The 58,318-nt window shown below is 42.1% G+C and overlaps 3 protein-coding genes and 2 long non-coding RNA genes across 12 annotated transcripts; 2 read left to right on the top strand and 3 right to left on the bottom strand.

Moving 5' to 3' along the window:
• Positions 1-1,200: 1,200 nt before the first annotated feature.
• Positions 1,201-9,476, bottom strand: tnfrsf1b (tumor necrosis factor receptor superfamily, member 1B). 3 transcript variants are annotated; one of them, XM_090240903.1, is made up of 9 exons: positions 9,176-9,476; positions 4,871-4,976; positions 4,572-4,697; positions 4,306-4,485; positions 4,083-4,176; positions 3,660-3,949; positions 3,471-3,536; positions 3,301-3,362; positions 1,201-3,202 (listed from the first exon to the last, which is right to left on the bottom strand). In XM_090240903.1, the coding sequence occupies exons 1-9, from the start codon at positions 9,251-9,253 to the stop codon at positions 2,789-2,791; spliced, it is 1,416 nt and encodes a 471-aa protein (XP_090097029.1). In that variant the 5' UTR covers positions 9,254-9,476; the 3' UTR covers positions 1,201-2,788. The 3 variants fall into 3 exon arrangements, with proteins under 3 accessions (XP_090097029.1, XP_021465059.3, XP_090097028.1); XM_021609384.3 differs by having other exon boundaries at positions 4,330-4,485; positions 9,176-9,469; XM_090240902.1 differs by having other exon boundaries at positions 4,387-4,485; positions 9,176-9,409.
• On the top strand, positions 9,145-22,968 carry LOC110527839 (uncharacterized). Of its 3 annotated transcripts, none has more exons than XR_002474166.3 (4): positions 9,145-9,470; positions 13,212-13,345; positions 22,299-22,370; positions 22,573-22,968. It is a non-coding gene; the product is annotated as an uncharacterized LOC110527839 (long non-coding RNA). The 3 variants fall into 3 exon arrangements; XR_016497243.1 differs by having other exon boundaries at positions 9,366-9,498; XR_016497242.1 differs by lacking the exon at positions 9,145-9,470 and having other exon boundaries at positions 12,709-13,345.
• On the bottom strand, positions 9,492-19,220 carry si:dkeyp-61b2.1 (uncharacterized). Of its 4 annotated transcripts, none has more exons than XM_090240901.1 (10): positions 18,287-19,220; positions 16,856-16,901; positions 14,798-14,902; positions 14,426-14,606; positions 13,965-14,185; positions 13,572-13,811; positions 13,283-13,351; positions 12,979-12,998; positions 12,588-12,753; positions 9,492-11,472 (listed from the first exon to the last, which is right to left on the bottom strand). In XM_090240901.1, the coding sequence occupies exons 1-10, from the start codon at positions 18,344-18,346 to the stop codon at positions 11,243-11,245; spliced, it is 1,338 nt and encodes a 445-aa protein (XP_090097027.1). In that variant the 5' UTR covers positions 18,347-19,220; the 3' UTR covers positions 9,492-11,242. The 4 variants fall into 4 exon arrangements, with proteins under 4 accessions (XP_090097027.1, XP_090097026.1, XP_090097025.1 ...); XM_090240900.1 differs by having other exon boundaries at positions 12,588-12,771; XM_090240899.1 differs by having other exon boundaries at positions 13,196-13,351.
• Positions 22,969-25,276: 2,308 nt separating the features above from the next.
• miip (migration and invasion inhibitory protein) lies at positions 25,277-28,860 on the bottom strand. Its single transcript, XM_021609386.3, has 9 exons — positions 28,239-28,860; positions 27,895-28,115; positions 27,095-27,197; positions 26,871-26,982; positions 26,631-26,710; positions 26,382-26,508; positions 26,130-26,226; positions 25,785-25,922; positions 25,277-25,645 (listed from the first exon to the last, which is right to left on the bottom strand). Exons 1-9 carry the CDS (start codon positions 28,555-28,557, stop codon positions 25,511-25,513), a joined length of 1,332 nt encoding a protein of 443 aa, XP_021465061.1. The 5' UTR covers positions 28,558-28,860; the 3' UTR covers positions 25,277-25,510.
• A 3,032-nt stretch (positions 28,861-31,892) lies between these two features.
• On the top strand, positions 31,893-32,865 carry LOC149982537 (uncharacterized). Its single transcript, XR_016497244.1, has 2 exons — positions 31,893-32,004; positions 32,099-32,865. It is a non-coding gene; the product is annotated as an uncharacterized LOC149982537 (long non-coding RNA).
• The last annotated feature ends 25,453 nt before the right edge of the window (positions 32,866-58,318 follow it).

Below are 58,318 nucleotides of genomic sequence, written 5' to 3' on the forward strand. Positions count from 1 at the left end.
AAGGTGGGCTATGTTTTTCACCCTATTCAGATTTACAATATCGTATAGACCAGGTTCCCAGAACGCTAAGGCAGACTCACTGTCCCATCTGTATGATACAGAGGGGCGGTCCATTGATCCCACTCCCATACGTCCGGCCTCTTGTCTGGTGGCTCCGGTGGTGTGGGAAGTGGACACGGACATCGAGCGGGCATCTCGGTCACTCCACCTCAGTGTCCGGCTGGACGGAAGTACGTCCCGCTTGGTGTTCGAGACAGGTTGATTCGGTGGGCTCACACGTTACCTTCCTCTGGTCATCCGGGTATCAATTGGACGGTGCGAAGCCTTAGGGGGAAGTACTGGTGGTCCACTTTAGCTAAGGACGTGAGGGTTTATGTCTCCTCGTGTTCGGTGTGCGCTCAGTGCAAGGCTCCTAGGCACCTGCCCAGAGGGAAGTTGCAACCCCTCCCTGTTCCATAGCGGCCTTGGTCACACCTGTCGGTGGACTTCCTGACTGATCTTCCTCCGTTCCTGGGCATCATCACGATCCTGGTCGTTGTGGATCAGTTTTCTAAGTCCTGTCGTCTCCTCCCTTTGCCCGGTCTCCCTACGGAGGAGACACATAACAACTCCAGAATCTCCCTCAAGTGTTCAATTTGGTTGAGATTCGGTGACTGAGAGAGACACACACGCACGTGCGCGCGCACGTGTGCGCGCACACACACACACACACACACACACACACACACACACACACACACACACACACACACACACACACACACAGCCTTTAAAGCCCCTATGCTCCTTTGAGAGCCCTCTTTCAGTCACTGAGATCCTTACCTCTAGCCATGGTAGCCAAAATAATGGTCACCTGGGCATTTTTATACATGATGGGATGTTTTAATTGGTTAATTAAGTCGGGAACCACACCTGTGTGGAAGCACCTGCTTTCAATATACTTTGTATCCCTTATTTACTCAAGTGTTTCCTTTATTTGGGCAGTTACCTGGATATTAGATTGATATGTCAAAAAAATGTTTCAAATGTTTCTCGTGTGGGCTATGTTGCTAGCTATGTGATCGCATAGAAAGATGTGTGATCTTATTTCAGTGCGGTACTTGGCTTTGATTTTGACTATTTCTAACCTGAAACGATCAAAGTTTATACTGCTGGTAGAACATGAATGGGGGAACGGGATTTCAAAATAAATATTAAAACTGCTGTTTAAAGTTTTTATTAACAACGCATATAATACAATAAGGAAGGGAAGGGGATCTAAGGGACAGTCCCTCACGGAGGGATGTTGACTGCGGTCACGTGGGTCGTACTGAGGTACAGATGTAAAAATCCCTCAATCTGCTGTTGTTGCCCATTCAAATTAGCCCCAAGGTTACCTTGTTAAATCTTGTTCATTCTCTTAAATGAAATGCCATGACTGTTTTCTCATTAGCTGGGAATGTTATTTGACATGTCTGATGATACAACATACTTTGGTGACATAGTTATCAACCTACTGCATACCCCTTAAAAAATACATTTCTGTGTACATGGTGTGCTATTAGCATGCTAACACTCATTAAGACAGACTGGTAGAATAGCTAGCATAGCTAGCCATCGTTAGCATTCACTGGTTTAAGTAACTTTTGAGTGTAATGGAGTTGACTGGGGACTATGACATGCACAGTATATATAATCCCCCCCCCCCCCCCCCAAAAAAAAATGTGTGTCCTTAATGCTTGAAATCAGGCTTGGCTACACTGCTTTCAATGGGGAAAGTTTGCTTCCGTACTTTGTTGAAAACATCACTTTGCTGTGTGTACCTATTGGAGCATCAATCAACTTTTTCAACCTTTTTATTACTTTTTAATTATTTTTTTTACTGTAGGCCACTCTAATAATCCAAATATAGTTGCTGGATAATACTAAATCATATTATGTGCATAAACTGTAAAAAAATAAAATATATATATATATATATATATATATATATATATATATATATATATATATATTTGTTCCACCAGTAGGTGGTGATAGTATTACAGAAAAACAATACCCTTCATACAAAAATGTCTCATCCATCATTCTTAACTTCTTATTGAGCTGATGTTGAGAATGTATTACTCATGATCTGTTACCAGTCAGTTGCTGCTTATTTACAGAGAGAAAGCACACGATTCAACAGGTGTAGGCCAAAAAACAAAAGAAACAAAGCAGTTTCATTTAGTCTACCATTTCAGTTTGATTAAAAAAAGAGACAAAGAACCCTTACTCTGGAAAGTATAGGCATGCTCTTCCCTCATAAGAATACAAATGAAATATTCTCATATGGCACAGGCCATAATGAATTCCCCCAAAAGTATGGCATGTGTAGGAAAGGTTATTGCCTACTTATGATAAAAGATTTTGGGATACCTTGAGCCGTGTAACATCTACAGTATACTTACAACAACATTCACAGTAATTGCCTACATCATTCACTTATCAATAATTCTTCAAACAGTTAATGACAATCTAAATCAGGTGTTCAAGACTTTCCAGCACAGACAGCACATTATATCAGGGTATATACCAGGGTTTCCCAAACTCGGGTACCCTCCCTGGGTATAACTTATGCAAAACGTGCAAAGTTTGGGAAATCCTACCTGAGGCACATGAACAGTCATTCTGTCTCTCTCTACCAACACAAAGTCACCACCAGTACTTCAAGTAGCAACCATATAACAACAGAGACAACAGTCACAGTGAAAAAAACATCACTAAAACACAATCTATTGCCTGATCCTCCTCCATATGCCTCCAGTCCTCATACATCATTTCCAAACTCCTGTACTGGCGTAAGTGCCTCTTTGCAACTCTCTCGCTGCGGCATGTTCACATACACCTCCTCCTCCCTTGATAAAGGGGTCTCGGGGTCGGCTTGTGGTGAGTCTATCTGGGTGCTGGTAGGTCTGGAGCATAACTCATTTCCTATGTTCACAGGGTAGGTAACAGTGATGTTGACATTAACTAGGGGGACAGATGCCAGAGGGCTGGTGGATTGGGGGCTGGGCTGGGGGGTGCTGGCCAGGATGCTGGGCTGTGGAAGGGTGGACTGGACGGGGCATATTGACAGGCCCTCCAGGCTGTTGGAGCACCCAGAGCCTGACCAGGTCTTAACAGCATCCTGCTGGGTCTCTGCCTGACCGACATTACTGCAGTCTCCTTTCCCCAGCAGACACTATATACATATAGAGAGAGAGATAAAATATTGAAGCTGTTGAAATGTTCTTGCCTACAACATGCTTTACTACGGTTAAATGGCAAAAAAAAACTCACTTTAATGGCCTCCTTTCCATTTATATCTTCTGTAGAAGATACACGTATGAACTTAGTGAAGGCTGTAAGAGAACATAGTAAACTTACAGTAAAATGTTGTCATTTTCATAGCCATGTTTGCAATCAATTAAAGGGCTATTACAATCAAGTGTTTAACTCTAAAGCGTTACCTTTCTTGTAAATGATAGTGCCTATGATCAGCAGCAGGAACATAACACCTCCGATAGCACCTACAACTGAAAGATACAAGAGCGGGGGTACAACAAAGCGGTGTAAGTATACGAGAGACGACGGTGGAGAAATGTTCAAACCACGAGAGTGGTCTCTGACAGGTGGACTATATAGCTGCCTGTATTTACCTATCCAAAGGTCGACGCCTGGTGATTTTTCTTCCATTGGAGCGATGACCAGTGGATCAGAGGGACTAGATGTCAGCTTTGAGCCCAGGGTGGTTGGTACTGTAGACATATCCATGCTCTGTAGACTTGATGTGGTATGCTCTTTAACAGAGGGTGGCATTGTGGTCGGTGGGCTTGGAGGTGTGGTGGTTTGGAGGATGGAGACCAGTCGTCCATTTACCTTCGGTCCACACACCGCATCGGTGGTGGCTGTACCGTAAGTCTGTACGTCCCTCCCCTGAGACACACAACTGAGGAGACAGTGTCACAGTCCCCTTGTTAACACCAATGCTGACAGTCCAAATAATTGCTGTGTGTGTGCGTGTCTGTGTGTGTGCGTGCTTGCATGCGTTCGTGTTATGCATGAATGCGTGAGTCACTCACTCTGTGTGGTGCTGACAGATCTGGGTGTAGGAGTGCTGGTCAGAGAAGGTTCCATTGGGGCATGATGCACATTCCACATCCGACTCTGCTGTCCCTGAAACATACACCACAACACACAAAAACGTTTACTCATACTCTTACAGTGAACAGTTGCATTCAAACTTCCAATATAATATTTGACGAGGACAGAAACACGTGGAATCAGTTAGAAATGGTGTCCTACAAGCCTCCTGTCCAGCTGTGGTACCTTCTACAGAGACCCCATGACCAGGCTTGCAGTATGTATAACTGGAACACTCCTTACAGTCCGGGTGTTGGTCCAGTATGCAGTACATCCCAGTCTGGCACGCACACTGGGTCTTGGTGGTGCTGGAGCACTTCTGGACATACTTCAGGCCTTTGTCTTCACGCATAAAGGAATCAAATGCTCGTTAAAGACGACACACGTATCAATGTAGCTGAGTCACTGGAATAATATAACCCACCCACCTGCTGAACACTTGGGACATCTGAAGCATTTTGGGAAGTAATTAAAGGTCCCGCTGTACTGGTCACTAGGACATGGTTCACACGCCGTGTCTGAGGTAGAGCTGCATACAACTTTCCGGCGTGTCCCTGTAATGATATACATGTATAATTTACAGTAATCATCTCAGTACACGTACATTTTACAGAACCTACCGAGTGCTGTAAAAGTATTGTAATGTTTGAAGTGATCATATCTAGTGCTAAGATTCTAAGGATGTCCTCTCCTCTCAGTTTCATTAGTATTCAGGACCACACCTTACCAGAAGTACACTTGCTGCAGCACAGGTTTACATCTGGGTTATAGTATTCAGCTGTTTTGTTGCGGCAGGATCCGTCCGAGTCTGGTGTGTATGGCAGAGTGTACACCTGTAGGGACAAGGGGACCATGAAGTGCACCTGATCAGGAGGAGGAATGATGAGTAACATGCCCCACCAAGAGCCTTCTATTTAAACTTCTAGTACACTCTTAGAAAAAAGGGTTCCAAAAGGGTTCTTCGGGCTATCCCCATAGGAGAACCCTTTTTGGTTCCAGATAGAGCTATTTTAGGTTCCATGTAGATCCCTCTGTGTAAAGGTTTTAACATGGAACCCAAAAGGGTTCTACCTGAAACCAAGAAGGGTACTTCAAAGGGTTCTCCTATGGGGGCAGCCGAATAACCGTTTTAGGTTCTAGATAGCACCTTTTTTTCAAAGAGTGTAGAACCTGAGGGTTGGGTATTGTGTCAGCAAAAAAAGAAGACATTTTCTATTATATCTGTCGGGGACTGGGGAATATACACTGACACATTTGTGGTATAGTAATTGTTTGCCAGTAGACACAAGACACAATGTACAGACGGTAAAAAAATGTAAACGATCTGTCTGTCTCGTGTTTGACAGGAAGTGGGTGAGGAGATCGGAGAGATTTCCAATAAGTTGTCAAGGACTGGCTATGATGTCTGAATAACAAAGATATGCCGCTGCCAAGGCCTCTCACCATCGTCCTCTCTTGTAGCCTTTTGTACAATGGGACAGAATGCCTCTTCTGACAGGCATTTCCTTTTCCTTTATGGCAGCCATCCAAAACAAACATATCAAATCAGAAAACTGAATCAGGCGTTTTCCTGATTTGATGTGTTTGGTTTTGTGGAACACTCGAATTAAGAGTGAAAATGAAATATTGAGCTTTACAAAAACGTCAGTTTCTTTTGATGGTGAAATTAATAATGAATTAAATGCTTTTGCACCTAGGTGCTCTGTGTAATATATTTTTTCCAAACAAACAATTAATCCATTGCTGAAAAAACGAAATATCAATGCTACAAACATACTATACAGACCAGACCATAGGTTATCCAATTTGAAATCATGTCATCCCGAAACCAATACAGATATCTGTCAAATGTTGGAGGAAGTGAAGGTGCTACAAAAAATACTATACAAATCATTTATAAGTCATAAGGCTAGTATGTGTGGTATTGATAGGCCATAGAAGATCATTACATCTGGTGCTATGCCAAATTTGGTGCATAGCCCCTTTGCCATGCTTTACATAGCATGCCATTGTCTTATGTATACTTTCAGAAGCATCCTGATTCCTCTTGTAACAGGTTGACATACTTCATTCAACCCCCTGTCCTGGTGCCCTACTACTAAGAAACAACCCGCTGGCCACCATTTAAAAGCACAACAAAGTTCAAATGGGAATAACATGTCCGATATTTTGTAATTGTACAATCATTTAATGTGTTATTATCACTGTGCTTGATCTAATAGCACAACCAAATGACCTGGATTGCAGTTGAGATTAGGCTACATTAAATGTACAAATGATCACTGCTGTTCGAGATTGTGCACAGATTTATTATAGCAACTTGGCAGACCTGTTACCTTTGCCCTGCTATCTTGAACATAAACACTTCCTATGATGACATAAGAGGACATTTATAGTTAGAATACAGTGGGCTAACCTCCAAATGTGGCAAAGGATGTGTTACACATTCTAAACTGAAATAAATACTGTTAGACCTAGTTTGTAAAATTGCCTTAACTTTAGGCTATTTCGTGTATTGCAAAAGTAATTTTGATTTGTGTTTGGTTGACTACATTTTAAAGGATATCTAATGGTTGGATAGTTTCATCTGAGCCACTGGCTTAATTCTAGTCACCTATTCTATTTAGTTAGAGATGTGAATCCAACATACAGGCGTAGGATCTTATTTTGAGCTTGTTTGCTACAGCGGGATCCTGCAGCAAGAGGAAATGTGAATTACTATGTGGATTATAATTAATGAGAAAAAACATTTCGTGAGGGAAAGTCTGATTTTTTTAAAGTCTAAATTACAGCCTTTTTAAACATCAAATACATTAGAAATTTGCCTTTCCTGCTGTGCAGGACAATTCTCAGCCTAAATGACTACCGACCCGTAGTACTCACGTCTGTAGCCATGAAGTGCTTTGAAAGGCTGATCATGGCTCACATCAACACCATCATCCCAGAAACACTAGACCTACTCCAATTTGCATACCGCCCCAACAGACCCACAGATGATACCATATCTATTGCACTCCACACTGCCCTTTCCCACCTGCACAAAAGGAACACCCATGTGAGAATGCTATTCATTGACTACAGCTCAGCGTTCAACACCATAGTGCCCTCAAAGCTCATCAATGAGCTAAGAACTCTGGGACTAAACACCTCCCTCTGCAACTGGATTCTGGACTTCCTGACGGGCTGCCCCCAGGTGGTAAGGGTAAGTAACAACACATCCGCCACGCTGATTCTCAACACAGGGGCCCCTCAGGGGTGTGTGCTCAGCCCCCTCAGTTTGCATTTCCTGCCGTGCAGGACAATTCTCAGCCTAAATGACTACAGACCCGTAGTACTCACATCTGTAGCCCCCTATATATATTGTTATTTTTTACAGCTGCTCTTTAATTACTTGTTACTTTTATCTCTTATTCTTATCCTTTTTTTAAAAGGATGTTGGGGGCTCGTAAGTAGGCATTTCACTGTTGTATTCAGCGCATGTGACTCATAAAATTTTATTTGAAAATAGTGATAAAATTAAGATCCTATATCTGTTTCAAGTTAATAGGATATTTACTGTATTGCTCATTGTGTTTGGTTCTCAACACAACCAAATATCAACATTTGAAGGAGATTCACGTCTTCATCTCAACCAAGATCCAACTTGATTTAAAGTGCATTTAAAGTTTGATTCTTTAAATATTCTTTAAATGTGAGTTTTGGTTGAGATGGAGACGTGAATGCAACATATGAATTATTAATTTGTAGACAAACTGGAATTAAAGCCAAATTAAGTAAATCGCACAGATTGAACTATCCAAGCAGAAGATACATCTGATAATTGGTTACGTTGACAACCAAACCTAATTTACTATCCAGTTTGTCTACAAATTAATCATTTATATGTTAGATCTCTATGTCAAACAAAAATTGAAATTAAACAATAGGACTAAATCTAATCTACTCAAACTTTAAATCCAGTTTGATATATTCCTATTCTTTAACTTAGATTTTAGGTTGAGATGGAGATGTGAATTCAACAAATGAATGATTAACTTGAAGATTACATTTGAAATCAACCAAAGCTTGAAATCCTAGGCCGATATGTATTGTCTATTTTTAGTTGAACCTTGGGTTGAATTGAAACAATTGCTGTTTTTTTGGTATTTTGGGGTATTTTATTAGGATCCACATTAGCAGTTGCCAAAGGCAGCTAATCTTCCTGGTGTCCACACAAAACATGAGACATGACATAATACAGAACATTCATAGACAAGAACAATGTAGATGACTTTGCAAATGCTATATAGGCCTAAAGAGTATAATTGATGATATGACATAAAGTATGGTTACATTTAATTTGCTCGGTTAAACCAACCTTTCGGGAATGACTTTGATAGCAACAGTGAATATATTTCGTTATCCATTTCAGCAGATCTCTCAATACTTATTCTCATGATATGACATTGGTACACGTAGTAGTCAGCGACAAGCAACAAAGCTAAGCAGTGCTGGGCTTGGTTAAAACCATGGATGGGAGATCAAATTAATACCTGTTAGACAACTCTCCGGTAGTAGCTGCCTAGACTTTCGTTTTTTCTGACAGTGGATATAATGTTGAAGATCTGACTTGGTTTCAAAGGTACAAATTCAACATATTTTATATGGTTTCTCGATGTTGAAAATTGGTCACAATGATAACATAATCCTTCAATTTCACTCGCAAAACAACAGTTTATGTTAACTTTTTTTTAAATCCTATGTATTTTAAACATATATTCTATGTCACAATACCTTGACAAATTAAGTTGAAAAATCCAAGACAACACAACATTCTCTCGCACAAACACAATTCATAGACCTAGATAAGAGTTAACAATCAATTATTAATGATTCGCTATTTAAAATCAGACTGGTGATCTCATCTGATGATCATACAACACTGTAGAGTATCCCATTCAGCTAAACATTGGTCAGGCTGCACCAGTTACACCGACCTGTTTATCGTTGTCATGGTCGCGTCACACAACATTCACGTCTGAAGGACACTTACCATGTTCTCAACAGGCTGCACCATGATTGCTAGAAAAATCCTTACTGTAAGAACGCCACTTACAGTCCTCAGTATCATGATTGATTGAACTATTATTGACCCTTTAAGATATTGCGAAAAAGTCCATACTGAAACCGTATAGTTAGCCGACAGAAGAACACTCGAATTACAACCTGGAACAAAAGTGCGCGTTTCCTTGAACTGCTGACTAGCTGAGGAAACTGAGGGCGTCTTTGCACTGCAGTAACCTTCGATTTCAATTTCCTCAAGAAGTCCATGTACTGTACCCAAACTGGTAATGATTGCAGAGGCAGTGTCAAGCAGTAATACTTTCTTTCATTAACCTTTTGTAACACAACACAATACAAATGTTAAGAATGTTAACACATGTATAGTCAAATCTTATGTTTAAAATATACATTTTTGCATGCTTTTCCATGTTTTGATCCATTTCAGCCATAGGATCTTGTCATTAACATGTTTATGTTATTCATTCAAAATCTTGTGTTTCTGTGATACTCAGAGGCTGAGAAATTGGCGATTGAGTTATAGGCGATATGGCAACTGGTGCCATCAGACTTTTAGCTCGAACTTTAGAACGCTATGGACTACCCTATTCGGGGAAAAAAAGGTGCCATCTAGAACCTAAAAAGGTTATTCGGCTGTCCCCATAGGAGAACCCTTTGAAGAACCCTTTTTGGATCCAGGTAAAACACTTTTTGGTTCCAGGTAGAACCCTTTTGGGTCCCATGTCGGGGGTAAAGGGTTCTACATGGAACCAAACATGGTTATCTTATGCGGACAGCCGAATAACCCCTACATTTGCAGAAATTTCTAAAAACCTGTTTTCACTTTGTCATTATGGGGTATTGTGTGTAGAGTGCTGAGGATTTTTTTTATATCATGTTTTAGAGGGAGGCTGTAACGTTACAAAAAGTGGGAAAAAGTCAAGGGGCCTGAATACTTTTCGAAGGCACCGTACATCTACATCTGTGCGAAATTTGGTATGTTAACCACAAAATGTTGAGTCACCATTTTCAGCACCACTACTATACAAAAAGAGAGACCATTTTTCATTCCTCCATACTAACACAGAAATCATCGTAAACGGTGTGTTTTGTCGGTAAATACTTGCTTGAAAAAGTTCTACAATTTCAGAAGGATAAAAGAAAAATTGGGGTAATCAAACAGCTCATGCTATGGCATAGCCTACGTCACATGCGTTTGTCAAACAGACTAAATATTACAATTGTTCTGTACAGTCCGCATGATTAACAGACAGTGATTGGCTGCCCATAGTCATAGTCAACTACATAAGTGGTTTCACCATAAAGAGATGACTTGAAATAGTTTGTTCATTTGTGTACATTTATGTCAAGGAATAGACTGGAACAGATTGCTATTGTCTGTTATAAAATCATCTTTCTTCTGTCTTCGTTCTGCAGGCTACTGTACATAGCAATGTCTTGATCATAAATTCACAGAACAAAGGTTATAACCAGTGAACATGGCTATGTTTGAGTTTAAATTGTCCAGACAATCCCTGTATTACTTTACAATGGAAATTGTAAGCTCTTCACACGCCAAACCCTACTTGTTATATAGGTTACTTCCCACCTCATATGAATTTCTTGTCTTCACTGTTTCTGTGGTTGATACACGTAAACTCTCACACTATCTGGCGCCATTGTGTACATGTACCCTATGATGGGAAACTCCGACTCACAGTGTTGACACCCCATATCAAACAGACCATGCATTGCTCTCACAAACTGTCTCAGCACTGCTGTCACAACAGTGACTTACAGTGAATTTGAAACCGTGCTAAGACTATTACATACAGTTGGAACAAACTGTCACTCTTTCATAATAGAAGACCCATGAGGGACCCCAGTGGCTTTGGCAATCCTTGTACAGAAGGAAGCCATCCAGTCTAACATTCTTTACAGTAGCAAATAATAATCTGCCTGCATTCTTCCCCTAGAGATGATAGTTGATATTGAATGAAGTTGCTCCTCCTCAGGCTTTTTCCATAGTTAATCCTTAATTTCAATTTTTTTCTAGTTCTCAGTTGCTGGTGGCCGGGATGGGGTATCTCAGCTCTTTGCAGGTCTCCTCCTGTGTACTCATTCTCTCTGGCCCCAGAGCAGGGCCCTCAGGGAGGGGGCAGGAGGACTCCTGCTGGGGTGTTCTGGTGAGGGGACAGCCCTCTACCCCACTCTTGACTTGATCCACCTTCCTCTCCGACTTGTTGTATCCCAGGACAACCGTCCCCGGAGAGTAGATGTAAATGGACCCTGAATCAAACACCAAGCACAAACATTAGTCAATTAAACTATTGAAACAGGTGACACATACATTCCTATCTGTTATGCACAGTAAATGCTGATATAAAACCTGGTGAACTTAGTACTGTAATAAATGTACAGAGAAGAAGTGAAAAGCTGGCCTCATTCAGCAGCTTATAGACCCCTTTCTGTGTTTACAAACATTGAGGGCAATGCGCGCAAGTTGGTGGCATAACAAGGGGGAGTTCTTATAGAACGCCAGCAAAAAAAGCCTCTATTTACATATTGCTTATTAGTGCATTTCACACTACTTTTGGATTATAATTGGATTTTAAGGCTCGTATGAATGTCCTGCTTAATATAATGTTTGTGTCATCATCACAAATCAACTGCATTATACTTAAAAAAAACACTTAAACTTCAACCAATAAAATGGCTCTATGGCTAGCTTTTGCTACAGCCTATATTAATGAGCGTTAGCATTATAGCTAACAGCTGCTGCATCCAAAATAGTTATTTTGCAAAGATCACAACCAAATATAATCTAAGCGACTGTTCATGCAAGAATTAAAACATAATTGTAAGGGTATGAGAACCCCAAAAAGGTATTTTGTTTAGAAGTAATAAAAAAGTAAATTTAGGCTGTGTTTAATGGGCGCAGATGGCAATGGCTTTCTTAAAGAGTCGCGCGTGTCAGTGCGTGACGTCAGTGTGTCATGTACTGGAAAAGAGTCTATACATTATTCTATTTCTGTGTGACCTCTGACCATGCTTTATACACTGCAGCACTGCACTGGTACCACTGTGTCTTGGCAGTGATATTTGAACAGGAAGTTTAAACTAGAACAAGTATGTCTCAACTCACAGCCAAACAAAACAACTGGAAAGGGAAATATGAACTCGGACGCAAGTGAGATTAAACAAACTTCCTTGCCGAAGAACAAAATGTTTCCAGACCCGAGTTTCTCCGGACCTTTAGCCCCCTAGTTTTCAGACACGCTAGAGGAAATATGCCTGTCCAAATGTGGCTACACGGCACGCAAACATAAGATACAGTGTAACAATATGATATCAAAACAGTGTGGTAATATCAGTACTAGCGCAGAGCGATGCACTACACCTACCCACTGTGTTGCTAATGTTCTCTCCACCAGAGTGGTCCACTGTGACCTGCTTCATGACCCCTGGAGGTAGCCACCCTGCACCATCCTGTCTAGGATTTCCCCCAGTCTCACACCCCAGAAGATGCTGGGCCTCCGTGTATGGGCAACTCTCCTGTGGTGGCTGGGCCTGTATATAGGAAGCCGTCTATAGGGCAGCAGGACAATGATAGCTCTCCCACACATTATAGCTCCCTCTTAAACCTTCCTTACAAATCTGCTCATCCTAAAGGTAGAGACACATTCTCACACAGTGACCCATTTGACTTTCGAGAAGTCAGCGTTTATTCTTCTAGCAACACTACAGAAGTTCGATACATACTTTATGCAAATAGAGAATTAGTACTGTACTCACATTTATACCAAATACTGGACCTAAAGGAATATAAAAGAAATCAAGAAATCAAAATGCATATTGTATATGCATGTATACACCACAATGTTTCACTGTCTCCCTATAATTATTGTAAGTGTATTTATTTACTGTGTTTTATAGAAAGGGAAACATGGCATGTAATCTGATGCATCACTGCATAACGTGTTTGTGTTATCTAACCACTTTTCTCGCTCACCTTTCCACTTGTCTAGGGACTTCAGTGACCTCTCCTTACAACGGACAAAGTAAACAACCAGCAGCACGACAACCCCTAGTAGCCCACCTATCAGCAGCAGCCATGGGAGAGTGGAAGGGCTCGGTCCAGTATCTGTTGCTGGGAGATGAGGTGAGTCTGGGATGAGCAAAGGGAAAAGGTGCTTCATCAGTGTTATGGAGAGGCAGAGAGACAGGAGCAGGAAGCCTGAAATGCTGAACCTGTCAGTGTTATGTTACTTTTACTGAATATAACAGACCCTTTAAGAGCCTATACTAACTACAAATGTATTTCTGAAAGAATGAATAATCTAGTAGAAATGGAGAGATGGGATACTCTAGTCTTCTGAGAAGCATACCATTGTCATCTGTGGTAAGAGGTACAGAGGCAGACTCTGCAGGTGAGGTGTTACTGTCCACCTTGCTGGGGTTTCTCCTGGTGGTGAGCTTTGTGTTGGGGTCAAAGGAGCTGTGTTCAGTGACTTGTTTCCTAGTTGGGAGGGAGGTAGAGGGCTCGCTATGGGCTTGGGACAAAGAAGGCCTGGTGAGTAAGGCTGGTGAAGGGTCTGCAGATGTGTCAATTGTGGCTATGGGAAAGGCTGGAATAAACAGAGAATGAGTGTGATTAAATGGCAGGACAATGAAACCTCTAGAGCTGGACTGGTGAAGCATGTTATTAAAGCCCTCCAGTGGACAGAGCAGGAAATGCTTGGATTCACTCAAGTGAGAGAAAGCTCTCATAAGAGCCATACCATCAGGAGATGTAGACCCCACCAGGCCAGATGGGGATGCTATGATGAGGGGTTTTCGGGTGGTGCTGACTCCACTGTAGGTAGAAGAATGAAAGCCTATCTCTGAGCTGTGGACAGTTGGAGGCGCAGTGGTTGTAGGAGAGTTAGGGGAGGTCTGGGCACATAAACGATCCTGAGTAGCAGTGCCCTCTGTCACCATAGTCATTCCCTTATGGCCACAACTGGGGAGAAGCCAGGAGAGAACTTGTGAGGTGGTTTATCTAAATGAGAAAGTGCAGTGTTGGATACTAGTAGGTATAATAATTGAATTTACTGTAAAAGTAGGCCGTGTGTACAATTGTTTGCTTCAAATGACTCATTAATCCACTAGAGGGAGATACAGTTTAACAGGTCAAGTCTTTATGGTAGGCAGAGAATGTCTGAATCAGCTCAGCACCAGGGCTGTATAACTGTGGACTTACTCTGTGTGGGGTTTGCAGGACATGGTTAGGTTTGGTTTGTTAGAGAAGGTTCCGGGCGAGCACGGCTTACACCTCCTGCAGGTATACTGGGCAGCGATTTCACAGAAAAAGCCACTGTCACAGTGGCACTCGCGGTTTGAGTCCCGGCCGCATTCTTTCACCTGCGTCAAGTGCTGGTCAACTTTGCCCGCAAACAAAGACACGCAAACACACAAATGAACTCATGTAAAAAATAATGATGGCATTTTATATTAAACTATTGTTACCAATGTACATGTTGTATTTCCTTGAGGTAAATAATTAATGATGGGTATGACGTTTAGTGTAGAGGAATGAAAGACCACAATGTAAATGCCTAAGTGTAAAAGTTACCTGAGCAGGCGTCGCTGCAGCGGTCACACTTCGGAAGGCCGTTCTGCATGTACAAGTAGTAGCCATCGGGACAACGGACACACTCACACTTGTCAATAATGAATTCTGCAAAGGACAAAAGACAGGTGTTCACATAGGTATCAACATCCTGATGACACACTTGTTCCGTCTCTGACTCTTTCTTTTTCACTTTCAGTGCATTTACAGTCCCTTTAGTATGTATGTACCATGGGTTCACAGAAGTTAGGAGCCGTGGAATGGAAGATAAATTATTCCTCAAAGACTGTTCTGAATGTGGAGAGTTGCCTGCCATTACAGTAGACTGACCAAACTTTAAAGATAGTCACTCACGATAGCATACTATATAATATGTATGATGCCAGTGGCACGGCACGTCTTTTCACGGACGGTGTCAAAGAAATGTTGTGGTAGGACGAGATGACAAAAAATGAACTTGAAGTGGAAGTACTTAAAATGAGCAGCTAGGTTTCCATCCAATGAGGTTTCCATCCAATAGGCGACAGATTTTCATGCAAATATTCTAGAATCCGCATGAAGAAAATATGCACATTTTTCCGTCAGTGGTGTGTTTCCACCAAACAGACTTGTTGTGGATAAAAATCCGTGTCTGATGACATAGTGCACACAAAATTGACTTTTTAGCTTAAGTTTTCATTTACTGAAAAAAATCTAAAAGTTCAATGTGTTTCCATCGCATTTTCAACTGGACCGATAGACACAAAAACTGTTGCGTTAAATAGTAAACGTGCCTACTCTGGGTCGTTCGCTCTAGCCAACAGCTCGCAGATACACTGCAGGTAGGCTAGTCTTCATGATTATATTATTATGGTTAAATGTATTTTAATTTGTCAAAACGGCAGTCAAGCATCAATCACATCACCAGAATAAGACCCTTGATATTTATTGGAAAGGAGCATCAAGATCACTGGGCACTTTCACCATCCTGTGAAGTTCATCGTAACTTATTTCATCTGTAGCCTAATAAACTGCATGTTTCCCCGAGTCGTAGTGGGAGGACCACACACCATATCATCGCGTGAATCCAAGTTTACTTCGATGATGGGCATTTTATCAATATTTACCCATAAAGGAGTTTCCACCGCCATTTCTCACATAATACATTTCTCACAAGATCCGACCATGTCGAATGAATAAATTATCTGTCAGCATTTTTTTTTTTTAAATATACCTAAATGTCCTGTTTCCATCACAGCTATCATGCTTTAAAAAAAATAATGTATGACTTCACCTGCATAACGACTGTGGATGGAAATGTATTTTGTTGTGACAGCAGTATCTCCTTCACACGGACACAGAGAGCTGACTGTATCTGTCATTTATTTGCATGTCAGTGGGTCAAAACAGGAACAAGCAGCATTTGTGGCTTGCAAATAAAGGGCATCTCCCAAAATCTATTCCAAATGATGTGACAGACAGACTGTTCAGTCATCACAAAGGTCATCGATGGCTTCCTTATCTACCAATATCACATTCCACAGAAAACGATATACTGCATGTTCTCAGCTACTTCCTGTGCCATGAGGTTTCATCACAGGCTCCAGAGTGCCAGTTTCTGACAGTTTAGAATTAATGATCAATCACTAGATCAGGGATGGGCAACTGGCTGATCAGGGATGGGGGGGGGGGACGACGACGACTCAGTAATAGAATACACAAGGTACAGTTTTGACATTTGGTTGTGCATCAGCATTCACTCAATTAGCCCATGCCTGCAAAAAAATAATAGATTGTTAAATTAATCTAGAGGTCAGATATCTAAACTTGTAGTAAGCATGGTCGAATTACCGACCTGGGTGGGGCCCATTGATTATCAGTTATCATATTAAAAACTGCATCCACCCTATGGCAAAATGTGTAGAATTGCAAAACTGCTACTTTTTCTCTCCACCACATGGCAAAATGAGTGGAATTGCTGGATGAAAGCAAGAAGTAAATACACCTTGTAACACTGAGACAGGTGTAATCTTTTACCCCACTTTTACTATCTAGTTCAGGGGGATAAACTGATGGCTTTACCTGGGTCACAGATTTGAGGACAGCTGGACAACAATACAGAGGATACCTGGGAGAGATAGACAGAGAGAGAGAGAACCATGATCATTAGAGGAATCATTATTTTATTTTTGCAACAACAGAATATTCCAGTTCCCAGAGTGAAGTCCAGTCATGATGTAGAAGAGTTACTTTCCCTCAGCCCTCTGGCAGTAATCTCTCATGGACAGACTATGAATGTCTGACAAAATTACGCTCAAGGTAAACCGAGATGACTCTGCCAGTAAACAGATGATAAACCTTGCAACATGGAAATGCCATGGCCATAACCTACGGAGTTAGTTATCTACACTACACCTACACTTCCTGGCATAGCCACAGGAAGGGGAGGGGGGGGGGGGTTGTCTGCCCTACAGATGGCTATATTGGTCTGCTAATACAGAAGTCCCGGTGCACTACATTTGTGGATTTTTTAAATTTATTTTTAATTTAATATTTTTTGTTCAATTCAGATTTTTTAGAGGGTGCTGCACCCTTAGCACCTCTATTTCCCACAGCAATGCTTCCTGGTGGCAAAACTCACACAGTTCAGAAAAAAAGTGACTGTCACAGAATGTACCAAGAACAACCTGATAAAACACCTACACAAAGAAAAACTAGTACAAACTAGGTTAAAAGGTCTGCTTCACACACACTCATGTTTATGTTGACACAAACTGAGTTTATTTTGGCTGTACTGGCAATAAAAACAGCAATAGGCCATATCAATAATGGTTCTGTCATAAATCTTCTCTAGTTCACTAGTTGGTAAGCACCAAAATAACAATCACAATTTCAGCTGTTAATTATAGATTCACAAGCTATCTAAATCTATAAACTAATAATTAACATACAATAAACTAATCCCCTGATGTTAACAAAAATGTTGAGAGCATTCTTGATTTCAGTGAATTAACTGCTCTATAAAACTCTGCACAATACTAGAATGACTACATTTACTGGCAGTGTAGGACAAATTGCAGGCAGGCTCACGATAAAAAAAAAAAGGTTTCAGTTTCTGTAAGAGCAGTGCCCTAACTTGTAATTGTTTTATGTTCACTTGTTAATTTTCATCTTTCATATCTGAAAAGTAGGCTACACCTATCAGTTTAGAAAATATTTTATATTGCAATATATAACATAAAATATGATAGACTACTGTAATTACAAGTATAAAATATGTATCATTAGCACAAATAATAACAGCAATAGCAACAATCATAATTACATTCGCATAATATCATAATCAACCACCATCATCATCTCTTCAATAATCATAAATAGGTCATCATAATTATGTTAATTATCTACGTCTCTTGTCATCATCATCCTCATTTTAAAAAAAAATCACAGTTAAATCACAGTACCTAAACTAAACCCAATAACATCTGTAAAACATACAGTAGGCCTACTTACCAGATTAAAAAGGCAAAGTATTCTCAAAGGACGTGAGGTAATATGGCGTTGATAATCCATTTCGCACCATAGAGAAGTTATCTGTTAAATGTAGTCTTTCAAAAGAAACCAGCAGAATACAGTTAGTTCAATTACCATGCCTGGTTGAATCTCTGGTCAAGGTGCTAAAATATGCAGCGGAAGTTTTGTTGATGTTCGAGTTTAGCGGGGTACGTCATCAGTGGGTTGTCCAATAAAGAAGCAGATAAATATAGCGCGCTTGTTGGCCACTTCCGCCTTTGGTAATCTCTTGTGGACAGACGTATGTAACATAAATGGTCATTGGTCATCATGTCTAGATGGATACAGTTGTTGTCAAAAGTTGTTTTTTGCATTTTCGCTAACCTTAACCCAATTATCCTAACCTACTGCATAAATTCTCCTAAACCTGGTATGAAAAGTACATTTCGACAAAAGCTGTATCCCTTCTTAACAAAACCCTGGTAATGGGAAATTGTATAAAAATGCCCAGTTGCCCACTATTTTGGCTACCATGGCTAGAAGAGATCTCGGTGACTTTGAAAGAGCGGTCTTAAAGGTGCATAGAAGGTTCATTAGAGAACGCTGTTTGAGATATTTTATTTTGAAGACAAACCGCAAATTCCACTATTGTGGCTAATCCTTATTGGGACCAATCAGGACCCGAATTTAAACTGTACGTCACATAATAATGACGCTGGTAAAGTGCTGGTGGTAAAAAAGCTAGCTAGCTAGCTGATGGAGGAAAACAAAGTTCGTCCTCAAAAACATAGCAAAACGACAATCTGTTTCGGTAGCTATAGTTAGCTAGCTAACTATCTAGCTAAGTGTCATCGTCTAAAATATTTATAAAACAGTTATTATTTGATTAATGGTGGTCGGACCCATCTATGTGAAGCTAGCCACAATAAGGATTAGCCACAATCGTGGAATTTACGGTTTGTCTTCAAAATAAAAGTCTCAATGAAAGTCATGCAAATAATACAAATAGTGGAATCATTCAATGATGGAATAGATTATGCAAACGAGGTTGGAATGTTCTTATATAAATTCAACAAAAGACAATAATTAGTTAATTTGACAAATCTGTTGAAATCACACTGGATGTATTAGACTTTAGAATTGCATTGGTGTCATACATATTTCACTATACAGCCTAAACCGATGGATTAGTAGATCAATGACATGGGGTATCAGTCTACTCAGTGACACCAAGAAAACCTTAGCGTCATAGCTCTTATTGCAGGACTCTGAAACCACTGTGAATTGAGCCACAGTTATTGTACCAGTCAACCTACCATGTGTATTGAACACTATTCCAGAGGAAAAACAATTCAACGTGGATGTTTTGGAGCCTGATAACTCTTGAGGAGGACTTTGGGAAAAAAGCACTTAGGTACTGAGAAGGCCGATACCCCATTTCATTGATCCCCAATCGTTAGGTAAGGCTGTATAGTGCAATATGAATCTCAATACGCACAATAGGCTGACTGGGGAGGTGATTTCCCACAGTCAAAGTCCCGCAATAAGAGCTACGACGCTAATATTTCCTTAAACTACGCACAGTTGTGTTCTCTTGGTGTCACCGAGTAGACTGATACCCCATTTCATTGCGCCACATTCCAACACTCCAACCATGTTTAACAATATCAAGTCTAAACATGGCATGATTTCACCAATTTTAACCTTCTGCATCACTTTCAAAGAGGGACTTTTATTTTAAAGGCGAACCGCAAATTCCACTATTGTGGCTATTCCTTTATGTGGCTAGCTTCACAACACATAACCCGGTCTGGTCAAACCATAGTATAGCTTTTGGATGAAGGAAGTGATTTCAATGAGAGATACCAGCGTCAGCAGCGGAAACAGTGGAGAGCTGCATACAAAAGAAGCAAGGAGAGGAAAGGAGCACTGAGGAACTTGACCACTCCTCCACAAAGTCCAGATCATGTTCCAGAGCAGTCCCCACAGCCAGGATCTTCAAGGTCAGGGCAAGTGTTCTTTGTGAAGAGTACCGATGTTGAACGTGGGATGGAGATGATGCCAAGCCCGATAAAAGCTGTGCCTTCCACCATGAGAATACACCATGTCATCACCCTTTCTCCTGGTGAGCTGATATCTCGTGATGTCAGCTGCCTTTGTTCAACAAAGGACCTAAACTGTACATGTTTTAACAAACAGCACTTCAGTTTCAGGCAGAAGGTACTGGCTGCTCCAGAACAGCCAGCCAATGAGGAAAATCCACAACGTGGATGAAATCCAGTGGGGAAATCCAGGTCTTCTTGGACAGTGGTGTGTAGTGGAATATGATGCTGACCTTTATCCAGGCATCATCCTCGGCACGGATGAAATGAGTGTACAAGTGAAATGTATGCATGGTGCATGTATGCACCAAACCGATTTTTCTGGCCTCCTCGAGATGACATCCACTGGTATCAGTTTGATGAAGTCCTTGAGATGATTCCACCCCCACGGCGTGTGACATCCCACCAAGTGGAGGTTGAGAGAGATGTGTGAGCCAGACTCTCAGGAAGAAACCCATGAATGAATAAGGTTCTCCTGAGAAGGATAGTCATGCTGACACTAGCGCTGTAGCTACAGCTGTTCTAGCATTCTAAATGCCCTTGGAAAATGTTCCTACAGTTTGCTGACACGTTGAACTTTTCTGATGAAACCTGTTGAATGTTATTAAGTATCCTAGTGCCTAATGGGTTTTTATTTGTTTCGATATTCACTGCAGTTGGTTAATAAAACCCAGAGTATTCTAAATATATCTAATGTCCTTATTACATGGTTGCATACAATGAAATGCAATGTTTTGGGGTAAATCTTGGAGGTAGTATGATAGTAAACTCAACTTGTTTAAATCGAAACTGATGTCTCTTCAACCCTGTTACAGTATTCATTCCTGTCACCCTAGTCTCAACCCCATCACATGTCAATATTTGTTAAATAAAACGGGGTGAGATCTTGCGCCCCAGATCGAGGGAGATTATCAGTGGTCTTGTATGTCTTCAATTTCCTAATAATTGCTCCCACAGTTGATTTCTTCAAACCAAGCTGCTTACCTATTGCATATTCAGTCTTCCCAGCCTGGTGCAGGTCTACAATTCTGTTTCTGGTGTCCTTTGACAGCTCTTTGGTCTTGCCCATAGTGGAGTTTGGAGTGTGACTGTTTGAGGTTGTGGACAGGTGTCTTTTATACTGATAACAAGTTCAAACAGGTGCCATTAATACAGGTAACGAGTGGAGGACAGAGGAGCCTCTTAAAGAAGAAGTCACAGGTCTGTGAGAGCCAGAAATCTTGCTTGTTTGTAGGTGACCAAATACTTATTTTCGACCATAATTTGCAAATAAATGCATAAAAAATCCTACAATGTGATTTTCTGGATTTTCTTTTCTCATTTTGTCTGTCATAGTTGAAGTGTACCTATGATGAAAATTACAGGCCTCTCTCATCTTTTTAAGTGGGAGAACTTGCACAATTGGTGGTTGACTAAATACTTTTTTGCCCCACTGTACTTAGCTATGTCAACTGCAGTTATTCAATCCCCAGTTTCTCTCCCTTTGATTTCTACTTCTCAGGTGAGATTGTTGTTTAGGTAAGGGTGTGACGTCTGTACAAAAACAAAACAGGCTATTTTAAGTCACCCATATTGACAAAAATGTAGAACAATTAGACACCCTGTAACCCACACCTACACACTCATGTATCAATCTGATTGATGGATTGTGTTGTGCAGTAAGCAGGCTCAGGTGTATAACTGTGGCTCCTTCCACCTTCAAATAGGCAAGAGGGCCAATAATGGAGAATAGTAAGACACATGATTTTATAACTACCCTATATTGTTTGTCCTCCTGTCTGTGCTTAGTGTGGACACCAGGTGAGGTCACACACACAGATTCCTGTTGGAACACTGTCTCTTCAACTACATTATTTCCACAATAACAGTCTCTCTCCTTCACTTCATCCCTTTCTCCCTAAATCCTCTAGATTATATCAGAGGTGTTGGTGAACCCCTCCCGCAGCTGAACTGGCTACATAGAGGGCACAGCATGATCAGAGGTGAGGTCACTTGGTTGGGTCAACAGGAAGTATTATTAAAGAGATGCTTTATATTGAAATAGAGATGTAGTAGTCCCAGAATTAATGATCCAAGGTCAGTTTTGCATTTCACCTGCTGATGATTATGATGACTGACAGTGTTAGCATGTTTAAACCTTGTTTTTTTTTGTTCTATCTCTCGCCATCTGTCTCTTGTCTGCAGGTATGTTTTGAGATGAAAGAGGATGCCAACGTCGCCACCTAACCCACTCTTAAGATAACCTTCGGGCCCACTGGGAGCCCAAGGCTGGTTAGGAGACACCGCTAGAAACTCTATTATGTAATTGTGATGAACTGAGAGAATATTAGGGTAGCACTGTGATTCATTAATCATATGCTGTCTTCATTGCTCCTCTGTTCTTACCTCTTTCCCTTTCTGTCTTTTACACCTCTCTCGCCTCCCCCTCTTTCTTCCTGTTTTTATAATGCACACCAGATGTGCTTTGAAGTACAGATTGCACTTGTATTTACAATATATTACAATTATAATATTTATAATGCATAAGGTATTTATAACCCTTGGATAATGAACTTCTTTCAATAAAGCGTTTCACATTCTCTACTGGTTGAAATGAACTCCTTCCATTTGATGAAATACTACACCTATCCTGTGTTTATCAGATCAATGCAGAGGAATGAAATTTAAGTTTTTAGAGAATTTACATGATGAATGGGAAGTGTAGTGTACTGTTTTTAAAATTATATTTATGTATATATATGAATTACAAATCAGCCTTTAACTAGTTAAATCATGTTTCTAGTCTATTGCATAGTTACAATGTGCAACCATTGATGTCCCAGGACCAGGATTGGTAAACACTGTTGAAGTGTATAATTGTAATACATACATGCAGACACAGCATCATTCAAAGACTGGAATTTGATACTCCTGGTATATGACTGAAAAAGAATCTCACAGACATACCTGAACTGCACCTTTATTTGCCAATCTAGAGTACATGATCAGTGAATAGATTACATTTACAGGCTACAATGTGGGGATCTCATGCATGGTTAAAACTACATGTATATACGCCTTTCATCGTTGGCACAAAGTTATATTACATTCTACTCAATCCATAGGCTTCATTAATGTCATTCAGACTGTTCTGAAGTTGATACAACTGTCTATGATAACTGAGGTTCATAGCTAGGTTCTGAACTAACATGTATACCAAACGTTTTAGAGTCCATACACAGATCGGCTACATAGCTAGCTACACATCCACAGGCATACAGGTATTTTTATTCTCCACTGCACAATAAGCAAGAAAATAGTTAGCTAGCTACTTTAGTTCAGATGCATTGAATGGCAAACATCAGCAAGGCAAGCTTACAAAATTAAACATTCAATTTGAGGTAAATGTTTTAGCCAGCTACATTCTTTACATCCACTGTTTCACAAGACGACAGCGTGGTTTGCTGGTTGTTTCATGAGTCCCTAAAACATTAAACAAACAGAATTACAATTTCAAACTCATGTTACAACACCCATAAAGCTGGCTAATGTTAGCTAGTCAGCTAGTTTGATAAATAGCGATTTTCGTAAATTGACTTTATGACCAAAAAATATACATAATCGTTTGTCTCTAATATTAACTAACATATTCCTCTCAACTGTATTTTTCTTTTACGTGATTCGTTATGGCGTTATAATTCCTTCAAGCTGGATACGTTGCTGAAGAAAGTATCCAGCTTGGGTCGCATAGCCTCTAATTCGCCATGGGAACCACTCGATATGATTGGTCATCGCCTAGCGGTCGCCGCTGGTGGATAAAGTTGGGAAACGTTTAACTTTTTCACAGCCTCCCACGCCAAATTCGCGCTGTCCAACGAGTCCCGGGCCGATACGCTTCTCTGAGACAGCGTTTTCCATCAACAAAAAAACGAATTATAGAATTTATTGTGGAAGAATAGTTTCAAATCCCTCCAATTGAATAAATAATAAAAAAGACTTGTAGAATCTATGCCAAGACACATTGAGGCTGTTCTGGCGGCTCGTGGTGGCCCTAGCGGTCAGCATGTAAGACACTATGTTGGTGTTTCCTTTATATTGACAGTTACCTGTAGGTGGTGACGAAATAACAGCACTAGAGGCTGGCTGCATCAACAAAAACACTTCTCTGATATAGACTTGAATATCTTAACAACAAAAAATACCTTAATGTTGATTTTAAAACATAATTCCTTATCCAATTTTGTGATAAAAGGCAAACCCCTACCTCCATAGCTTCGGTCTATGCAATCATGTCTGATTTGTAATTTATTTTTAATTTAACTAGGCAAGTCAGTTAAGAACAAATTCTTATTTACAATGACGGCCTAGGAACAGTTCAAGGAAAGGCGCAAGGTTTTCTTTTTAAGATTATTCAATCTTATTCCCGTCTTATTCCCGTCTGTCAATTTATAAATTTTATGAGTCAAGTCAAATTGTTTCTAAGGTATGCACAACACATACACTAATGTTCGCTATTTGTCCCTCTGAAGCCCCAGAAATCATCACAATCATCACCACCACAAATCCCTAAAGACATCAACATGCATTCATAAAAAAAGAACAAGGTGAAATCTAATTTCATTTATCGACCCTAACAATGGAAATTAAGTAAATTGATGGTAATACTATTTAAGCAAATTACATCGTATTATCTCGGTACCAATCTTAAAAGTTGCAGTGTGTTCTATGCTTCCCGTTCTTGTATCTTTTACTTTCGGGTTTGTACACCAGATTCAAACAGCTGAAAATACAATATATTTTAAATAACCAAACCCTTTAAACCGCTGTGAAATGATTATCTACACTATAAATTGCTTGTTTTATCACATAAACTATTAGAATTTTAGCAACCAGGAAATGGCGGAGCGAGTTCTGCATATTGCACCTTTAATAAAATCTGTACCTCATCAAAAAGAAAATCAAGCACTTAACACATTATATAACTGTATGATAGAAAATTACGATACATTAATGATTCAATAGGCACAATGATAATTCTACGTTAAAACTGCTGAGGGTTAATTCGTCATCATTATTAAAGATTTCATTCATGTAAAAAGATGAAATCATAATACTACACAGGTTTTATAGTGCTGTTAGGTTGTCAGAACACAGGGTAGGACGGGCTGTGTGGTTTGCTGTTGGCAGGCAGGCGCTGGAAACGGTAGCGGGCCAAACGAGACACGTCAAGCAGCTGGTCAGAACGCTGACTGCCAGACACTCTGGACACTGAGAAATCCTGAGGAAAAAAAACAGAAAACCAATCAACCAGATCCACACATACCAGTATGCCAAACAAACACATGTTAAGACACAGACATCTTTGCAATGGCCACCAAGACCTGTGATATGTTTTCTTTCATCTTGCAATGGCTCACCAGAAACTTCTTAGACTGTGGCTGTGCAGAGAGGACGCCACAGCTTGCCGCCTTCGTGTCCACAGAGCTCCTCAGATCCAGGCTGCTGAGCTGGGGCCCAGTGCTGGGGACTGTGTTAGACCAGCCTGACAGACAGTGCTGTAGGGAACATCAAATCAAAGGCTTGTGATACAACTACAACTAAAACCTTAAAGTTTTTGGGCGAACTATGGGCCGGATAAGCAATGAGAATGAGCAAGATGATAACAGAACAGTATAATTCAAATGATTGAGGAGTGTGTTTCAATGTCAAAACCACATTGTGTGGAGAGATGTAGTCTTCTCTTATTAACATGCCACACTCACCGATGGTAGACCCAGGCTGTCGGAGGGGTCGAAGCTACACCTCCGATGGGCTTTGTACTTGTATGCTGGCAACAGTGTGGAGCGCGGGATGCTGACCCTGGGACAGAAACAAAAGCATATTCTTTATGACGAGGACAAGTGTTATAACGGGATGGTAATAAAACACCATCCTGGTTTGTAATGGACTTCACTTCAGTAGAATTTGAGGATGAGTGAGATGAAAAGTGGCACCAGGCGGATGAGTGGTCTCACCTGATAAAGGCTGGCTCAGCCGCAGTGTGGGGGATTTTGTATTTGGGCTTCTTACACACAGGGCACGACTCCTGAGAATCCAACGGGGTTGGGAACAGTCGGCTGTTGATCCTGTAACAGAACGTACCTAGACAACAACAAGGAGAAACCGAATCAGACAGTACAGTATAGTATTCAGGGTCTCTTCTTCAGTAAGCAATAGTGACATTATGTAGGTCTAATCCAAAAGCTTGCTATGGTTTCTCATACACTGGTGAGTGTCCATGGTGTGCTGTTGGTCTTCCTTCTCTATTGACAATGGTGGGGGTGAAAGGTCCTCTTCAGATAATCTGTGAGGAGGGTAAATCAACAGTCATTCATTAAATAAGAATTATTATCTATTTCAGTAATAGCCCTCTTACAGTCTGAACTTTTGGTTAAAAATACTCTATACCCAAATCCGATTCACAGCTCAAGAAAAAATATATTACATTAAGTGAATGCACTTGCCCTGCTTGTTGGCTGTGGACACACTCATCTCTGTTGACCTGTCGGAAAGTGCGCAGATCACTGAAAAACTGCTCCGAGTGCTCTGTCAAGGAGTTTTCTGCATCCACAATCCCTACGGGAGGAGAAAACAGTATCAATTTCATATAGAGTAACATTTTGGCTGCTACCACAATAAACTGGTTGGGTTAGCTTAATTTCTGTATAGAACTCATTTCTTGGCATACCTGCTATCCAGTCATAGCCCAGTAAAGGCTGCAGACGCTGTCTGTCGGAGGCTGATGTTTGCTCCAGTCCAGAGGATTGGAATGTGAATTTACCCACCTCCCTCTATGGACACAAGCAGAGGGCAACATTTTTAATGAGACTATTAAAGGTGAAATGTGTTGCTCAATAAAAACACAGCAGTGAGTGCAATGGTAGATCAAGCAGTTGTAACAAATATTTTTTATAACTAACCCAAGATGGGCCACAGCCTGTCGTTTCCAATGGGAGGAAATTAATCATAATGGGCTGAACAAGGAGGTGGGCAGAGCCAAGCACGAGCTAGTTTGATCCTATTGGCGCGTTCTAGCATATATATTGCATTCTTCTGTTAGGGAATGCCTACTCTGTGAAATATGCAATAACTACATTTTCACTTGCATTCCTTCTAAACGAAGCAATTTTTAAAAACTTTTAAAACTGTTTGTAACATTTTAATTTTGTCGGCATCCATCTTCTCCCACAGCCGGCCACTAGGCTTCCTCTCATCACCATATTTGGTGGTGAGTGGAAATGCCAACAGGATGCTATAATTCTGGTAAACATCTGGCTCATTGTTCTATCTGTGGTTGAACTGCCTCGCTTTGATAATACAGTGCCATCTAGTTGGAGATGATATACCCGTGTATAGTAACCTTTCTTTATATATTATCTATGGTAGTAATAGGGTAATTACTACAGTAACAACTTTTTTTTAACAGAACTGTCCTTACACCACTTGTGTAATAACAACATTTCCCTTCTCCCTTTTTACTTTGCTCACCTGTTCATTCTCCTGATTATAGTAAATAGGACTGGTATAGGGCCTCCTAATATCCAGTGATCTGACAAGAGTTGCAGGACGGCCTTTGCCTTGGTCTTGAAGAAATCCTGTGTAAACAGTAGAGTGTTCTGTAGCTTGGCCTGGTTTAAGCTTGGTTCCCGTGACAAGGTATGGTGTAGAGGTCTGACAGAGGGTGACATTCACAGATTCCACTGCCTCACCTGAGGAAAAATGGGTTCAGCATTATTTCTATGGAAATCTTATTGTGTGACTGATATGCCAATATTAGTCTGTCAGCAGCCTTTGCATTTCATTGGCATATCTAGCTTGTTAAGGTTACCTACCTTCAGTTCTCAGTGGTGCTGTTGTCTGTGTTTCCGTGTCGTCTCTCTCCTTGAACTGTACAGTAGGTTTGCTGAGAGCAGACCTAGCAGTGCCTAAGTCACCATCTATCAGGGTCACCATGTTCTCTGTATGGGGACTTTTTTCTTTATTCTGACCTGGCTTTTTCGTTGTGTTGTTTTGTACTGTCCGTTTTGAATCATTCTCCAAGCTTCCTTTGCTGCCGGTGATAGTCAACAAACTTTTGGTTTGGTGCCTCAATTGCATCAACAAGTATTTGTTGCGCTCTCGCAATGCACTCAACCGTTCGGGCGAGGCCATTCGCTACTGAACAGAGGGCTGGCTAACGTTAGATATCTAGCTACTTAGCTAATGTAGCTAGCTAGACCAAAAGCAATCTTACGTTAAGAGCAAAGAGCCAGTCTTGGCCAATTCAGAAGACACATATTTTTTGAAAATTCGCTGGCTATTTCATACAAGTTTTAAAATATATCATATATGTTCAATAATTTATAAACAAACATAATCCAAGTTTGATCAGTCTTCTATGTTTTCAGTTTGACTTTAACTCCATAACAACGTATCAGCATACAAACCATTTGATTGGCTAATGTGATGTTAGTCACCTCACCCATAATGCAACACGCAACCGTTTTAAAGAAACAAACACACAGTACTGAAGAAAACAACTGTTTTACGTCCCAATTATCTCTACCTACTCCCAAAGTGTCAATTTGAGCACTTCCCATCACTGATTTGATAGGAAATACTGGTACAATAAATATTGTGGAAACTCCCTCCATGCTACTGTGGAAAGTAGTGAACGAGTGTACACTTCAGGAGAAAGGAGACACTATTGTGATGCAAACTGGTTCTGTGGTTTGAAGATTAGGTCTAATTCTGCATTCATGACCAGGGGCCTGTTGCACAAAAGTAGAATTAAGACATCCGGGATAAATGACTCAGCTGAGCTCAATGAAGCCAAAACATGTGCGTCCAGGCTTAATTGGTTGCACAAAGACCAAGCCAGGATGAGCAGACACGGATTCATTAAGCCAGGTGAAACCAATCCTGGATAGGTGCGCGCTCACGGCTCACTCAAATAGACCCCGCCACAGATCACAGATTAACTGATTTACCATGGCAACTAGAGCCGCGTACTTTTCCCCGTCGGAAGCACAAATCCTCATGGAGGCATACGAGGAGGTAAAATATATAATTAAGAAGAAAGGCAACACCGCCACAGTGATAAAGCAAAGAGAAAAAGCGTGGCAAAGTATTGCAGACCGCCTGAATGCGTAAGTAGTGCACAATTACACACTCACCGCTCCGCTGAAACATCACAATTACAATTCAAATATTTAATTCACATCTCCAAAAATGCAGTTGTACTGTAATTATGAAACGGTTAATTTTTTTTTATTGAAATGCACTGCAGATATGAGTGAAATTGTGTAAAGTAACTCCATCACACTGTATAAAGCTATGATAAAATTTTTGATATTTTTACTGAAAACAAGACAAAAATACCAAGTAATTTTTTGCAGTGTGACTCCATTAAGTGTGTGTGTGTGTGTGTGTGTGTGTGTGTGTGTGTGTGTGTGTGTAGATTAAACATGAACGGGCCAAAACGGACATGGCAGCAGGTCAAAATCAAATACAAGAACATTCTGCAGAATGGTATGGTCCCTGACTAATATTTAACAAAGCACAAGCATATATTGTACCCAGAAGGTGCCTGCTCACACATTGTCTGTACTGTTTTAGCAGTGAAAAAGAATACCCACAGACAAGGCACGGGTGGTGGGTCACCAAAGGCTGACCTTACCCCAGCAGAGGACATGGCCTTGGAGCTAAATAAAGGCAGGCCCGTCTTAGAGGGGATCCCTGGGGGGAAAGAGACTTCATTCAAGGTATGTCCTTCCATCTCTACATGGGATACAACCACATTCATATTGAATCAATTTGGACTGTCTGACTTTGGTTTACCTATTGCCTTGCAGTGTCTGGCAGCACTGTGTTCCTGTTAGAGCCACCAGCACAAGCACCAGACGATGCTGATCCAGTGAGTACTCCATCAAAGGCATACTGTAGGCCTGGCATGTCTTGTCTACTAGCTTCAATATGAATCCGATTAAATGTGATAGGGTGAAGGCCCCAGTGCAGCAGCAACAGCACATGATGGAGACGATGATGAGGAGGAGACCATCTCTCTGGATTCCAGAAGGCATGAGGTATCATGTTAAGACTGTGAAAGTACTATTTACTCTACAATGGTGAGGAGTCCTCATCAAAATCAAAAAATCTAATTTCTTTTACAGGACCCAGATGCTATACAGTGGGAAAACCAGCCTGGCAACATAGTGCGTATTAATAAAAGGACACCACATCCTGCCAAATTCCAGCTGCGCTAATTGTATTGTGTTCACAGAGCTCACAAGCTATCAGAAAGTTGTATGGCAACCACCTCCGGTGCCAAATAGAACTGGCAGACATAGACATTCAGTACAAGAAGAAAAAGATGGAAAATCTTGCACTGGAGTTCGAAATAAAAAAAGAGGACAATTAGGAAACTGGACCTTGAAATAAAAAAACTTGAGAGGGAGGTGAGATATGCCTTCAATGTACACTGTATGCTAACTGTAACACAAATGTATTAATCATTATTTTTCTTTCCTCCCCCAGCTCCAAGAAGATGACACAGCTCAAAATAAAAATTAGGTATATTCTCGTAAAGTCAAGTGAGCCATGACATATGAGCTCTTATTGTGAGCACACAGGACGGTGGCATCTTTCTAAGGTTTTTTTTATTTTCCCAGCAATCAGTACAACCACGTCATCGTTATAAGGCATCGCCCTCTTTTGCCCACCCCCCCCAGCACCAGGTGTGGCCACTAGCCTATATGAAGGCCCAAAATTGTGTGTTCCTTTCTGCTCTGACAATGGCATGCCCATTCGTGCGAGATGTGGTGGATGAAGAAGCACTTGTGCTGAGGAGAGCCTTCAGGTGAGAAAGGGTCTTCAGGGACCGGTTGGACCCACTGGCCTTCCCTGATGACCATCTATATGAAAGATACAGGTTTTCTGCAGATGGCATCAGGTATCTATGCAGACTACTGGGTCCCAGGATTAAGCACCGCACTGCACGGAGCCATGCACTGAGTGTGGAGCAAATGGTTTGTGTGGCCTTGCGCTTTTTTGCTAGTGGAGCCTTCCTGTACTCAGTGGGGGATGCAGAACAGCTGAACAAGGCCACAATTTGCCGCACAATAAGGAGTGTGTGTCTGGCTATCAAAGCATTAGCAGATGTCTTCATCTCCTTCCCTGGCCACAGAAGACTCTGTGACATCAAAGAGGAGTTCTATAGGATTGCAGGTAAGAGGATCTACAAATTACAGGACAACTGTTAACACATAGTAGGATACTCATTACTTTGTGTGACAGGTTTCCCCAATGTCATTGGTGCAGTGGACTGCACACACATAAGGATAAAAGCCCCCTCAGGTGCCCATGAGGCTGATTTTGTGAATAGGAAATCCTTTCACAGCATTAATGTTCAGGTGAACATAACTTTTTGATATTGTCCATTGACGAACACTCTGCATTGCCAGTGATGTGCATTGATTGGTGTAATATTCCTCATCTTATGATTTCAGATGGTCTGCAATGCTGACTGTGTGATCAGCAATGTTGTGGCAAAATGGCCTGGCTCAGTCCATGACTCCAGAATCTTTCGGGCCTCTGAAATCTATCAGTGCCTATCACAAGGTAAGCCACACAACCCCTATTTATAACCATCATGGCTGTGTCAAGAATATCACTGTGTTTATGAGGTAGTAATGATGAGATTTTGTGTTGACAGGTGAATTCTCTGTGTTGCTGGGAGACAGGGGGTATGGCTGCCAGCCTTTTCTCCTGACACCTTTCACAGACCCCCAGGAAGCACAGCAGGCCTACAACCATGCCCATGCCAGGACCAGGGCCAGAGTTGAAATGACCTTTGGCCTCCTGAAGGCACGCTTTCACTGCCTTCACAAATTAAGGGTCAGCCCTGTTAGGGCATGTGATATTACTGTGGCTTGTGCTGTCCTCCACAATGTGGCCTGCCTGAGGAAGGAGAGGGCCCCCAGAGTGCCACCAGCCATGGACTGGGACAATCCGGCAATCTTCCCTGATGACGACAGTGGTCGGCTGCTGAGGGACCAATATGTGTTGAATTATTTTAGTTAGTATGTGTGCTTTCAATTTTGGTTAAATATGTCCTGCGGTGGCAGAGGAATTTGGGTTTTTTTGGGTTCGTTTTTTGACGAATTTGGCCTCTTATGATGTTTGTGCGGTATACTGTGTGTAATACAAGGCTGCAGGGAGGCTACTGCATCCATTCATTTGTCTGTTCAGTTGATGTGTATGGATTTGTCCTGCATTTATTTTAGTGTGCAGACATGCAGGGTGTGTTATACACATTCAAAGGTCTGTATATGTATCATTTTGTATAATATGCTTAGATTCTGTGCTTTCCATCTTGTAGAGTCACTGTGACTTCAGTTTTGAAAGGAGCTGATGGTTTACCTGCTTTGTTTTGTCCTTATTCAATAAAGGAACATAATGTTACACATTGTGTTTTTATATTCATATGGAATGTGTATTTGTTTATATGACAGAGTACTAGGGCCACACTGAAGAAAAAGGATAAAGTCATAAATTTATGAGGCTGGTTCTTTCTGCAGAAAAGCTACATATTGTTTTTACAGTTTTGATACTTATGACAATGTGATACTTAATATTCTGGCACATCAGCATGTCTTTGTTTATGAAACCATACTGAAGTACAATTTCACGAAATGCCCCACATCTGTCATTTTAACAACTGTCCTCCTTTAAAACAACTGGTTACAATATTATGACTTGTGTTTTTTTCCCCTCTGTGGCCCTAATATTCTAGCATTTTATATATAGCCTTATAGTCTATGGGAAACTGTAAATTATCTAATGATAGCAACATCATCTAAAAATCATTTTTTATCCAAAATCATTGAAATTAATGATCACAAACGTTTAAATAACAGTGGGTCTAGTTATATGTGATAACAATGTATAGTGAGCAGTGAAATAACTATTGGTTTCCATTTGTGGTGACTGCTGACTGACATTAGGGATGAGATTAAATAGATCCTGGAATTTAGCCTGGTCTGGAGCAGGCTAGCTCCACAGAATAAATCTCCATGGTAATTTATACCATAACATATCCTCCTGCCCCCTATCCATCTTTAGTGCAACCGGATTACGGATCAATTGAGCCAGGATCACCAAGATATCCTGGCTTAATCCCTTATCCTAGTTTTGTGCAACAGGCCCCAGGTGGGAAGGTTGTATTAATCACTCACGACTGGGAACGCCCCCCAACTGGTAGCAAGTGGGAAACTCGTATATAAACTCGTATATATTTAAATCGTGTATATATTTTATTTTTCTATATGTATACTTTGACAATGTAAGTAATAATGAACTTGCCAAGTCAATAAAGTCAATTGAATTTAATTGAACTCGTATATCATCCCTGAGCTCCGATTTTTCCAACATGCTAGTAGTCTCTGACATCACCTACTAAGGAAATTACCTCTATAACAGCCTTTTCGACAGTCATGCAACAACAAAACATTTTATATAAAGCTATCTATTAATATGGTTTTTGAACGCTATAATTTGTTTACAAGCGTGATCGCTGTAATAGTTACTTAGTTTATGGTTGATGCAGTGTGTTGACCATTAGCCAATCTGCGTTTCTCGGTGAGTTCAAACACACGAATGCATCCAATTGGGATTTACGACTTCACTTCACTGGTAATTACCACCTCCCCACTTGAAAATTAACGCAGCATTAGGTCTGAGAATGTAATCAAATAATATAATACACATTTAGTTTTTTAAACCTATGTGATCTGTCAGGAAGTTAGGATTCCATATGTAATTAAAATGACAAGGAGTGACATAACACATGATGCCCCAGTCAATTATATTATCCCCCTACAGATTGTCTGTAACATGTTATATACAATCAGTGGGTCTAATCCTGAATGCTGATCGGTTAAAAACGGTATTCCAGCAGGTGTCTATGCCACAAATTACCACCGGGTAAATCTATGACGTTAAACTGCATATTTACTATGTTCCATCTGCCTGCTTGGTCCACTGTCTCATCAGCCTAGCCAGACAATATATAAATGTGATCTTCCTCTCTATCTCACATTTCTTTTAGACTAACATTTAGTTTCAACAGCGGAGATTTGTGTAAACGTTGCTGTCTGTTTCTCCGACATTTGCAACATTGTTTCAATATTCAAATTCGATCTCCTGCTGTACCATAGTAATGAACTTGTCAGGAGTCGGGACGAGACGCAGCGTTTCTCAGCCAGTCGAAATCATGAATCAGCTGGCATCATTTTTATGGATATATACAAATTGAAAAAGGTGAAACGAAACGAAGTGCTGCTAGTTTGCAGTATTTTCATATTCAGTTTGAAGTGATTGTGTTAGCTGTGGCGTTGGATAGCTCCTCTGAACAACATATTTTCTATGCCAGGCAAAATAGCGTCTCATTATCTCATTGTTATGGATGCGTCCAAATAAATGTCAATAGGAAACAGCTTCAACAAATGCAGCTACTGTTATTTTTCTGGATGCATTGTTTGACGTGAGCGCAAGTTAGCCGTAGTTGGCTAGCTAGCAAGCAAGAGATACAAAAGAGGTAAAAAAAAAAAAAACCTGCCTAACAACACCAATGCCAATATATCCTCCAAACACCGGCTTCGAGGGTAGTATCACTTAAATGTACAATGACTGTTTAATATAATTAACATTTTCATTCATAGTTTCTGAAAACTTTAGACAATGTCATTGTAATGTTTTTCATTGTGCCATCCTAAAAGGACAATCTGTGCTTGTAAAAGCTGAGAAATTTGTGAGTATTCATCCACTGCTTACTGACAGGAGGAGATTAGTTTATCTTCAATTAAACCTGTCCATCCGTGGTGACACTAATCATGGCACTGCCGGTGGCAGAGGATCACAGTCATAATGATATGAATGCTCTCGTTTTGAATGGTGCTGAGCTGTGTGGGCGAGCTGCTACTCTGTTTTCCAGTCACGGCTCGTTTGCATTGAGATGTGTACCAGCCAGTCTAGTGTGATTAGCTGACCACAGTACTGTGAGTTGCACCACATAATCATTAAATGGTGCCAGTTATGAAGTCATATACTCCAATGTGTCCCTGTAATCACTGTTGTGCTCCAGGCAATTACTGCTTGTTGCCCGGAACGCCTCATCGTCCATTAACCACTGGTCACGGACATCACAACAACAACAACAACAACAAAATAGGGAATTACACAAGATTTACAAACATATCATTCTTAGAATTTAGAATAAATGGCAACCTTCATTACTGTAAAAGCCCTGGTTCATTTGACAGTGGTAATCATAGGATACATGTAAAGCAATTCAGTCAATACTCAATGAGACCAGAGCTCTGGGAGCTTTTTTGGTGAACTAAAAGAGTAAAAGGTGAAACAAAGAATATCATTTTTACATCTGGAATGTTATCCATTTCATACCCTGTAGGGGGCAATATGTGACTTTAAATGACTCTTTCAGATATGAAGGAACTGTAAAAGTCAATAACAAAGGGAAATATATTTCACAAGAAGTGTTCTGGCAACAAAAAAACAGGACACTGTGTTCATGCTGAGGCTGAGCTAAGTGCTCCAACCATGTTACAGCTACATTCAAATCCCACCTGGAGTCACTGAATGTATTGATCTCATCATAGTTTTACACGGTTTAAAAATACTGTGGGTCCTTCTTTACCAGATGCGAACCATGGCTTTACCACACTTTTTAAAATTTCCTCTGATCTGAAATCCTCGGTGTGCTCCCCTGCTGCGGAGCTGTAGGCGTCATAGTGGGACTACGGAGACCAGTTGAAGTAGAGTACATGCAAAGAAAAACAAACCAAAGCCAAAGTAAATATACACTGTTTTGTACACTCAGTTTACATCAAGTCACCTAATGTGTCTGGATGGGTCTATTAAAAAAATGTGTCCAGGGGCTACCTCTACTGGCTGACATCTCTTATATTCCTTATTTGAAATTATGTTTGATAAGCAGTAAACACACAGAACAACATAGTCCCAGCAGGAGATAGCGATGGACAGTGAAGGGTCAGGTTGGCTGATAGGATCAGGCTGAGAGGGGATACCTGTCACAGCAGGTGGCAGTGAGGTATTGAAGGGGGAGGTGGCTGTGCTGATAAAGAGACACAGAAGGTCGATTGTTCCCGCCAAGCTGCTTTTAGCAGGGCGATGCCATTAAGATAAGGAGGATTAGGTCTAGCACAGGGAGGGGGTTGTCCTAGCTGCCACGCTCTGATGGACAGGACAGCAGGAGAGATCACACTGGGTAAGAGACAGGGTCCAAGAGAAGGTATGCAGAGACGCATGGTCCAAGAGAGGTTTGCAGATACTCTACTATTCAGCAGCAGCACAGGATGCACACACACAGACGCATTAAACAATCAAAAAAACTAAAGGCTGTATGTCTTTAGGCTGTATGCCTTTACAGTGTCGCGGTATACAGTACAAGGCAAAACAGCATCCTTCCTAGGTTGCAGGAACACATGTTCTTTGAGTTCTCGTTATCCATGACACAATAAAAATGCTTCTAATCAACTGAGGGGATCTACTATAAATGATCAGCCTTTCCAGGATGGGAGGAATATTGTTTTGCCTTCCTACATAAACATCCAGGTACTAGCTTTGATCCATCACCCTATAGAGCCCTGAGTGTCAAAGAATGGTAAGAACACAATGAGAAAAACAGAACCATGGCAAGGTTGCACTCTTTAGCTGGTATTTAGGTGTGCCGGCGCTACCAAAAGTTTTCCAGGAATGGAGTGCTAATTTGTGCATATTCATTCTAGCTCCTTGGTATCTCAGAAAAGGAAGGTGATAGCATCTTAGGAGATGCTATCACCTTTCCATGCTAACAGCTTTCCTTTTCTGGAATAACAAGGATCTGCAAGCCCTCTTTAGCTACTTGTATTGTGGATCCTTCCAGCACAGCATTTACCTCTGAGATTTCACCCTGGTGATTTTGTGTATCTTTTATGTTGTGCACCTGTTATAGAGCGAGATGCGAAACACTTTACTTGACACCCATTGCCATAACACATTATGACACGGACATAACCATGTCATGACACGGTCACCCATTTATGACACGGTCCTAGCCATGTCATAATATGTCATCACAGCTGACGTAACTTATCATAACATAACTTATCATAACCATGTCATAATATGGTCATAACACTGTCAGGACACATACATTTAGACCTGTTGTGACATATATTGCATTATTTTATGGCTGGATATGACACCTACATAAGAGTTGACAAAACCCAAAAACCTACCACACAAGACAAAACATTATATTACACCATAGCATACTTGTCTACAGTATGTTAATGTTATATAACATTTTCTGAAATTGACCATATAAAAGTATCATTGTATTGCATACATAATGTAGGTAAGACATGCACCTACCTCAATGCTCTGTTGCTGATCACTGGGATGAATGCAGGAGCAGATTTCAGGAGCAGGACAAGACACTCTTTTTTTGACAGATGACTGACATAATGGCATGGACATGATAGGCCAATCTGGCTTCTATGATTATGATGGTCATAATGCTTCATAACAGTGCTTCATGACAGTGCTTCATGACAGTGTCATAACGTTTTTTTAAATATGACAAAAAAAAACATGACTGTAAATAATGAATTACAACAATAACTTAAGAAATACACTTTCAAACGAAAGGAAACGTCTTAACATGGGAAAAAATACATTTGAATGAATGTGGGTTTTGACACTCTTATGTGGGTGTCATAACCAGACATAAAATAATGCAATATATGTCACAACAGGTGTAAATATATGAACAATGTTCAGGCACTAAGCAAATTTCAGGTTTGCTGAGCGCAAACTTGAATGTTGTGAAAAGTCTGTGCAACTTCCAGCGAGTGTTTATTGTGAACACTGAGACTGCAGTCGATTTAAGTTACAGTTTTGACAGTGGTCAATTAGGCTACTGTGGCTATTTGATCATAATGTAGATCTACCAGAGTGGCCTACCATCAGAAACAATGGAGAAAATGCATCCATAACATTTTAACATGGAAATAGCTGTTCTATCATTCAATCTACAGTTTCAGCCAATGTGGTGTTCAATGTGGGCCTGCATTCCATAAGACTTTTAAAAAACAACATGCAGGGCTTGACATTAACCTGTTTATCAATTTGTCCTTCCGACAAGAAGGTGACTGAAATGGTTGTTGTGTTGTTTGATGCATGAAACCACTTTACAAGATAAAATGCATTATTATTCCCATACCATTATTACAGAGAATCAGACACATTATGCTAATCTCTCTCTGCTGGCTACTTAGCATATTCAAGTCTTCTCAAAATACAATACCGCCCCTTTCAGACAAACAAAAGCACTTTACTTGACTTGCTTTTCAAAGAAGGCTAGTAATGCAGACGTTTTGTGCTCTTGTAAGCAATCACTCCCCTATTGCTGACTACAAATGATCTATAACTGGGCTAATAACTCACTAACTAGCAAAGGATATGAACAAAATTTGCACACATGTCTACAAAACTTTAGAAAGGCAGGGCAGGATGGATACAGGTCTGTAACAGTTTGGGTCTAGAGTGTCTCCCGCTTTGAAGAGGGGGATGACCGTGGCAGCTTTCCAATCTTTAGGGATCTCAGACGATACGAAAGAGAGGTTGAACAGGCTAGTAATAGGGGTTACAACAATTTTGGTGTTACAACAATTTTAGGTGTGTTCTAAAACAAGTTTTAGAAAGAGAGGGTCCAGATTGTCTAGCCCAGCTGATTTGTAGGGGTCCAGATATTGCAGCTCTTTCAGAACATCCGCTATCTGGATTTAGGTGAAGCGCGGGGGGCTTGGGCAGGTTGCTGCGGGGGGTGCAGAGCTGTTGGCCAGGGTAGGGGTAGCCAGGCGGAAAGCACGACCAGGCCGTAGGAAAGTGCTTATTGAAATTCTTGATTAACGTAGATTTATCGGTGGTGACAGTGTTTCCTAGCCTCAGCGCAGTGAGCAACCCAGAGATGGCGCTAGTGGGGCACCTATCTAGGATATATAAACAGGTGTCTGATTAGGATGTCGTGTTTCGCTAGCACAGACTGCAATATGTTCCGGGAATCATCCGATGACATTGAGGAGTTCACCACATCAGTCACCGGCTTCATTAATAAATGCATTGACAACACTTTCCCTACAGTGACCGTACGTAGATATCCCAACCAGAAGCCATGGATTACAGGCAACATCTGCACTGAGCTAACGCTAGAGCTGCGGTTTTTAATGAGTGGGACAGTAATTCGGAGGTTCATAATAAATCCCGCTATGCCCTCCGACGAACCTGTTAGGGATAGGGGCAGCATTTTCACTTTGGATGAATTGCGTGCCCATGGTGAACTGCATCCTACTCTCTCCTAGATGCTAAAATATGCATATTATTATCACTATTGGATAGAAAACACTCTGAAGTTTCTAAAACTGTTTGAATTATGTATGTGAGTATAACAGAACTCATAGGGCAGGCAATCTTCCAAACAGGAAGTGGAAATTCTGATGCTGGTCGAATTTGAAGTCATCGCCTTTTCACACCCTAATAAGATATGGATCTGTTCACACTTCCTACGCCTTCCACTAGATGTCAGCAGTCAGTAGAACTTGGAATGAAGCCTCTAGTGCACATATGTCAGAGTCAAGGCCCGCGGGCCACATCCGGCCCGCAAGAAGGTTTTTTACGGCCCCTGGGATGATCTTGATTTATTATTAGAACCGGCCCGCAGCAAGCCGGCAGCCCGCAGATCTTTTACACGCACCAATACTACATTTCCCACAATGCAAAGGTGACGCACCGAGCAGTAGGCTGCTTCATTTCAATATTTATTGGCACAGCAGTCGTCAGCATCACAGTAAAATTAACTTTCAGATACCCATCAAAAATGGCAAAACGGAAGGTGGATACTGAGAACCGGGGGTTTCAAACAAGGTGGGAGTCGGAGTATATGTTCACGAAGGTAGCTGGAAAACCTGTGTGTCTTCTGTGTGGAGAAAGTGTGGCGGTACTGAAAGAGTATAATCTGAGACGACATTATGAAACGAAACACGCGGACAAAAACAAGAATATGGACATGGAACAAAGGCTACAAAAGGCCAGTTTTATTTTGGCAGAAGAGATCGCTAAATCAGCCCGGCCATTTACGGAGGGGGATTTCATCAAAAACTGCATGATTAAAGTTTGTGACGAAGTTTGCCCAGAAAAAAGGCAACTCTTTTTAAATGTGAGTCTGAGCAGAAACACCATTGCCGAGAGAGTAGACCAGTTGTCCATCAATCTAAAAGAGCAGCTTGTGAAAAAGGGAAAAGATTTTATTGCATATTCCTTGGCTGTGGATGAGAGCACCGACATTTCTGACATTGCCCAGTTGTCAATTTTCATCCGCGGAGTGGACTCCAACCTAAGCGTGACAGAGGAGTTTTTGGCTTTACGTCCTATGCATGGCACAACTACGGGGCATGATTTGTATGAAGAGGTGTCAAGATGTGTAAATGAGATGGAGCTGCCTTGGGAAAAACTCGTGGGTTTGACAACCGACGGAGCACCTGCGATGTGTGGACACAGGAGCGGACTGGTGGCGAAGATACGGGAAAAGATGCAAGAGGAAAACGCGACAGGTGAGCTGACAGCTTATCATTGTATCATACACCAGGAAGCGTTGTGCGGTAAAGCCTTGAAAATGGAGCATGTAATGAGCATCATCACGCGCACAGTTAACTTTATCAGAGCCAAAGGTTTGAATCACCGCCAGTTCAAGGCATTTCTGACGGAGTTAGAAACGGAGCATGGTGATTTGCCTTATCACACAGAGGTGCGATGGCTAAGCCAGGGAAAGGTGCTTCAAAGATGTTTCGAGCTTCGTGAGGAGATTTGTCTGTTCTTGGACAGCAAAGGGAAAGACACAACACAACTCCGAGACGAAATGTTTCTGTGTGAAATGGCTTTTCTGTGTGACATTACGAGTCATCTGAATGCAATAAACTTGCAGCTGCAGGGTCGGGATCGTGTCATCTCTGATATGTACAGTACAGTGAAGGCATTTAAAACCAAACTGACTCTGTGGGAGACGCAGATGCGGAAAGAAAATTTGAGCCACTTTCCCAGCTGCCAGACCATGAAAGAGAAGCTCTCTACCAGTGCGTTCCCGAGCACACAGTTGGCTGATAAAATAGGTATGCTTGCCGCTGACTTTCGACGCCGATTTGCTGACTTTGAAGCACAAAAAAGCAGGTTGGAACTGCTCGGTAACCCATTTGCTGTTGACGTGGAAAGCTCACCACCAAACCTCCAAATGGAGTTGATTGACCTCCAATGCAATGATGCACTGAGGGCAAAATATGCGGCAGTGGGTGCTGCGGAGTTCGCCCGTTTCCTCCCCGGCACAATGCCCCAGCTGCGCATCCAGGCTGCTCAAACGTTGTCTATGTTTGGCAGCACATACCTGTGTGAACAACTGTTTTCTTTGATGAACCTGAACAAAACATCACACAGAAGTCGACTTACTGCTGAACACCTCCACTCAATTCTGAGGATTTCTTCAGCTCAGAGCCTTACCCCGAACATTGATGAACTTGTGGAAAAGATGGGACACCACCAAGTATCACCCTCAACCTCAAACAAGTGAACATTACTGTGCAATCACATATTTAGAGTTTTTACTCAGTTCAAGTTTAAAAGTTAAAATTTAATATTTGTTTTCACTGCATGTTACTTCTCCTTAAACAAAGTGTTGTTTTTGATTAATAGATTTTTGCACTTTATTTTTTTGTATTTCAATCCAATTATATTTTAAAAATATTTCAGTTGAGTGGATGATAGAAAATTGCTATTATTGTTTTTTCTTTGAAGTAAATTTAGCCCACTTTTGCTAAAATAGAAAATATAGTCTACTGATGGTGCCTTGAATACCGGTTTCTTTCATTTAATGTTCATGTTATGGGGATATTTATATAAAGGAAATTTGTCTTTTGTGTCTGTTGAAAATTAAAGATTACTGACAGAGCCATAAGAAAATATTGCTTTATTTATCTGATCATATTGTAATATATTTGTTAGGTTTTCAGTAGGTTCAATTAGGTTCACTAGACTATATGCGTCATTTAAAAATTTTTCAATGAACATTCGAACAGTCCGGCCCTCGTCTTGTAGCTGATTTTTTTATTTGGCCCTCCGTCCATTTGACTTTGACACCCCTGCTCTAGTGTGATGTTTGACCGAATGGGAGGGGAATGAGTTACTGGCCTGGCAGAATGCCATTTCCTGGTTGCGCAATTTTTTGTTGATATCGCCTGCGATCCATGACTCTGTAGACAAAAACGAATGCTCCGGTTGAAACTTTATTGGGTATATATGAAAATAACATACTGAAGATTAATTCTCTACTTAGTTTGACCAGTTTATTCGACCTGGAATATATCTTTTTTAAGTTTTTGTCCGAGTTCGCCTGGACCAGCGCCAGCTTTTGGGCATGTGAGCTAAACGTGCTAGCGAATGCAGCTAATTGGACACTAGTAATGGACATTATGGAACAAAACAAGGATTTATTGTGGAACTAGGACTCCTTGCACTGCATTCTGATGAAAGATCACCAAAGGTAAGGGAATATTTATGATGTAATTTCATATTTCTGTTGACTCCAACATGGCGGAGAAATATATTTACTTCTGAGCGCCGTCTCAGATTATTGCATGGTATGCTTTTTTCGTAACGTTTAAAAAAAACCTGACACAGCGGTTGCATTAACAACCAGTGTATCTTTAATTATATGTAAAACATGTATCTTTCATCAAAGTTTATGATGAGTATTTCTGTTATCTGACTCTCTGTAATTACTCCGGATATTTTGGAGGCATTTTTGAACATGGCGTCAATGTAAACCGATATTTGTGGATATAAATATGCATATTATCGAACAAAACATAAATGTATTGTGTAACATGATGCCAAATGAGTGTCATCTGATTAAGATTATCAAAGGTTAGTGATTCATTTTATCTCTAATTCTGCGTTTTCTGACTCTATCTTTGGCTGGGAAAAATGGCTGTGTTTTTTTGGATTTGGTGGATTTGATCTAACATAAATATATGTTGTGTTTTCGCTGTAAAACATTTTAAAAATCGGACACGATGGGTAGATTAACAAGATGTTTATCTTTCATTTGCTGTATTGGACTTGTGAAAGTGAAATATAAAAAATAAAAAAGTAAATATGTTCTGCGCAACCTTTTCAGCAGAATGTGGGGGGGTTCCATCAGCGGAACATGTGTCCTAGACAGGTTTTAAACAGGCAAAGAGTGAATACAGGACTAAGATCGATTCCTACTACACTTGCTCTGACGCTTGTCGGTTGTGGTAGGGTTTACATACTATAATGGATTACAAAGGGAAACCCAGCCGTGAGCTGCCTAGTGACGTGAGCCTACCAGACAAGCTAAATTCCTTTTATGCTCGCTTCGAGGCGAGCAATACTGAACCATGCATGAGCGCACCAGCTATACCGGACGACTGTGTGATCACGCTCTCCGAAGCCGATGTGAGTAAGACCTTTAAACAGGTTGACATTCAGACGGATTACCAGGACGTGTACTCAGAGCATGCACTGACCAGCTGGCAAGTGTATTGTGCCCAAGAAGGTAACCATGAAATGCTTTTGGCTCACATCAACACGACAGCCTTGACCCACTCCAATTTGCATACCGCCCCAACAGATCCACAGATGACGCAATCTCTATTGCACTCCACACTGTCCTTTCCCACCTGGTCAAAAGGAACACCTACGTGAGAATGCTGTTTATTGACTATAGCTCAGCGTTCAACACCATAGTGCCCACAAAGCTCATCACTCAGCTAATGATCCTGGGATTAAACACCTCCCTCTGCAACTGGATCCTGGACCGCCTGACAGGCCGTCCCCAGGTGTTGAGGGTAGGCAACAACACATCCGCCACGCTGACCCTCAACACGGGGTCCCCTCAGGGGTGAGTGCTTAGTCCCCTCCTATATTCCCTGTTCACCCACGACTTCGTGGCCGTGCACAACTCCAACGCCATGACGATGAGACAGCCTATAGGGGTGAGGTCAGAGACCTGGCAGTGTGGTGCCAGTACAACAGCCTCTCCCTCAACGTCAGCAAGATGAAGAATTTGATCGTGGACAACAAGAGACAGAGGGTCAAGCACGCCCCCATTCACATCGACAGGGCTGTAGTGGAGTGGGTCGAGAGCTTCAAGTTCCTGTGTCCACATCATAAGGATCTATCATGGTCCAAACACACCAATACAGTCACGAAGAGGGCCCGACAATGTCTCTTCCTCCTCAGGAGGCTGTAAAGATTTGGCATGGGCCCTCAAATTTTCAAAAAGTTATACAGCTGCATCATTGACAGCATTTTGACTGGCTGCATGGTATGGAAAATGCTTGGCATCCAACCGCAAGTTGTTCCAAAGGATAGGGCGTACGGCCCAATACATCACTGGGGCCGGACTCCCTGCCATCCAGGACCTCTATACCAGGCAGTGTCAGAGGAAGGCCCCGTGTTGAGGGTCAGCGTGGCGGATGTGTTGTTGCCTACTCTCAACACCTGGGGAAGGCCTTCAGGAGGTCCAGGATCCAGTTGCAGAGGTGTTTAATCCCAGGATCATTAGCTGAGTGATGAGCTTTGTGGGAACTATGTATGGTGTTGTCAAAGACTCCAGCTACCCAAGTCATAGACTGTTACCTCTGCTACAGCACCAAGTCTGGAACCAAAAGGATCCTGAACAGCTCTTACCCCCAAGCCATTAGACTGCTGAACAGTTAATCAAATGGCTACCCTGACTACATGGATTGACCCCCTGTTTTATTTTCACTAGCTCTATGCACACTCCAACACACACACACACACACACACACACACACACACACACACACACACACACACACACACACACACACACACACACACTCTTCACATATACTGCTGCCACTGTTCATTATCTGTCCTGATTGACTAGTCACTTTTATCCCTACCTACATGTACATACAGTGGGGCAAAAAAGTATTTAGTCAGCCACCAATTGTGCAAGTTCTCCCACTTAAAAAGAAGAGAGAGGCCTGTAATTTTCATCATAGGTACACGTCAACTATGACAGACAAAATGAGGAAAAAAAAAACAGAAAATCACATTGTAGGATTTTTTATGAATTTATTTGCAAATTATGGTGGAAAATACATATTTGGTCACCTACAAACAAGCAAGATTTCTGGCTCTCACAGAACTGTAACTTCTTCTTTAAGAGGCTCCTCTGTCCTCCACTCGTTACCTGTATTAATGGCACCTGTTTGAACTTGTTATCAGTATAAAAGACACCTGTCCACAACCTCAAACAGTCACACTCCAAACTCCACTATGGCCAAGACCAAATTAGCTGTCAAAGGACACCAGAAACAAAATTGTAGACCTGCACCAGGCTGGGAAGACTGAATCTGCAATAGGTAAGCATCTTGGTTTGAAGAAATCAACTGTGGGAGCAATTATTAGGAAATGGAAAACATACAAGGCCACTAATAATCTCCCTCAATCTGGGGCTCCACGCAAGATCTCACCCCGTGGGTTCAAAATGATCACAAGAACAAAAATCCCAGAACCACACGGGGGGACCTAGTGAATGACCTACAGAGATCTGTGACCAAAGTAACAAAGCCTACCATCAGTAACACACTACGCCGCCAGGGACTCAAATCCTGCAGTGCCAGACGTGTGCCCTGCTTGAGCCAGTACATGTCCAGGTCCGTCTGAAGTTTGCTAGAGAGCATTTGGATGATCCAGAAGAAGATTGGAAGAATGTCGTATGGTCAGATGAAAATATAACTTTTTGGCAAAAACTCAACTCGTCGTGTTTGGAGGACAAAGAATGCTGAGTTGCATCCAAAGAACACCATACCTACTGTGAAGCATGGGGGTGGAAACACCATGCTTTGGGGCTGTTTTTCTGCAAAGGGACCAGAACGACTGATCCGTGTAAAGGAAAGAATGAATGGGGCCATGTATCGTGAGATTTTAAGTGAAAACCTCCTTCCATCAGCAAGGGCATTGAAGATGAAACGTGGCTGGGTCTTTCAGCATGACAATGATCCCAAACACACCGCCCGGGCAACGAAGGAGTGGCTTCGTAAGAAGCATTTCAAGGTCCTGGAGTGGCCTAGCCAGTCTCCAGATCTCAACCCCATAGAAAATCTTTGGAGGGAGTTGAAAGTCCGTGTTGCCCAGCAACAGCCCCAAAACATCACTGCTCTAGAGGAGATCTGCATGGAGGAATGGGCCAAAATACCAGCAACAGTGTGTGAAAACCTTGTGAAGACTTACAGAAAACATTTGACCTCTGTCATTGCCAACAAAGGGTATATAACAAAGTATTGAGATAAACTTTTGTTATTGACCAAATACTTATTTTCCACCATAATTTGCAAATAAATTCATTAAAAAACCTACAATGTGATTTTCTGGAATTTGTTTTCTCATTTTGTCTGTCATAGTTGAAGTGTGCCTATGATGAAAATTAAAGGCCTCTCTCATCTTTTTAAGTGGGAGAACTTGCACAATTGGTGGCTCACTAAATACTTTTTTTGCCCCACTGTATTACCTCAATCACCTCAACTACCTCGTACCCCAGCACATTGACTCGGTACTGGTAGTCCCTGTACATATCCTTTTCTTTTTTTTTTCTTACTTATTAACTTTGCATTGTTGGGAAAGGGCTCATAAGTAAGCATTTCACAGTAAAGAGTTTTCAGTGCATGTGACAAATTAAAATTTGACTTGAGGTTGACCTTGGGACAGGGACTCTCGTCATCTCTCAATGTCCCCCTGAGGACGAATGACGGCATAATGGTACACAAAACCGAACTTAATCTTATAATTTCTCTGACACATCATACACAGATTAATAAAAAAGCAATTACCTCATTGATATTGCAAAAGAACACTCAAGCACTCTTCTTTTTATTCATCAGCTGACCCCCTGGATTCTGTTTAAAGGCATAGTTATAGCAGTTTTCTCCACTCGAATACAAAAGACACACAGAAACAGAAATGCTTGCAGAGCACAGGCAAATACAAAAACGTTATACACGCACACACACACACACACACACACACACACACACACACACACACACACACACACACACACACACACACACACACACACACACACACACACACACACACACACACACACACATACAAACACACACATGCACACGCAAGCACACATACAAGCACAGTCACACTTAGCCAAACATTATCCTTGCTACTCAATGCCCCTCATGAGGACAATTCTTGGTATTCACAAATTGCTGGTGATAAAGTAGTTATGGGTTTCTCCTCAGTGAGAGAGGCATTAAAGACTGCTCAGTGCTCAGATAGCTTGTATAAAAGGAAAGACAACCTAACAGGCAACAGGCAATGTATACTAATGTACAACAACCCATACAGATACTCAATAATTAAGTAAATCATAACCAGGAGAGAACTGTTGAGAAAGCCTGGAGAGACCAAGATGAGGAGGAGAAATCATATCAGTTCATAGTGGGCCTGGAGAGATGTCTTGACCAGGACCTGTTACAAGAGTCTATCTTGCCTAAAACTTTGCTGATAACTACTTTATTGAGGAAAAAGGTACTTACTATGATGTGATATGCAGTTCTCACCTAGCTATCTTAAGATGAATGTACTAACTGTAAGTGACAGCTACCTGGATAAGAGCTTCTGCTAAATAACTAAAATGCAAATGTTAATGTAATGTGAGTTGACAAACCTGCAGAGCCCTGTGTCTTGGGGTCTAACCCTAAGAAGTTCTGGAAAATGGTTAAAGACCTGGAAAATAAACCCTCCTTCTCACAGCTGCCCATGTCCCTTAAAGTTGAGGATGTGGTTGTTACTGACAAGAAGCACATGGCTGAGTTCTTTAATCACCAATTCATTAAGTCAGGATTCCTATTTGACTCAGCCATGCCTCCTTGTCCGTCCAACGTTTCCTCATCTCCCACCCCTTCTAATTCGACTATCCCCGATGCTTCTCCCTTTTTTCACCTGCCCCGTAACAAAGTTTCTCCCTGCAGGCAATCATTGAGTCCGAGGTGCTAAAGGAGCTCCTGTCACTTTGGCAAGAAGGATCAGGAGACAGGCGCAGGTATGCGTAATAGTTTTTTTAATTTAGCCCAAATTACGGCGTGCCGTGTAAAGGCACGGGGACGAAGACCAAACAAACACAAAACAAAAGCACAGGATTGAAACCCAAACAAAAGAGCGAGGAGTACCTCGAATAAATAACACACTCGCACAATGATTAACACATGGGACGAGACCTGTAATCATCTGTGCAATCCACAAGGGCACGAACTCCCAAAACACACAGCACGGGTACTCACACACACACCAACGGACATTGTAACAATAACCAACCCCACCATGGTGAACAAAGGGCACATATATACAAGTACAATCCGTGGGAATAGGGGCCAGGTGTGCGCATGAAAGTTCCAGAGGGATCCGTGACAGCTCCTGAAACTTGACCCCAAAAAAACATCTGGGTCAGATGGTTCAGACCCTTTCTTCTTTAAGATTGCTGCCCCCGGTCTTTCGTTTCTGGGGAGGTTCCCATTGCTTGGAAGGCAGCCACGGTTTGTTCTATATCAAGCTGATCCTAATTGTTATAGGCCTATTTCTATTTTGCCCTGTTTATCAAAAAAACTTGTCAATAATCAACTGACTGGCTTTCTTGATGTCTATAGTATTCTCTCTGGTATGCAATCTGGTTTCCGCACCGGTTATGGGTATCTCACTGCAACCTTAAAGGTCCTCAATGATGTCACCATTGGTTTCCTTGATTCTACACAAGGAACAACAAGGAACAATGCACAATGTTGTGCTGCCATTTTTTTTATTTATTTAAATTTTAATTTGACCCCCTTTTCTCCACAATTTCGTGGTATCCAATTAGTTAGTTACTATCTTGTTTCATCGCTTTTTTCAATGCTCCTTATAGGACACATCACTGCACTCTATACTCCTCTGTAAACTAGTAATCTCTGTATAACTGTCGCAAGACCCACTGGTTGATGCTTATTTATAAAACCCTCTTAGGCCTCACTCCCCCTATCTGAGATATCTACTGCAGCCCTCATCCTCCACATACAACACCCGTTCTGCCAGTCACATTCTGTTAAAGGTCCCGAAAGCACACACATCCCTGGGTCGCTCGTCTTTTCAGTTCCCTGCAGCTTACGACTGGAACGAGCTGCAACAAACACTCATGCTGGACAGTTTTATCTCAATCTCTTCATTCAAAGACTCAACCATGGACACTCTTACTGACAGTTGTGGCTGCTTTGCGTGATGTATTGTTGTCTGTACCTTCTTGCCCTTTGTGTTGTTGTCTGTGTCAAATAATATTTGTACCATGTTTTGTGCTGCTACCATGTTGTGCTGCTACCATGTTGTTATCATGTCATGTTGCTACCATGCAGTGTTGTCATGTGTTGCTGTCTTGCTATGTTGTTGTCTTAGGTCGCTCTTTATGTAGTGTTGTGTTGTCTCTCTTGTCGTGATGTGTGTTTTGTCCTACATTTATAATTAATGAATCTATTTTTAATCCCAGCCCCTGTCCTCGCAGGATGCCTTTTGCCTTTTGGTAGGCCGTTATTGTAAATAAGAATTTGTTCTTATCTGACTTGCCTTGTGAAATAAAGGTTCAATAAAAAATGGATAAATAAAAATAGGAAGCGTTAGACAACCAGGCAGTAAACATGTACAGGGAGAACATTGTGGTTAGTCACAGCAGAGCCAGAACATCAGGAGGGAACATCAGCTCATTAATCTACAGCCTACTACGACCCTAACAGCCAGTCTGTAGGGAAAGCTAACAAACCCAGACCCGACCTACAGAGACAGTGTTTGAAAAGCCATTGGATTGAATGAATTTTCTTTGATGTGGGATGGTATCTTAGTGACAGCATGACTAAATGAGATTCACATCTAAAACAATGCTTATTCTAAAGTTATGCAATGATAAACTCATATATGGTGTGTTAGCTGGGGACATTCAGAGAGCAATAATCCTTTCTGCAGGGATGTATTAATTCTGCAGGGATGTATTAATAAATCGCAGACAATGGGAAATCAGCAACTGCTAACTACAACCATTTTCACAGTGTGGAGTACCTCAGGTTAGCCACCAGGGGGAGACTCGAAGTCTACATCACGCGGCGATGGCTCCCTCTGCTGGAGGGAGCCCAGATAAGTGACCAGATAAGCGACCTACTGCACATCACCAGGGTATGGCTCCTAACCGACATATCCAACCTCTCCATCATAGCTTCTTACGGGAGTTACCCCACAACATGACGATGACAGCGAGTCTACTTGCGTCCCAGACCTTGGAGGACCTTCTGGGAGCAGTGGAGACACATCACAACATAGAGGCCCTGTTGAAGGGGAGCCGAGCCGATTCGTGGACCCGTCTGAGGGAACAGAAGGACACCCCCACCGCCGTATACCCCGAACCAACTGTCAGCGGGGCCAAAGGGCCGCAGAGAGACGGCTGGGGGAGAGCCGACCCGTAGCCAATGACCCCTGGTAGATGGAGACCAAAGGAGATGCTTTGAGTGTTGCACCTTGCATGGAATTGCCCGGCTCGAGAGGAGTCGATGCCATCAGCGAGCCCCGGAGGCGAGATGGGTCACACTGTGAACTACATCACCTCTTGTTGGGTGCACCACAAAACACCGGCACCCATGGTCCCGATGAAAGTCGACAAACATGGCACTGAAGCTTTATTGGACTCAGAGAATGTGGTTACGCTCATCGTCATGAGCCTGCTGACCCAGGGGACCAAATGCGGTGGGGAGATGTCCGTTTCCTGTGTCCACAGTGACACCGAGCAGTATCCGACCGTACAGGCCAACATTGTGACGCCACAAGGGAGCTGCCAGATGATGGTGGGTGCCATACCGGAGTTGCCGATACCCCTCCTCATGGGACCAGATTGTCCACTGTTCATGGCACTGTGGAGGCATGAGCTGAGGAAACCGGACAGAGAGCTGGCGGTAGACGAGAGCGAGGACAACCTGTCGCCTGCGCGGCCCGGAAGCAAGCGGTTGACTAACCCATATCTACGGGTCCAGAGTCAGAGTCTGAGGGGGCGCCGGAACCAGACCCCCTTGGTGAACAACTGGAGGAGGAGCCCAACCTCCCCCTCATTGATTTTGAGGGACCAGCCAAGATGCCCACTATGGGCCAACTGAGGGGACAGTTCAGGACTTCCCAGTGGAAGGATCCAAACTTGAAAGCCGCTGCAGCCCAAGTGATAGTGGTGGATAGCCAGCTACTTCTGGGGTTGACTGCGAGACCCCCATATCCAAATCAAGAATAACATTTTGTATCAGGTGTGACGCCAACAGGGGGAACTTCGAGAGGTACTGTCGCTGCCCCGACGGTATGTGGAAACCGTTCTTCAGCTGGCCCACACCCATCTGTTGGGGGTGCACCTTGCAATGTAGAAGATCCGGGAATGGCTCGCTAACCAGTTCCACTTGCCCGGGATGAGGAGGGCCGTGGCAGCTGCCCAGAGTGTCAAATCACTGCCCCTAAAGCACACTTCCGAAACCCACTGGTCCCCCTACCGATCATCGGGGTGCCCTTTGAATTGCATCGCCATGGACATAGTAGGACCCCTGGTAAAAATGGAACGAGGACAACGGTACATCCTGGTAATAGTAGATTATGCCGCCCGGTATCCTGAGGCCATTCCCCTACGGGCGGCTTTCTCCAAGGGAATCACCCAGGAGCTGTTCCACGTCTTTTTCCTGGTGGGCATCCCGAACAAGATCTTGACCGACCAAGGTACCGAGTTTATGTCCCGACTAATGAAAGATTTGTGTGCTCTCCTACAGATTAAGCAGATCCGGACCTCCGTCTTTCACCCGCAGACCGATGGGCTCATCGAGTGGTTCAACAAAACGCTCAAACAAATGCTGCGGAAAGTCCACGAGCAGGACGGGAAGAACTGGGACCAGCTACTACCCCACCTTATGTTCTCGGTCCGAGAAGTGCCCAGTCATCCACCGGGTTTTCCCCTTTCGAACTGCTCTACAGGAGGAGGCCACACGTACTACTGGACCTCGCTACGGAGGTGTGGGAAGCACAACCAACCCCCTTACGCAGTGTGGTAGAACATGTGGAGATGATGAGGGAGCGAATGAACATATGGAGAAGGCCCAGGTCTACAATCGGGGAACCCAGCTCTGAGAAATCCAGGTGGGAGACAAGGTGCTGGTCTTAACTTCTTGGTGACAGGGGGCAGTATTTTCACGTCCGGATGAAATGCATGCCCAAATTCAACTGCCTGCTACTCATCCCCAGAAGATAAGATATGCATGTTATTAGTAGATTTGGTTAGAAAACACTCTGAAGTTTCTAAAACTTTTTGAATCATGTCTGTGAGTATAACAGAACTTATTTAGCATGCGAAACCCCGAGGACAAACCATTCAGATTCTCATTTTTTTAGGTCACTCTCTTTTCAATGGGTTTTTATTGGGAATCCAGATTTCTAAGGGACCTTCTTGCAGTTCCTACCACACTGGATGTCACCATTCTTTAGAAATTGGTGAGGTTTTTCCTTTGTGTAATGAAGAAGTACGGCCATCTTGAACGAGGGTAACTTCAAGTGTACTGTTAGATAGAGGCGCATGACCAGAAAGCTAGCTACATTTTGTTTTCCTCCTGTATTGAACACAGATCAATTTGATCGATTATTTACGTAAAAAAATACCTAAAGTTGTATTACAAAAGTAGTTTGAAATGTTTTGGCAAAGTTTACAGGTAACTTTTGAGATATTCTGTAGTCACGTTGCGCAAGTTGGAACCGGTGTTTTTCTGGATCCAACGCGCCAAATAAATGGACATTTTGGATATATATCAACAGAATTAATCGATCAAAAGGACCATTTGTGATGTTTATGGGACGTATTGGAGTGCCAACAAAAGAAGCTCGTCAAAGGTAAGGCATGAATTATATTTTTATTTCTGCGTTTTTTTGTGTCGCGCCCATCAATGACAGAAACCACAGATTTACCACAGATTTACCATGTGAACCTATTGAAGAGGTGGCACGAGAGGACAGCCTTGGCCGTGTTATGGTCGGGACCTAGGATGCCAATGGTACCAGTGGTGGTACTGAGCAATGAGGACCTTGACATGGCCCAGAAGCAAACGCTCTGGTAGCTCGTCAATCGAAACACTGCAGTGTTCTCTGAGAAGCCAGGCCACATGACCCTCATTGAACACCATGTACAAAAGAGGCCATATTGGATCCCAAGGCCCCATGGAAGGCTGTGAAACAGGAAGTGGAGGCTATGCTGAGGATGGGCGTCATCGAAGAGTCCCACAGCGCCTGGTGCAGCCCCATCATGTTGGTGCCCAAACCAGGACGGTAGCCTGTGCTTCTGTTATGACTTCTATGGTGTGAACGACATCTCTTTGTTCGACACCTACACCATGCCGAGGATGGACAAGCTCATCGACCAATTGGGAAAGGCCCGGTACATCAGCACGCTCAACCTGACCAAAGGATATTGGCAGGTATCGTTGGCAGCCTCCTCCCGGGAGAAGATCCCAGACGGCTATTATAAGTACCGGGTGCTCCCATTCGGTCTCCACGGAGCCCGCCCACGTTCCCACATCTGACGGACTGAGTCTTAAGACCCCATCAACAGTACACAGCGGCCTATGTGGATTATATCATCATCCACAGCCAATGTTGGGAAGAGCATCTGACACGCTCAGGCAAGCCGGGTTGACAGCGAACCCCAAGAAATGCAAGTTAGTGTTCGAGGAGGTGGAGTACCTGGGGTATTTGATCGGATGGGGGAACGGAAAGAGAGGAAAGCCCACACGGTATGTGACTGGCCCGTTCCATGCACCAAGACACAGGTCAAGTCTTCCTGGAACTGGCAGGAACTACAGCCGGTTTATCCCCAACTTTTCGGCAATAGCCTCCCCCTTTACCGATCTATCCAGGGTTCGCCTCCCGAAAACAGTGAAATGGACGGGTGAGACCGAAGCGGCATTCAGGCGCCTGAAGGAAGCACCATGCTCCCATCTGATTCTCGTAACGCCCGATTACCAGGTACCAATGTTGGTCCAGACGAACGCATGGGACACGGTACTAGGGACGTCCTGTCCCAGGTACATGATGGGGAGGAGCAAACCAGCATGTACATAAGCCGAATGCTGATACCCAGAGAAAAACAAAACTTGATTGTCGAGAAAGAGTGTCTAGCGGTGAAGTGGGCGCTAGACACTTTCAAGTATTACCTGTTGGGCACCCACTTCACCCTGGTCACAGACCATGCTCCCCTGGCCATCCAGACCAGGGACACAAACAGTCAGGTCACCAGGTGGTTCTTCAACGCTTCTATTTTTCTGTTGTGCACAGGTCAGGGGCGAAGCATGGGAACACGGATGCCCTATCGAGAAGGGAGACATACGTCACACTGACGACAGCCCCCTCAGGTTAGCCACCAGGGGGAGACTCGTCAAGGCCTGGTGACAGACGGACGTGCCAGGTCTCGACGGGCTCTCCGGCCAGGACTAATTGGGGCTTATTGTGGTTTGTGAGTAATCAAGGGGCTGATTGCTCACCAGCTGGACGAGTCTCATAAAGCTGCCAGAAGGGCAGCACACGGGAGTGGGGACTGGAGAAGAGAGTTCACTCCTGTATAGTCGTGCTCAGTACCAGAGATAACGGAGGGAGCTCGGTTTTGTTCCCAACAGGATACAGCAAGATCCCGGAGCCCAGAAGACAGTATCCCGGAGGAGACCTCCTGAAGGAGGCCTATTATTTCCTTTTAGTTTATTATTTAAATAAACACCCTTGAAACCGAGCTAATACAATTCTGTCCGTGTCCGATCTGTGTAAACGTCTTGACCAAACACCCTGGTCTGCCACAATAGGCTTAGGAAATATGTGTTCCAGCAAGAAACAAAACAATTCCAGGAAATGAAATGGAATATTCAATAAAAAAATACAAGCATTTTTGTTACCATGTTATTATAATAGGAAGAGACCTTGATGAAAATAACAGTTATAATACATGTGCAGAATGGAGGACATTTGAAAAAAAAATGAATCATTTTCATTTGTTATAATAAAGAGGCTCATAAATGTCCAGTATGTTCTTGGTAAAAACAACAACTGCAATTAATACTATCACCCAGGTGACCCTATATTTCCTTTTTCCCCACAGAGAACTGTCCGCATTTGAGAATTGAGAATTTAACAAACTCATGCAAAAGCACGAGTTGAGTTCATTCCCAATAGCCTAATTAAAAAGCTTTCAAAGCTAGTTTTTCAAAGCTTCTAATAATCGAGACAGGGAAGTATTAACTTATGGCCTGAGCGAGCACAAACATACACTGCCTTATACACTTTACAGAGCAAATAAATCTATAATGATTGAATTTGAACTCCTGCAATGAGACACGCTTTTGCCAAGCACTGGGAGCAGTCTCTGCTCCATATACAGGTGGAGGACAGAGAACATCAGACAATCAGCCATATAAGGAATAATGAGCATGACAAGCCATGTCTGGTAAACCCTAAAACAACTACCAATATATAATATAGTACATATCAAGAAGCTGCAAGTTGGCTACTGAAAAACAAAGGCCACGACTCCATGAACACTTCAATTCAATGAACTATTCAAATGTGTTGTGGGCGTGCCAAACAGCCAGACATTATACCTGGAACTACTGTCCATCACCAGCTGTCAATGGTCCTCCCTATTAAAATAGCAGTGACACAAATGTACACTGTATTGTTTAACTGAGTTACTGTATGTACTTATGAAGTCAGGAAATGGGGATGCTTACACGGGGCTCCTGCAACTCCTGGCCCCTTCTTTCCCCCTTAACCTGAAACCAAGAGCGTTGACAAAATCTCAGCAAAAAGAAACCAACATCTTCCAATACATTCTCGAATGCACACAGAGCATATTATCATTCATCTGAGAGTTTGAGTTTATTTATTCATGTAGCTATCGATGGTTATGTTGAATGATTTCTGAGTTATAGGAACACATTCCCTCCAACTAAATGATTCCAGAATTGTGAGCTCATTTGCAAGTCTTGATTTCCCAGGCTCGGGGCCTAACGATGGAATATTTGGCACAAGGACCCCTTTCTAATGGAATGGAATGGAAATATTAGTGATATCCCATATATTTTGTTCCTCTGGTCTGTCTGTTGCATCAGAGGTGTCATGCCCATAGGGAGAAGAGGGGCACGTGCCCTCTCAGATTTGTCCTGTCCTATTTTGTTGTTGTTTCTTTGTAACACTACTAGCCACCTAGCAATTTTATGAAGTTGGTTTTAGCTAGCCCAGATAGGTTCCCAATCTCCCAACCTCATAACTAGTGACCAATAAGCCATTTGAGGATATCAATCAAGTTAGAGAAGCTAGCTTGTCTAACTATCTTAGCTGGCATGCTGACAAGGTTGGTAGCCTTTAGAAAAGCAAGCAATTACTAAATGAAATGAATAAGACTAACATTCCTTTCAATCTTTTACCCAGATTTCAGCAGATGCAGAGAAGCATATTTAGTTTCTTGAAAAATTACCATCAGTCACAAGGATACAGACAGCTCAAGAGGTATGCTTAAGATATGCAAAAAAATAAACATATTTTTACATGGAATTAAGCATAATAACGTGTCGCATATTCCCCCAGCCATATCCAGTCTGTATTTCCTTGATTGCCACAGTACGTATGAAAAATCTATTTTGGCCTTTCATCTGGTAATTAACCTCTAGTTCTAGTTTGCGTGATAAAGATTGTCCACTGCTAAATTTATACACTGTTCTCAACATGATCTGTTTTCATAACTTGTTTTATCAGCAACACCAAACCGTCATGGACAGATGGACAGAGAAACGGATGTTAGCTGGCCAAAGTGGTTCCCACTCTCTATCTAATATCAATTCATTATTGTGGTTTAATCAGCCTGATAATGAGCCTGGGCGCCATGCCATTTCAATCTGACACCAGGGCAGGGTCATGTCTCAGCGAACAGCGGGACCAGGCAGCAGCTAACTAACTTCCCCCAAGCAGCAGTGCCCTCCCTTGGGCTGGAGAGCATTGTTTTAAACTGCTCATACGGCCTGGGACACTAAAGAGTCAATATTACATTCCATACACTCCCTCCACAGATTCCTGTAAGCCCATGCTTTTCTCCAGTTGCTCTTCCAGCCAGCTTCCCCTCTCTCAGAGTCCCTTTGTCCTTTTCACTGATTCACTCAGCAGCTGGGCGGGATCCTTCAATAGAAACTTTTGTAAGAAAATGAAACACTGAGGAAACTGATGCCTACTGCGATCCTCCTATACCCTCCTCTGCCTCTCTCTCGCCACTCTCTCTCCCTCCATAACAAAAGTCTTCTTCTCCTCATGATTTCTTATTATCACTGTCACTATCTCACTGGCAGCCTTCTACCATCTCTACCTCTACCCCTCCTCTCCCTTCAACTCTCTCTTATATGGTTTCAGGTGTGAAATTTAAGCTCAACATGTGAAACAGCTATTTCACATGTGAAAAAGTGATTTTCATATGTAAAACTGCAACTTTGACGTATTTATTTTGTACGGGACGTCAAAGTTGCAGTTTTACATATGAAAATCACTTTTTCACATGTGAAATAGCTGTTTCACACGTTGAGCTTAAATTTCACACCTGAAACCATATTTTCACATGTATCAATTTAGAGTTCACATTATAACACCTCCTTTTTACATTTGTGGAGAATACAGATGCCGTATCTTAATT

The sequence above is a fragment of the Oncorhynchus mykiss genome, chromosome 7, assembly GCF_057628025.1.
Source record: "Oncorhynchus mykiss isolate SJ-2025 chromosome 7, ASM5762802v1, whole genome shotgun sequence".
NCBI classification, from domain to species: Eukaryota; Metazoa; Chordata; class Actinopteri; order Salmoniformes; family Salmonidae; genus Oncorhynchus; species Oncorhynchus mykiss.

What these genes read in the sequence shown, in the direction of transcription:
- tnfrsf1b (XM_090240903.1), bottom strand. Translation starts at nt 9,253, where the DNA reads ATGATACTGAGGACTGTAAGTGGCGTTCTTACAGTAAGGATTTTTCTA. An exon ending in CTGCAGCAAGTGTACTTCTG is followed by an intron (nt 4,698 to 4,870) that starts GTAAGGTGTGGT and finishes ATATCATTACAG; the next exon opens with GGACACGCCGGAAAGTTGTA. An exon ending in CACAGCTGGACAGGAGGCTT is followed by an intron (nt 4,177 to 4,305) that starts GTAGGACACCAT and finishes TGTATGTTTCAG; the next exon opens with GGACAGCAGAGTCGGATGTG.
- si:dkeyp-61b2.1 (XM_021609383.3), bottom strand. Translation starts at nt 18,346, where the DNA reads ATGGATTATCAACGCCATATTACCTCACGTCCTTTGAGAATACTTTGC. An exon ending in TACTTTGCCTTTTTAATCTG is followed by an intron (nt 16,902 to 18,286) that starts GTAAGTAGGCCT and finishes TATCTCTCCCAG; the next exon opens with GTATCCTCTGTATTGTTGTC. An exon ending in TCCTCAAATCTGTGACCCAG is followed by an intron (nt 14,903 to 16,855) that starts GTAAAGCCATCA and finishes TGTCCTTTGCAG; the next exon opens with AATTCATTATTGACAAGTGT.
- miip (XM_021609386.3), bottom strand. Translation starts at nt 28,557, where the DNA reads ATGGCCTCGCCCGAACGGTTGAGTGCATTGCGAGAGCGCAACAAATAC. An exon ending in ATAATCAGGAGAATGAACAG is followed by an intron (nt 27,198 to 27,894) that starts GTGAGCAAAGTA and finishes TTGTGTCCATAG; the next exon opens with AGGGAGGTGGGTAAATTCAC. An exon ending in CACAGTCTAAGAAGTTTCTG is followed by an intron (nt 25,646 to 25,784) that starts GTGAGCCATTGC and finishes TTTTTTCCTCAG; the next exon opens with GATTTCTCAGTGTCCAGAGT.